General features: G+C 42.6%; 3 protein-coding genes and 1 pseudogene across 13 annotated transcripts; 1 reads left to right on the forward strand and 3 right to left on the reverse strand.

Moving 5' to 3' along the window:
- Nucleotides 1-4,761: 4,761 nt before the first annotated feature.
- Nucleotides 4,762-29,011, reverse strand: zgc:114130 (uncharacterized protein LOC570332 homolog). 9 transcript variants are annotated; one of them, XR_002955987.2, is made up of 5 exons: nt 28,895-29,005; nt 28,547-28,636; nt 28,332-28,399; nt 22,448-22,631; nt 19,496-22,273 (listed from the first exon to the last, which is right to left on the reverse strand). XR_002955987.2 is itself a non-coding variant. In XM_042297144.1 (4 exons), exon 4 carries the CDS (start codon nt 10,291-10,293, stop codon nt 9,307-9,309), a length of 987 nt encoding a protein of 328 aa, XP_042153078.1. In that variant the 5' UTR covers nt 10,294-10,437; nt 28,332-28,399; nt 28,547-28,636; nt 28,891-29,011; the 3' UTR covers nt 8,172-9,306. The 9 variants fall into 9 exon arrangements, 6 of the variants coding, with proteins under 6 accessions (XP_024300301.2, XP_042153078.1, XP_042153077.1 ...); XR_006078794.1 differs by lacking the exons at nt 19,496-22,273; nt 22,448-22,631 and adding an exon at nt 4,768-5,105; XM_042297144.1 differs by lacking the exons at nt 19,496-22,273; nt 22,448-22,631 and adding an exon at nt 8,172-10,437 and having other exon boundaries at nt 28,891-29,011.
- Nucleotides 29,012-29,647: 636 nt separating this feature from the next.
- LOC112267358 lies at nt 29,648-30,679 on the reverse strand (annotated as a pseudogene).
- A 2,678-nt stretch (nt 30,680-33,357) lies between these two features.
- si:ch211-116o3.5 (uncharacterized protein LOC325902 homolog) lies at nt 33,358-37,321 on the reverse strand. Of its 3 annotated transcripts, none has more exons than XM_024444536.2 (4): nt 37,096-37,321; nt 35,719-36,188; nt 35,334-35,600; nt 33,358-35,125 (listed from the first exon to the last, which is right to left on the reverse strand). In XM_024444536.2, exons 2-4 carry the CDS (start codon nt 36,128-36,130, stop codon nt 34,605-34,607), a joined length of 1,200 nt encoding a protein of 399 aa, XP_024300304.1. In that variant the 5' UTR covers nt 36,131-36,188; nt 37,096-37,321; the 3' UTR covers nt 33,358-34,604. The 3 variants fall into 3 exon arrangements, with proteins under 3 accessions (XP_024300304.1, XP_024300303.1, XP_024300305.1); XM_024444535.2 differs by having other exon boundaries at nt 37,124-37,320; XM_024444537.2 differs by lacking the exon at nt 37,096-37,321 and adding an exon at nt 36,572-37,041.
- Nucleotides 37,322-37,510: 189 nt separating this feature from the next.
- LOC112266761 (biogenesis of lysosome-related organelles complex 1 subunit 3) lies at nt 37,511-38,770 on the forward strand. Its single transcript, XM_024444538.2, has 2 exons — nt 37,511-37,649; nt 38,031-38,770. Exon 2 carries the CDS (start codon nt 38,044-38,046, stop codon nt 38,641-38,643), a length of 600 nt encoding a protein of 199 aa, XP_024300306.1. The 5' UTR covers nt 37,511-37,649; nt 38,031-38,043; the 3' UTR covers nt 38,644-38,770.
- The last annotated feature ends 33,319 nt before the right edge of the window (nt 38,771-72,089 follow it).

Below are 72,089 nucleotides of genomic sequence, written 5' to 3' on the forward strand. Positions count from 1 at the left end.
AACATCACCATGCTTCACCCGTAGGGATGGTGCCAGGTTTCCTCCAGACGTGACGCTTGGCATTCAGACCAAAGAGTTCATACTTGGTTTCATCAGACCAGAGAGTCTTTTACGTGCCTGTTTGGCAAACTCCAAGAGGGCTGTCATGTGCCTTTTACTGGGGAGTGGCTTCCGTCTGGCCACTCTACCGTATAAAGGCCTGATTGGTGGAGTGCTGCGGAGAAGGTTGTCCTTCTGGAAGGTTCTCCTATCTCCGCAGAGGAACTCTAGAGCTCTGTCAGAGAGACCAATAGATTCTTGGTCACCTCCCTGACCAAGGCCCTTCTCCCTCAATTTCTCAGTTTGGCCGGGCGGCCGGCTGTAGGAAAAGTATTGGTGGTTCCAAACTTCTTCCATTTAAGAATGATGGAGGCCACTGTGTTCTTGGGGGACATTCAATGCTGCAGATATTATTTTGGTACCCATCACCACATCAGTGCCTCGACACAATCCTGTCTCTGAGCTCTACGGACAATTCTTTCAATCTCATGGCTTGGTTTTTGCTCTGACATGCACTGTCAACTGTGAGACCTTATATAGACAGGTGTGTGTCTTTCCAAATCGCGTCCAATCAATTGAATCTCAAGGATGATCAATGGAAACAGGATGCACCTGAGCTTAATTTCAAGTCCCATAGCATTTCTTTTTTACATGTTTTCGCTTTGTCATTATGGTGTATGGCTGGATTTAAAAAAAAATATATATGTATATATATATCATCCATTTTAAAACAAGGCTGTAACGTAACAAAATGTGGGGAAAAAAGTAAAGGGGTCTGAATACTTTCCGAATGCACTGTAGGTCTGTTATTTTACAGGAGGGTTAGCTAAAACCATGACTTGCTGTCAGGTTTGCAATGGCAGCAGTAGACAACTGAGCTTCACCGATAGTGCCCCTCCTGTTTCGAAAATCACTGTTTTCTCACTAAACTTCATGACCCAGACCGCTACTAAGGAGTCGGATCAGCAGGAGCGCACAGTGCTAAATGACTCTTTGACATGTTTCAGTTTATACAGTGACACACTCCTGTCCAAACAATACGTCTGCCCAGCCAAGCATTATTGCCTTTGCTAGGCAGTGTTCGACTTACATCACTGGCTTACACAACCCAGGCTAGCTTCGCAATGAACTAGGTGGTTTCCCTGTGCTGGAGAAGTCTCAAAGATACAATTGTTTTTGAAACAATACATCATCACATACTGTCATGACTTTGAAAGGTTGCTGCCAAATGGATGTACATTTGGTATCTATTAGTTCATAAATGTATCATCGTCCAAGTCATTCCGATTGCCATGTAAGGACCATAAGTCCAGGAGCCCATGTTAAAGGTTTGCCATCTCTAAATAAGGGCTTCACGTTGAAATATTAAAGCCACATTTGTCCACACACATACACACACACATCTGAAAACACTCACATTCACCATTCCACACATCCAACCGCTGCCACTTTATTTCTCCAAGGTAACAAACATTGCCCGATAAAGGAGTTTGGTCGATTCATAAAAATATTTGCTGCAGTGCGTAAACTAGGATGAAACATTTGCACACGTCTAATATCTGGGCAATGTCTTCAAGATTTCACAGTTGTTCTCAGGCTTGAACCACCCTACCTTTTATTATCATTGGAGTTTTACTTCTTTTTTTTTGAATGAACACCCACATTCTAACCAAACAACCCACTGGGTAAAAACTGGTTGAATCAATGTTGTTTCCACATCATTTAAATAAAGAAATGTATTGTGATGACGCCGGATTAACGTGGACAACTGATTGGATTTGCAAAAAGTCATCAACATAAAGGAATTTCCTATTTTTTGTCACCTAACTTTTATCCTAAATCCAATGACAGGGTGAAATGTTTGGTTGATTTCACGTTGAATTCACATTAGTTGACAACTCAACCAAATTCAAATCAAAGCTAGATGTTGAACTGACGTCTGTGCCCAGTGGGAAACTGCCAGAATTTGTGCTATCAGCCACTTGCTTTACAAAATACATTGGCCACCTCTATAGTAAACACTAACAAATTACACTAGAGGATAAGGTTCACAAAACTGTTTATCAACTTTTCATACATAAACAGTGTGGCACAAAATGTACCATCCTCCCAAATATGAAATTTAGCCCTTTACAAAAGGGCATGTTGACAAAATCCTCACATACATCCAGGTTACTGTGTACAGACATATCTTACACAACTGGGAAAAAGCAGTGTGGGAGAGTTCGAACTGACTCTGGGATAAATCTAATTGACAACAACGTGTGTTGCAAAACCCACACGTGTTTTTAGAAGCATTTAGGAAACAATTTTTTTTTTTTTTCTCTTGTCAGAGTGCCTGCAGCAATGGGACAAATCCACACATGTAGTAAGAAGAATCAGAGCCACAAAAACAGAAAGAAAAGCTGAGCTTTCCCCACTCCTCCCGCTCCAACCCCACCGTCACCAGAGAGATGTAAACTCTAAGAGGCCTGTGGGAAATGGAGCTAGCATGAGAGAACCACAAAGGTGGCCATTCAGAACAGAGCTGCCCTGTGAGCCCCCGCTCTCGTAATCTCCTCACACACACACACACACACTTTCATGCAAGAATACGCACACGCGCGCACACACACACACACACACACACACACACACACACACACACACACACACACACACACATTAGCCTATCCCTAGCTGCATCTCTTAGGGCAAACTACGTGGGCAAGGTGAAAGTCAACTCCTGTAAATTCGGGGAATGTTTTCAAGTACAGCACAGGTCATGGGTTGAAAAAGTTGACCATAATGTGAGGATATTTCAAATCATGAATTTGTTACCCAAGACGAATGGCTCACACACCATTCCCGGCCCCGTTGAATGGATCTGAGGGTTCTGGTTATCCCTAATCTGCATCTTACAGTAAACACCCTCCTCTGAAGCAGAGGTTAGCCACTGAACCCTATCTATCCCCTTTGGCTATACACATCATTCAATAATAGAATGCTACACTGAGTGTACAAAACATTAGGAACACCTGCTCTTTCCTTGACATCGACTGACCAGGTGAATCCAGGTGAAAGCTATGATCCACTTTAATCAGCGTAGATGAAGAGGAGGAGACCGGTTAAAGAAGGATTTTGAGGCCTTGACACAATTGAGACATGGATTGTGTATGTGGGCCATTCAGAGGGGGAATGTGCAAGACAAAATATTTAAGTGCCTTTGAACGGGGTATGAGGAGGTGCCAGGTACACAGGTTTGTGTCAAGAACTGCAACACTGCTGGGTTTTCCACGCTCAACAGTTTCCCGTGTGTATCAGGAATGGTTCACCACCCAAAGGACATCCCGCCAACTTGATACAACTGCGGGAAGCATTGGAGTCATCATGGACCAGTGTCCCTCTGGAACACTTGACACCTTGTAGAGTCCATGGCCCGACGAATTGAGGCTGTTCTGAGGGCAAAAGGGGGTTGCAACTCAATATTAAGAAGGTGTTCTCAATGTATTGTACACTACTGTACGTGTACATCTGACGTGAGGAAACTCTGAAAAGCTAAATATTTGTGGTTTTCAAAGTATAAAGTAGGTACACTATACTATGAACGTGTGAATGGACTTCCGTTGGGTATCAAAATAAGTCAATCTAATTCACTCGCTGTGAGTTTGCTGCAATTTCCCGCGGCGCTTGCACCCACTGGCTAAAGTGGCTGTGTGAAATAATTGGAGAGTGACATGAGCGTGACTAACACAACATGGAAGGTTAACTCAAAAATGCATTATTTGGTTGATCTCAATTCACTACGACTTAATGTATCCCCAGTGGTGATTGCTGACAACAACATGTACCCCCATTCGTCCCATGAAATTCTCAGAACTGCAAATGTTTGCAAAAAAAAAAGAAGGTTTGCGTCACCCAGGAAGCTTCACTCACTTATCTATTCAAGTGGAGCATCGTCGAGTCCGGTGGGGAAAAAAAAACATTTCCGTTTTCTCTCTGTATCAACAGGCCCGTTGTCCAGATCCTTCAGCTGATATTGATAAACGACCATGTCAACCAGATAACTGAGAATACTGACAAGATATTCATTGGAAATTATATTCCTTAAGTATTTGTGCTCTCTCTTTTTGGTTACAGTGAACACACTCATTGTAACAATCTTAGTCTTGGGAATCATTCAGCAATATGGATTTGCAATGAAAGATTCAACATTCCATTTTTTTGCAGGTCCGAGATCATTACGAGAAACATACTTACCTCTTAAGGATCTGCCCCCTTTAAAAAAAAATGTTTTCGCTTGAAATGACATAGCCAAATCTAACTGCCTGTAGCTCAGGCCCTGAAGCAAGGATATACATATTCTTGATACCATTTGAAAGGAAACACTTTGACGTTTGTGGAAATGTGAAACAAATGTTGGAGAATAAAACACATTACATCTGGTAAAAGATAATACAAAGAAAAAAAACCGTTTTTTTTTTTTTTTTGTACCATCAATCTTTGAAATGCAAGAGAATGGGCATAATGAATTATTCTAGCCCAGGCGCAATTTAGACTTTGGCCTCTAGATGGAAGCACTGTATGTGCAAAGTTTTAGAGTGATCCAGTGAACCCTTGCATATCTATTCAAAATGTTGTATCAAGACTGCTCAAATGTGCCTAATTGGTTTATTCATGCATTTTCAAGTTCATAATTGTGCTCTCTCCTCAAACAATAGCATGGTATTATTTCACTGTAATAGCTACTGTAAATTGGACAGTGCAGTTATATTAACAAGAATTTAAGCTTTCTACACACATCAGATATGTCTATGTACTGGGATTTATGTTTGTTTCTTATAACCTCATGCTAATCACATTACCCTACGTTAGCTCAACCGTCCCACGGACGGGACACCGATCTGTAGAGATCCTTAATCCTCTTCATTCCTATACGGAACATAAGGCTTTCACAAGAAAGCGCCACTGCTGCTGATGTTTAGATTTTTGGGGGGATGTTTTTCCATGACAGGCCACTGCCCTTCATCTCATCTCCACAGTTCTTCACCAGGTTTCCTTTGGGTTACCAAAAACAGTGGCAAGTTCTGATGAAAGAAGAGAGAACTCAGTTAGCCACTCCAAATAATATAGCAATTTAAATACACAACATGGTGATGTGGTCATTGACACTTTGCTTCTTGAAAGTCCAATATCGTGAAAACTTGACAGCAAAACATGTTAGGACTGTATCAAGAGTGGACTAAGGGAAAAAAAATATGAAAATGTTTTTTGAGTGGAGTTTCCCTTTAAAGGCCCAGCGCAGTCAAAAATGTGATTTCCTGTGTTTTATATATATTTCCACACTATGAGGTTGGAACAATACTGCGAAATTGTAAAAGATAATTTCTTCCTGTTTCTTCCTGTTTTGATGGGGTGGAGTTTTGGCCTGCCTGGTGACATCACCAGGACGTAAATTAGTCATTAGACCAATAAGAAAGAAAGTTTCAAACCTCTGTCAATAACACCTAGTTTTCAGTTTCCACTCCCCACTCAGACACTCCTAGACAGTCCTGGCAAAATTCTTGCTTGAGAAATTGCTCTTTGCTAAGAAGCATTTTTTTTTTACCACTTTAATTGAAACCAATCACAGTAAGGTATTTAATTGTTACCCAAAAATGATTTGATATTGAGAAGTTGGATTCAAACCACTGCTGGGACCCCCATCTGAGTCTCTCCAAAGACTGCATTGGCATACATTTTAAATAAACATTTGTGAATTTGTCAAACTTAAATAAACACTGATAACCAAATTCAACCCATTCCTTCTCAGTACAATTGACCACACCCCAAATATTTACTCTCTAAAATGGTTGCCCTCATTCAAATAATGGACTTGTACATCAACGCTATGCCGATGACCTAGGCCACTTCCTCTTTTGTGAGCCTGTGGTGCGTGTCCGTGAGGGGAAGTGAGCAGAGCAGGAAGAGGAAGTGAAACTAAGGCAATGGGGTCTGTGAGCGCCAGGCTGGCACCGACTGGACAGCGCTCAGACGATCATTAACCGCCACCATACTGACCAATCATGTGATGGGAAGTGACAGGAAGTAGCAAAAAATACATATATGGCTAAAAGTCAGAGCCCGGGTGTTGCTTTAGTACCAGTCGTGCTTTACCCAAAGGTGAATTCCATTGGTGGAGCGTATGTACTGTTATAAAGGGGAACTGTGCGACTCTAGAGCACGTACAAAAGTGTTGGGTTGTGAGTAATTTCAACATTATATATTCTTTCAACATGTTTTACTAAAATAGTTACCTTTTAGATATTTAAATAATTTCAGAATGTGCCATAAACAGATCAAGAGATAACAGAAATACTATCCATATGCAAAAATCCCCATAAATCAAAAACGTAAAGTTCACTGAACCACGACCAGCCGTAAGCAAATTATCATATATCAATTATATATACACAACAGTAAGTGTATGCTTTGCATTGGTGAACATGTAAATGCTGACCCCTAGATGCAGTTGATTTTCTCTTTTTGGCCCAAGGCACAGCAGAATCAGTAGCAGTGTAGATCAGACTAAACAAGCCTTTTACTGACCTCTGGTGGCGAACATCCTTACTGCTATTTTATGTGCAAAGAAGAATAAAATACATTTTAAAAAAGTCAATGCAGCACTAAAAATAACACAGACATGCTGAGAACAGTGGAAAATAGCCTTGAGTAAAATTATAACAGGTGAAGCGCTTCCATGGCTTGGAAATATACAGACGTTTCAGCTCACTTTCTGAGCACGTCAATAGGGTGCCAAGTAACGTTACAAGCAATTGTGACCAGGAGGCTTTTCCCGCAATGAAACCCCACAAGTAGCAGAAAGAGAAAATAACTTTTCCCAGCAACAACAAAAAAACAGCAGCATCCACAAGGATACACCAGACCTTTCGGGGTGAGCCACTGGAAAACTTTCTGTATTAATTCATGTTTAGACCTTTTCCCCCTCGCCCTTCCTAGTGCTGAGAGGCATGGACACATTAACCTCTCCTCCCTCCCTCTAAAATATATTCCTTTCTATCCAGGAGCATGTTTGACCCGTGAACGTAGCCATCTGCTCCGTCCACCAGATGATCCGTGGCTGTGTGAGAATGCGCCCGTCTTTGTACAAACTCACTGGGCTCGACGTGGGAGAATTCCCCCGTCCAACAATGGAGACAAGGCAACATTTTTAACCCATTCCCGGCCACGCCTTCCTCAATGGAAGGCACCCCATCCCATTGTCACGCTGACAAGGGAATGATGAACTATCAGTTTCTCATTACTGAACCGCAAACCACTAAAGGTGCTGTGGGTTGACTTTAAAATATTTTTTTATTGTGCTCAGATTCTTTTTTGTCGTTGCGATGACCCATGAAGCTCACTGGAGATAGAGGGCAACTGATCAACCTATTAAAGATGGGGAACACTTATTGGATATCATTCGACATGGTCATTGTCTCAAGGGAGATGGAAGCCTAACTGCTCCTAGAGTAACTAAAGTAAAGAGATTGTGTGTCACTCCATTTCACATTGAGCAACTATTAGCTTGTCATCATCTTTAAAAATAGCATCTGTCATCTGAAGGCATTCAGTTTTGTTGCTATGCAGGGAGTGAGCAGAGGGGTGTAAAGATTAGGGATGAAACAAAAGCCATCTTATCTCCATATGAAATCTGATCCGCTTGGCCACCCCCCATCCTATACACACACACAACTCCCCACACACTCTAAATAACAAAAGGACTAACTATAGAAGAGTAGTCCCGTTACAGTAGCCAACAGATAAATCTGTGGGTCGTGTTTCTATTGAGCTGCTTTACATTGAAACAAAAGTTCCAAAGAAAATCAGTGTAGCTGTGTTATAACTAGGTTAGCGCGACAGGATGCTGTCGGCAAACAAACCAAAAGTTTCTCAGTGTTGCTATACACAAGTTATTTGGTGCGACTCAGCAGAATGTGAAGAGGCTGATGTTCATTTGGGAATTTGGTCAATATTATGCAAAAACAACAACGGCTCCATGACAAATTCAGTCTTTGTAAATGTAGTGCTGCATTTCACAGAAGCCACCATTGTGGGTAGATTCCCCCAACCACCACAAAGGCAGAGGAAATACAATTAATGTAAGATTAAACAATGTTTAAAAAAAAGTTTATTTCCAGTACAACAAAATATATTAAACTTAGTACAAACTCAAAAAGTTCTATAAATACATTAAAATAAATTAAACTTAATTTACTAAAGATTCTCCATTATCACTAAACAAGCTTGAAACATGTTGGTCAAAAATGTATTTAAATACAATGGAATGCAAAAAAAAAAAAAAGCACCCACTCTCAGAACCAACTACCAAAACATCTCAGATACAAACCATCTACCATTAGATCTCCCCAAGGACTTCTAGAAAGACACTACGATTCAATCTACTGAACCAGGTGCCGCTTAGGTCCAACTCAATAGAATCGGATTCCAACGGCAACCCAGTTGAATCATATCACTTTGCCATGCACATGTATTTTTCTGCTCATCTGGGATTACGTGCAGAGTCTACCACACAAGGGACATACAACTTCAAACATTTGCAGAGATTACAGAAACAAGTGAGAAAACAATTATTCATTCTCACAAGCCACCTTGCTAAGTTAAAGTTAGGAAACCAATTTAAGCTTAGATCTAAAATAGAGAAGAAAAAAAAATCCAAGGCCCCCTGCAACTAACAATGAAAATTGCAGTTTCCAACAACATAAAAAATAAACTGTAAAAGTTTACAGGCACTGAAGTCATTAAAAAAAACTAGTGGGTTTTTGGAAAGGTCCATTTCTTAAGCTCAGTCAGAAGAACACTGTACAATAAAGAAACAAATATCACAAGTCAACCAACATTCATAGGGGTAAATCTTACTTGGCAGAGATGCATTGTGTCCTTGTCTTTGGCTTTTTTTTCTTTAAACATTCTAAGATTAATGAATTGCTTCTCAAACTGTCATTTACATGACTAGTTCACTTCTTACAACTGCAGGTGGCAGGAATGGAGGACTTCCAGGGGCAATAACATTGATTACACTATTTTTCTCTCAAATAGTCAGTGCAATGCATCTCTGGCACCTTGCCTTGTTGTCAACTTGTACCTCAATTGTACAGCTTAATTTTGCTTGAGCTTAACTGAAGCACATTTCTGCGTCAAGCATCTGCCCGTAAAAATACATTAGGTACACAATAGTATGCAGTCATGGTTCTTAAAAAAAAAAAAAAAAAAAGACGCAAGTCCTACCTAGAGGAAAAAGCTAGTGCCGCTGCAGAACTCGCTGCTGAAGCCCTCGTCAGGCACTGAGAGCTGGCTGAAGATAGGCAGCCGCCGACCAGACCCATCTGGACCAGAGGAGTCAGACCCACTGAGGCTGCTGGCTGAGCTGCCACACCCACCCTCGTGGTCAGACAGGGAGGTATAGGAGAGGCTCCTGGCCCTGAGAGTAGGCCCACAGGGGGGACTTTGGCTCTGCTGCAGGCTGCAGCCCTCTGATAAGGTACAGGGGTTCTGAGAGGGGGAAGGCACGGGGGACAGCCCACAGAGGGAACAGCCTGAGTCAGGAGAGGGAAGAAACTGAGACTGGAGTTCATGGGCCGGCTCAAAGACACAGCCCACCTCAGAGAAGGCGTGGGAGAGCAGGTCGGTTATGTCAGCTGAGGTGGGAGGGGAGACTGAAGGCACAAGGAGGAAGGGGTGGGGGAGGGAGTGCTCCAGGGGCTGTGGAGGGGCGGAGGGGAAGCCTCCGAAGCTGAAGCTCTGCCTAAGTAGAGGGGGTCGTCTGGTTCGGGGGGTTTGAGGACCAGGCCCAAGTCTGGCAGGACCAGGGCCCAGGTCGTCCTCATTGTTATGAACAAAGTGGCAGCGGATGCCGTAAGGACAGAAGCCAATGGTGTGGAAGGTGCGACAAGGCTCCGTCTTGTACCTGGGGTGTCTGTTGAGGTCACGCATCTCATCAAAGCCGTGGGCAAACTGGCACTTCCCCCCGTACTTACAGATGCCACTCTCAGCAAAGGTGCGGCAGAGTTCAGTCTTATAGCGTGAGGAGGTGGGAGACCCAGAGACAGGGCCACCAGTAGGGGAGGCTGGGGGCTGTTTAGGCTCTGTAGAGGCCCAGCCCAGGGTGCACGTGCTGGGCTCCACCATGCTGACCGAGCGCTCAGCCCAGAATGACATCTTCAATCTTGATGGGAGTGAGGCCTCTGTGTTCTGCCCCCAGTGGCTGGAGGTCATGGTTGCACTTTCTGTGGAGTGAGTAGAGAGGGCAGAGCTAGATGCAGAGGGAGAACATGGGGTCCAGGGCTTATTGTAACCAACAGGTCTCACTGGGAATGTTGACTGCTTGGATGCGTCCCGGAGGTCCAGGCTCAGAAGCTGCTGAATAGACAGTAAGAAAAAGGAGAGAAAAAACAATAACTTATACATACATCTACATTTTCAAAACAAAAAGATGACTAGTTTTCTTTAGACAATAAACTATGTTAAGCAAGAACAGCATCTCATGTTAACTTCATCTGGAGGACCCACTTCTACATAAAAACAATGACCGGAAATAGCAAAAACCAAGGGAAACTTAGCACAGTCAATCAACTTAGCCTGTTCTATTCTGTCCAAAGGCCTAACATGAGCATGTTAAACTTTGCAAGGAGTATACTTTCAAATGCCCAAAGAAACAGCATAGTTCAACTCAGTCGACCATCTAGTTAGGTGCTGTAAGATTTACTTCGCAAATGGCCAATTGTTAAATGTGCAAGAAAGGCTACTGTGGGTGACTTCAGCTAATGCAACTTCTCAGTTTTGCTATTACCTCTAGCTAGTTGCTTGGATTCAGTTAGCAAGTTAGCAGAATATCGTTACTGTAGCTAGCTAATACAATTTTGAAGCGCGCACAAAAACTAATTGAAATGCACGTTGGTTAATCTACACATGGATAAAATCGGCACTCCACGTTTAGCTTGTGCACTGAAAGCCTCAATTGTATGTTGGAAACGAATGTTTAGTTGAAGAGCAATCGAGCTAGTGTTAACCAACAATAGTTTGATTCATTTCTAGTGAAACAAGTTCTTAACGCACGTCAATTAATGATAAGATGCAATTTCTCAGCGTCACTAGCAGTTGCACGACTATATGCATAGATTTTTATGTTAGAAAATATGGCAGACAATTTGCGTCTAACATAGCTAGCTAACATGATATCACGAACCCAAAAGGTACCACACCACTAGCTGAGGACTGAACTTGCAAAATGAAAACAAATGGCTCCATATTGCAGTTCCAAAATGCAGCATTGCAAATTCACTCACTACCGGTATTCATTCGAAATCGACTGGTTGGCAAGTTGAACTAATTAGGTATATAGCAAAACTATGGATATAGAATGCATGATTTTGAGAATTTAAAAGGCATCCGTTGATTTGTGCAACATAGACTTGCTAACTAAGTAGCTAGTTTTAATGGTATAAAAATCATCAAAATTACCTTGCACATAACCTCTTCCAAATCAAGAAATGTATTAAGCGCGTATGGCATTTTCTTGAGATGGGGTTCCATCTTGGACACACGGGGAAGTATGTTAGCTCCAGTTGTCAAACTTTTCAAAGTTTCCTGTACGAACTGCAAATCGTGTGTTGGTCCACGTGTGGTTTTAACGTTACACTGTATACGATAGCCACACCCCCGCACCAACTCTCATCCATCTGTATGGCCCACGGTGCAGCCGAGTAGTTGGATGCATACCAGTCAGGCAAAACAGCACATCACAACAACAAATAACATTTTGATGAACATCAATATTGGACAACATAACATTTCTCCCGTACAATCCATTTTTGCATTTTGAGTGAATACGTTTCTCAAAAGACGCCAGATATATGTTGCAGTTTGATGAAGCCAGAAGCCACAAGCACATCATTATTCACGGTCGAATTGGACAAGATGATGAAGTTGGTGCGCTTTTCTCCTCACATAAATATCAATGAGCAGATGATAGGATGCAATAGCAATGTAGCAATTCAAACCAATGTCAGTGCATTGCAATGAGCAACAGAACCTCATGTAAAATATCAGCATTCTGCATACCATCCAAGAAAACATGTAATGAATCCAACACTAAGTTGTGTCCATAACATGCTCATTCAAATGCATGGCCACATTGGCCAGCATGGCAATGCTTTTTAAACCGTTGTTTAACTAGGCAAGTCAGTTAAGAACAAATTCTTATTTAAAATGACAGCCTACCCCGGCCAACGCTGGGCCAATTGTGCACCGCCCTATGAAACTTCCAATCACGGCCGGATGTGATACAGCCTGGACTCAAACCAGGGACTTTAGTAACGCCTCTTGCACTGAGATGCAGTGCCTTAGACCCCTGCGCCACTCAGGAGCCCATGCTATAGTCACAAACCTTCTCACTTGTGGAGTCTGTAGCCCACATGATTAACTTATGGAAATCTCATACTACACATCAATATATAGTTTCATCCTCAAGGCTCATCAAATTAAAACATCAAACCCGTTGTGAGTGTGTGTCCATATGGAGGAGGATCTTGAAGTACCTTGATGTCATGATCATGGGGGAGTTATGGTCCTGGTCAGCTAAACGAGTGTTGGCTAGACCAGGCAGAGCCCACCAGTAGCATCAGCCACTGGAGCTCAAACATACAGAGACGACAGGCCTCCTGGAGAAAGGCCTTTGATTTCAGAGGTGGAAGGTGTTGAATGTTTTCACCCCCAGGCCAGAGATACAGACATTAAAGCCAATGATGCCTGGAGGTGACGGAAGGCAGGCAGGGGTGACGTGGTCACACATTGGGTGCAGCCAGCATTGGGGACGTTGGTTTAGAGGTAGCGCGGTCAGGGATGGCAGACTAAAAACCTACCAGACGCAGCGTGAGTGGAGATGGTCCTGGGGATGTTTGGCAGACACATAGTATGCGATCTTGGATGTTCAACACTAAGAAACCATTGCAGGATCCTATTAATTGCAGTCTTATCCCATTGTCCCAATCTCTCTTAGTATGTAGTCAGTGACAACTTGTTAGTTCACATTATGGTCCCCTTTTGCTATACTGAGCATCGCACCTTGTTGAGGGAAAGGAGAACAGACTGAGGAGGAGGAATAGGGGGTAGACAGATGGTTAAGTTAGGCCAAAGGGGCTTTTGGAGACACAAGGGCACTTGTGAACAAGCTGACTTAGGTCTTATGTCCATGCACTTAAGGTCTTTCAGTAACATAACTTTGAGCACAGGACAATACCGAAAGAAAAGCTTTGTTTTGGTTATGCCCAAAGCTCAATGGTTTGTGCCCTCTTGAAACAGCAGCACATTTTAATCAAAGGTCCTCTTTGTGAGATGAAGGAAACTATAGCAGAGTTCAAAACAGGCTCCTCCATCCCCCCCAGTATCAATTGTAAAAACAACTTGAAAGAAAACCAAAAATGAATGTCACAACAATTAAGAAATTAAGCCTCATTACAATAATTTAATGTAATGCTTTATTAAAGTGTTATTAAAGATTTTTGGTACGTTATCAATGTCTACTGTGATGTGCCCTAGTAAGACGAAGAAGAACGACTGTTTTCAAATTCTGGAGCCAAACGCAAAGAAGGAAACGGAAGAAAATTGTGATTCTGCAATATTTTAACCGTTCAAAAATGAAGTTGGTGTTCTGTAATCACAGTGAAATAACCCATGACTCTGGTTTCCATTAAAAGAGGACCGAAAAACATAGGGCTTAAGGGAACAGCCCTGACCACTGTGCTAGCTGTAGAATAGATTATGTGGACCATGAAAAATGCAAACACCTCACAGACAAGACCTCCAAACCATCTGGTCTAAAGACCATTAGAGTGTGGTAAACATCAATCTGTGAGTTTAAGCGGAGCATTATGGGCTTCTATGTTTGATGCAATGTTGTCCAAAAGCAGGGGGAGTGGGTGAGTTTTGTGTGGCTAGGAAGAGAAGGCCGGGAGAAGAGGTGGATGTGCATCCTTGCCTCTTTTAGGTCAGCTTGGTTAATAGGGCTTTAGTGCATAATGAGTAAGATGTTTTTGGGCTAACAATGCCTTCCTCCCCCATTGAAGATGTGAAGGGGAGTGGTTTGACTGGAAGGGACTGGGGGAGGGGTATGGTGTGATTGTTTAGGGGGAAGAGTGTCAGGAGGCACTGAAGAGCCCAGTCCCAAAACTCTTCTCCTGAGTGATGGTGGTGTGTGTGTGTGTGAGAGAGCTTACCTGTGGGATGTGATTAGGGTTTGGCCGTCATTGTAAATAAGAACGTGTTCTTCACTGACTTGCCTAGTTAGATAAAGGTTAAATAAAACAGATTTCAAGTGTAATACCCACCAATAAACATGATTCATCTACTCTAAAAATAATTTCCACAGTTGTGATGCAAAATGGCCAGGTTTTTTTCTCTTTATAAACTGGGAAGTTTGGGTCATGGATACTGATTGGCTGACAGCCGTGGTATATCAGACATTATAAACTGGGTGGTTCGAACGCTGAATGCTGATTTGCTGAAAGCCATGTTGTACCACAGCTAAAGGCTATATCTAGGCACTCCACATTGCATCGTGCATAAGAACAGCCCTTAGCTGTGGTGTATTGACCATATACCACAACCCTTCGGTCCTTATTGCTTAAATATAGCACAGGTATGACGCAAAGCTACTTGTTTACTGTTGTCATTATGTTGTTAACCAGTTTATAATAGCAAAAAGGCACCTCTGGGATTTCTGGTATATAGCCAATATACCATGGCTAAGGGCTGTTCTTAGGCACAACGCACCACGGAGTGCCTGGATACAGCCCTTAGTCGTGGTATATTGACTGAGGGACTGTCATGTCCAACTTAATTGGTACAGAATATTCAAGATTTCCAGGAACATACTTATGCAATAAGGCCTGAGGGGGTATAGTATATAGCCAATACACCACTCTGCGGTGCATCGTGCATAAGAACAGCCCTTGGCCGTGGTATATTGGCCATATACCATACCCCCTCGGGCCTTATTACTTAAGTATGTTTCTGGAAATCTTGAATATTCTGTACCAAGTATGTTGGACATAACAGTCCCTCAACCAGTTCTATACTCTGGCAGCTCTATCTAGTGCGTCCCTAGGCCTTTTGATGTGTCTCCTTCATATTGGTCTGTGAGGCCTATTTCAAGTCATAGTCCTACTTCATTGCTAATGAGAAAAACAACAACAGTCTGGGCCTGGAATCAAATCAAATCAAATGGTATTTGTCACATACACATGGTTAGCAGATGTTAATGCGAGTGTAGCGAAATGCTTGTGCTTCTAGTTCCGACAATGCAGTAATAACCAACAAGTAATCTAGCTAACAATTCCAAAACTACTACCTTATAGACACAAGTGTAAGGGGATAAAGAATATATACATAAAGATATATGAATGAGTGATGGTACAGAGCGGCATAGGCAAGATACAGTGGATGGTATTGAGTGCAGTATATACATATGAGATGAGTATGTAAACAAAGTGGCATAGTTAAAGTGGCTAGTGATACATGTATTACATAAAGATGCAGTAGATGATATAGAGTACAGTATATACATATATTTTTTTATTTTACCTTTATTTAACCAGGTAGGCAAGTTGAGAACAAGTTCTCATTTACAATTGCGACCTGGCCAAGATAAAGCAAAGCAGTTCGACAGATACAACGACACAGAGTTACACATGGAGTAAAACAAACATACAGTCAATAATACAGTATAAACAAGTCTATATACAATGTGAGCAAATGAGGTGAGAAGGGAGGTAAAGGCAAAAAAGGCCATGGTGGCAAAGTAAATACAATATAGCAAGTAAAACACTGGAATGGTAGTTTTGCAATGGAAGAATGTGCAAAGTAGAAATAAAAATAATGGGGTGCAAAGGAGCAAAATAAATAAATAAATAAAAATTAAATACAGTTGGGAAAGAGGTAGTTGTTTGGGCTAAATTATAGGTGGGCTATGTACAGGTGCAGTAATCTGTGAGCTGCTCTGACAGTTGGTGCTTAAAGCTAGTGAGGGAGATAAGTGTTTCCAGTTTCAGAGATTTTTGTAGTTCGTTCCAGTCATTGGCAGCAGAGAACTGGAAGGAGAGGCGGCCAAAGAAAGAATTGGTTTTGGGGGTGACTAGAGAGATATACCTGCTGGAGCGTGTGCTACAGGTGGGAGATGCTATGGTGACCAGCGAGCTGAGATAAGGGGGGACTTTACCTAGCAGGGTCTTGTAGATGACATGGAGCCAGTGGGTTTGGCGACGAGTATGAAGCGAGGGCCAGCCAACGAGAGCGTACAGGTCGCAATGGTGGGTAGTATATGGGGCTTTGGTGACAAAACGGATTGCACTGTGATAGACTGCATCCAATTTGAGTTATGATATGAGTTAAATAATGTAGGGTATGTAAACATTATATTGGGTAGCATTGTTTAAAGTGGCTAGTGATATATTTTACATCATTTCCCATCAATTCCCATTATTAAAGTGGCTGGAGTTGAGTCAGTGTGTTGGCAGCAGCCACTCAATGTTAGTGGTGGCTGTTTAACAGTCTGATGGCCTTGAGATAGAAGTTGTTTTTCAGTCTCTCGGTCCCAGCTTTGATGCACCTGTACTGACCTCGCCTGGATGGTAGTGGGTTGAACAGGCAGTGGCTCGGGTGGTTGTTGTCCTTGATGATCTTTATGGCCTTCCTGTGACATCGGGTGGTGTAGGTGTCCTGGAGGGCAGGTAGTTTGCCCCCGGTGATGCGTTGTGCAGACCTCACTACCCTCTGGAGAGCCTTACGGTTGTGGGCGGAGCAGTTGCCGTACCAGGCGGTGATACAGCCCGACAGGATGCTCTCGATTGTGCATCTGTAGAAGTTTGTGAGTGCTTTTGGTGACAAGCCGAATTTCTTCAGCCTCCTGAGGTTGAAGAGGCGAATCAGAGGCGTACCACCTGTAGCCTACTCTTTCAGGCTAGCTCCCATGATCTTCGGCTCTGGGCCATTTGCACACAGCCCTGTGACAGCGGGTCGCCCCGTTTGTTTGTCCTCTCCAATGCAAATATGTTGTGATTTCATTTGCAGGTGATGAACCCCACTGCGTGTTATTACATGTCACATACACTGATGTCCACTGTTTGACACCATACATCTGTGCCTGAACACCGGAGAGCCAGCTTGTGCTCAGGTAGCCAAAGCGATAGTTAAAATACTGTAGCATAATGCTGTGAGTGAACAGTGGTTTCTATGTCAGATTGGGTAAAAATACTGTAAATGGCTATGCCAAAGATTTGATGATAACCAACTGTAGTATTTTATGGATTGTAATGTTAGCGGTGTGTCTATTCTTCTGTAAGAGAGTAGTGCGCAGCATTAACCGTGGATAGTGTTAACTGCCAGAGAGATCCTGAGGGGATGCCAATAGCAGGTGATACACCTCTACTTAAGACAAGCCAAAACAACCTCTCATCCTGAGGGGAGGTATTCACTCTGTCAGGACAGAATGACAGGTAAAAACCCTCCCCACCACAACCTCTCTTGCCAAGGTGTTGGTGTGTGTTTGTGTCTATGTTTGTGAGCATGAGAGTGTATGACACTGAACAGGCTGAGGGGATATGGGTGGGTGGGTGGGGGTGTACTTTAATCAGCCACAGCCCTGGAGCAGAGAGGAGTCTGGTTACCCCGACACAAACAAACGGCTCGACCGACAGATCGGGTCTCCAGAAAACCACAACCATATACAAGATAATGAACTTTTGGCAATACTCCAAAGTTTGCCCAGGGGTTATGGATGAGTTATCAAGAATCACTCTGGTTTGTTGTTAGAGGATGTGCCATCCAGTGCAGGCAATGAGATAAAGCACAAGGGAGGATGGAGGAAGATTGATTTCTGATGGTCCTTCTCACTGGATTTGTTTAGCCAGATATAATTGCAAAACCACATGAGGCATTTGGGCCTTAAACTACTCAGCATGCTCTCTTCACAAAAGTGGAGTTTTTGAAAGAGCATTAGGGAATGGCAGGTCATGGTGAGGGGTCCAAATGGCATGTACTTGGCAACTCGATCCAAGGGGTCAGCTCGGTTGTTAAAGGCCTGGTATAGCAACAGGACCAGAAAGGGCATGAAACACTTTCCCACAATGCATTGGAACAAACACACAATCTGCAGTAATGGCAGGAAAATGTATAAATATCTAATAGAGTATGATTTCAGAGCATTTAGAGCAACGTTTTAATCAAGTGATGCTTTTTAGATCACTGAAAATCATTTAGTGACAATACTGACCTGACCTCTTCATTTTTGTGGACATTTTCATTTACTCGTGAGGAGTCAGTATATCATTTGAGCCTTGGCTTTAATATGTTGACATACACCAGCTGCAACAACCTAGCCACAAACCCCTTACTCATGGGAGAATGGAGGTAGAGAGGTAGAGTGAGAGTGGAAAAATCTTTTCTTTTAATCTTTGGATATGAGAGGGGAGACAGTGCTTTTCTTCATTTCTCAGAGGGCCTGTTTTCTATTTTCCAGCGCTGAACCCACAGGAAGGCCCTTGTGTTCCACACGCCGTCCGCTCTGTCCCGCTCCCCGCCGGGGGCCCTATCTTACCTCACATCAGGCAGATACGCTTTCAAAGGCTGCCCCTGCTGGCCCCCTTTATGGCCACTCTTTAATGGCCATTCAAAAGCATGGAAATGTGGGTGCATAATGGGAGATGGGAGAGGGGAGGAAGGGGTGGAGGGAGGGAGGGAGGGAGGGAGAGAAATGTTTTAAAAAAACACGTCCTGCTGTACAAAACCCTATTGAACGAGGCTCGAGGGTGCTGCACAGCTATGCCGGTGAGGGATTTTCTGAAGGCCCCGGGAGTTATTTGGACGCTGCTGAACATCTGCTCGCAGTGAACAAGCCCCCTCCCCCTCCCCTCCCCCTCTCTTTCAGTCTCCCGCTCCTTCCCTTTCACCACGGCCGTCCAATCATAACAAACTTTAGGGCTTGCTCTAATTAGGGCTGGCCTGCCGGCTGAGGAGCGACTGGCTGTGCATGCCTGAGCACAGTGATTGTGATTATCCGTCACGTGAACAAAGAGTCCACCTCCACCACCACTGCTCTGTAGAGGGGCTCCTCTTCTAAAGGAAATAATCCAGCTACAGTACCGTGCTGATGCTCATGCTCAATGAGGGAAATAGATGGTATAGAATTGTAAAGAAATGGTATAGAACAAAAGTTGTTAATGACTCTAAATGTACAGGGAACTGTCAAAATAAAGGAAACACTTAGAGTAAATGAAGGATGCAAAGTATATTGAAAGCAGGTGCTTCCACACAGGTGTGGTTCCCGAGTCAATTAGGGAAAGGGGGTACCTAGTACCTATTCAGTTGCACAACTGATATGCATTCAACCGAAATGTGTCTTCCGTATTTAACCCAACCCCTCTGAATCAGAGAGGTGCAATTAACATCCCATCATGCTTAAGGTCATGCATAAAAATGCCCAGTTGCCCATTATTTTGGCTTCCATGGATAGAAGAAAAAATGTCAGAGACTTTGAAAGAGGGGTCTCAAAGAAGCATAGTGGGGTTAAAGGGTGTGTGTGTGTGTCAGTTTAGTCACCAGATCTCAACCCAATTGGACACCTATGGGAGATTCTGGAGCGGTGCCTGAGACACCGTTTTCCACCACCATCAACAAAATAACAAGTGATGTAATTTCCTGCTGGAGAATGGTGTCACATCCCCCCAGTAGAGTTCCAGACACTTGTAGAATCTATGCCAAGGTGCATTGAAGCTGTTCTGGCGACCCACGGTGGCCTAAAGCCCTATTAAGACACTTTATGTTTGTTTGTCCTTTGTTTTGGCAGTTACCTGTATTCACCTCTGAAGGAAATGGGGTTGTATCAAATTAAATGCCGTTTTTTTTTTTTGTGTAAAAGTAGCTAGTTTGGCATCTTGGATTTTTTTCTCTCTTTTTTTGTAGGAATATAATCAATACGGATTAGATGGTTTACAAAGATTTGTTGACCATAAAATGTTCATCAATTTCCGTTGTGATAAGGTATTAGTATGAGTCTTGAAATGGAATACTATTACTGCCAGTCAACCGGAAAGAATGCCGAATGTACCGATGGAATGTATAAGATATAGATATGCAAGTTAATCCTAAACGGCAGGGACACCATTTTTGTGCGTTTCCCATCACCCATCTCTCCCAATTGTAAAGCTTTTCTAAAACTACCTCTTAGTGCTTGGTATTGTTTTGGAATATAATGTCCTTCCACGGGGGAGCAAAATGGCTTGGCTGGTTCAGAGTGGAAATGGATGGGGGAGAAAACCAGGTTAGAGTGATATGACATTTCAGAGTTCCCTGTTATCGGTACAATCACATGGGGGCTGGGGCAGGAATCAGATGTCACACTGCCATGAGAGAACACAAACTGTTCTTTCATAAAGACGTTTGACCATTTGTTATAGTAATTAGTGAGAGACAGAGTGAGTTATATTTCTTTATCTGTATCTCAGACCGAGGGAATTTCCTTGTTAGTATTTCAGCACTTTTCCGCAGAGCACCACAGTTTTGTATTCCGTCAGCATTGCTTTCCCGTAATAACAATTTCTAAAAAAAGCCTATATACAAAATGTATGGCTGAGGGGATGCTTAGAAAAAGAGACAGATCCCCTCCCCCACAATCCTGTGTTGCCCTACCCCCAGCACTACGTAGGTCACCATTTGAACAACTCCAAAATCTAAAACAGTCCCACACCTCACCCTCTCTTTAGGCTCTGTTGTTTGTTCCTCCTTAAGGCCACTTGACAAATAATCTGGTTACTGGGCTGATTTGTGAATCCTGAGGGTATGGAGAGAGAGGCGGATGGGGAGGAGGGAGGTGGTGGAGGGGGAGGTGTGCGCTCCACCCAAACCTCCAGCCACCCCCCAGGCAGAGGTAAGGCAGATGGGCTCTGGGTCAGAACATGTTGAGATGATTAGGCATCAACAGGCCGCTAGCTGGCTAACCATTTCCCAACTTCCAGGTTTCTGCCAGGCCTTCATGAAAATCATGGTTTTATGGTCTCTCAGCCGTGTCTGTTTGAGCCGATGTTTGTTTAGGTTGCTTTGTTGGCCTACTGTTGTTGAAATTGTTGTTTGGTTCCGTATCCCCTCACTGTTAAAGCCAAGCAAGGCCGACTCTAGGTGAAAAATATTTTTATAGGAGCCGCACGTATTGTTGTTGGACAAATTTCATGTTGTTTCATGTTGGTGAGTATGTCATGATATGCTTAATTTCCCAAAGCATAATGTGAAGTGTTGCTACTGAAGGGTTGTAATATTGCTTTCACAAAGGAAAGTCAATAGTTGTTCAAACTTTCCATTAACACTCAAAAACAGATTGTTCGATTGTATTCTATCCCTCAATTACTCCTAATGACAAATACAGATCGTAATTCGGTCACATATTTTCTATGTTTACCTTCATAACCCAGGATTAATCAGTGTGGCCAGAAGGGGGGGGAACTCACTCAGGTCATGGTAATGAGTTCACCAGTGGATCTTTCTCCTTGCTCACCCTACACTAGAAAAACAGTCAGCCTCCTCTATCCATCTGGGTCCCATTAGAGTTAGCAAAATACACACAGGCTTAATTTAGCCCAACGCAGAGGCCCTGACACCCATCAGGCATGCTCAGCAGGTACCGCACAGGTGGCCTCTTCCCCACCCTTGGACTTTCCCCACCCTGCCATTCCGTTCCTTGAAACAGCAATCCTGTTGATTCAATTAGACACAGAAAGTGCTGTGGTGCTCCCGCACAAAGGGGCAAAGGTACATGGCCAGTCATGGAGAGAGATGGAAGGCAAAAAGGCATCCATTAGAGCCAAAGACAGGCAAACAAATGCTCTGTGACCGGGGAGAGGCCAAATGGGTGGAGGTGGGAGGGTTGGGGTAGAGGAGGAGGTAAAGGGGTTGGACAAAGGGGTCATTATTTTTGGGGGGTAGCCCATTGGATCCCAGCAGCGATGACATAGGGTGAGACAGCTGTGAAGGACACGATGGGGGTCGACTGGCCACGAATGCCCGGATTACCACTGACACAACATTTCATTAGGGAAACATTGAAGGATAAGCAAGAGTAACTCTTCTATGGGTTTAGGAGATGTGGCTTTCTACTGAGGACTGTGTCAGTTCTGAGATGAGAAGAGACAGGGAAGGTGTCTGTTGTGCTGCTCTGCAAACAAAACACAAATGACAATGTTGAAGCAAATGAAATGCATACAGCCGTGCGATAACTTTGTATGAGGCAGAGAGAGAAAAAATGACATATTTGGTGGTTATACACAAATATTTATTCTCGTGATTTAAATCAAACTGTTGATTTTAAAGGTTGAGCAAGCCCACACACCTGCATTTCTACCATGATGAGCTGGTTTGGAAGGTGAGAGGGCAGAACCACCCAATCTCTCCTTTTTAATCTGTCCGCCTAAAGGTTTGATCCCGAGGGCAGCATGTGCCCCCATAGCCCTCATGACCCAGTGAGTACTCTGGTGAGGGGAGGGCCTGTCGCAGTGAACCATGGTGGCTATGGCCTGTGGAAAATCAATATACTGTAGGTCAAAGCTGGCAAGTTAGGCAACAAATATAATGAGAATTTAACAAGACACTATAGAATGTTTTCAAGCTGCAGACACAATGAGGCCAGATATAGTATACTATACATCCTGTATATTCTATTACACTAACAGTACTTCAAATCAAATTGTATTTTTCACATGTGCCGAATACAGCAAGTGTAGACTTTCCCATGAAATGCTTACTTATTCGAGACCTTTGCCAGCGACTTAGTTTAAAAAAATAACAAAATTAACAAATAGATAAGAAAATAGTGACCCAAATAGTGACCCAATAAAATAACGAGCCTAAATAGACAATATTTATTTGTTTTTTAACTAGGCAAGTCAGTTAAGAACAAATTCTTATTTTCAATGAAAGCCTAGGAACAGTGGGTTAAACTGCCTTGTTCAGGGGCAGAAGGCCAGATTTTTACCTTGTCAGCTAGGGATCTGATCTTGCAACCTTTCGGTTACTAGTCCAACGATCTTACCACTAGGCTACCTGCCGCCCCATATACAAGGAGTACCGGTACCGAGTCAGTGTACTGGGGTACGAGGTAGTTGGGGCGATTGATTGAGGTAATATGTACATGTAGGTTTGGTGAGGTGATTGATTGATTAAAGTGCTATGTATACGTACAACACAATCTCACATTCAATTCGTGTTGACAAGTAGGTAGGGGATGAAAAGCAGAAAGTCCAGGTAGCTGTTAATTTACTCTCAACCACTAAGAGCTTTAACGAATGTTATATCAAGTAATGTAGGTATAGTAAATAGATTTGGTCCCAAGGATTAGACAATTCATTAGGTTGTGGTGGGGAAAGGTGAGGTAGACCGTTTGTTTTGTTATCAGCCTTTGTGTCACGAACAGTTAACGACATAGCCCCCTCGAAGCCAGTAATGGCAAACCTCAAAAGTCACCATTGCAAATGCTTTGAGACATCCCCCCCCAACAGCACAGCATACATGCAGGCTAAACTAATTGTGAAGGTTCCAAATGGGCATTCTAATGAAATACCAGTTGGACCTAGCTTTCTTAGCCATTGGCATTTGGGGCATTGTCTTCATGAAGGACGAAAACAAGTGTGACAAAGGAAAGTGTCTGATTTGTCCAAACAATCCATGAAGTTAGCCCTGAGCTCTGTGAAACCCAAAACCCACAAGGTCTGCCTCAATTACCTTGGCACCGGAGTCAGGTCAGGGAGGGTGTGTGTGTGTGTGTGACTGCAGTCCGGGAGTTGAGAAAGTGGCGCTTATAAGGTTTATTTGAAAGAAAGGTGCTCTTTAATCCGGGGGATTCTAACGCGACCCCACCCCAGTTCAACGTAAACAAACCCGTGTGGCTCATGACGACGAAGACTACAACTTTATAGTGCGAGAGCTAAGATTCAGGAAAACAATGTGATTCTAAACAACTCTTTTCTGTCAATTCCTAGCAGTGGCACGATTAGCTTTTCAGCTTGTGTAAATGCAAAACAATCCCATTAGCTTGAGTCGGTTTAGTAGCCTACATGTGACTGGTTGGCCCAAAATGCATCAGGTGATAAAGATTTGTTGTGGGGGGGAAATCAGTGTTGGGATTGGTTAATACTGTTTTAACTGAATTTAGCAATGTAATTCCCAAATAATCTAGAGACCAATCTACCCATTTGAATAGCCTGAAGTGATGTCTGACAACACAGGCTTTGGCTGGGCAGGTTTTTGTAACGGCAACAGAACCCTTTGATTAGTGAACTGCCACACTAACCCCAGCCCACACAATCTTTTCCGAAGCTTTTCTCAGGTAACCCCCCTCCAAGACCTGCCTTCCTATCTCCTTGATAACCTCCTATGGTCTCTGCCTGTCTATTAATCAAGAGAGGGGCTTTATCTGGGGGAAGTGATTAGCCACAAGCTCGTACAAAAAAAAAAATTGTAATCCTTTCACTAACGGCAAAAGAGAAAAAAGTTCCCCAGACATCCTGGTATTGTAGCCAGATTTCCTCTCTCACCCACAAAGAAATGGTCATATCTTCCCTTTTGAGGAAAGAGTGGTAAATTAAAAGTTATTGTTACTTTCCTGGAGATATGGACCCCATACTCACCCACCACCCATTCCCTCATTCCAACCTTCTGGATGATTTATTGGAGAAACAATGGGTGGAAAGTAATTTGGAGAGCGCAAATGTCAAACAGTTTGAGGTAAACCTGGAGCAATGATGGGGGTTATATAGCCCTCTACACTGCAAACAGGATAACACAGTTAGGCTGTTTGAAGAACAGAAATCTTTCTGCATACCGTAAACTACTCTTGCAAAATTAGCCTCTCTGATGTAGCTTTCAACATTTTGATATGAGTATTTGTTAAATATTTACAGTTGATTAATTGAATCAAGATGCAACTCATCTTGTTTTACTGTCAGTATAGTGACTGGAAGAGAAAATCTAAGAAATATCATTAGACACAAATACACTGAATTCAGAGAGATGTGTAATAACATAGCTATGAGCATCAACAAAAAAAAGTATTCTCTGCATCTCTCTTTTGCCTTGAGCAAAGAGTGGAATCTTGAGAGAACTTGTGACAGCAGCACAAATCAGTAAAGCCTGCAGCTATGGGGCAGTGGGTGTAGGAAGGGGGGCTGCTTTTGTGTCAGAAGTACGTTGTTCACTCATTCACTCCCCAGCTGCAGACGGTTTTCAGGGCTCTGGTTCCCATACTTCGATTAAATCATCCAAATTCGAACGATAAATGAGTGTGTGTGTGTGTGAAGAGGTTACTGATGAAGGAGGGGGAAGAAAGGAAGGAGAACGATGAGGAGAGTGTTTTCTACGGGCTGGGTCTGGGGGGGGGTGCAGGAGGGGTGGTGGGACAACCAAAGAGTCCCCTTTTCCCCTCTTGTAACTTTATTGATTACATTGTGATGCAGGGAAGGCCTGGGAACGCCATGCAGCGCTATGCAGGGTAGCAGCTGGCTCCTTGCCCACTCTTATCCACAAGCTCACTGCTCCAGCACAATCAAGCTCTGGAGACAGAGACCATTTTACTGGAGTTTGGAGAAGAGGATCCTTATGCTGTCAGCCAGATCGTCTCTGTCCCTCTGACTTGTGTAAATGTTACGCAATGTTTTTTTCTGTTTTCTTTTAGTAATTCATATAATCTTCCCTTTCTAAAACAGAAACAGTACACAACACAGGAAGAAAAGAAGAAAAAAAAAACATTTGAGGGAAGAAAGAGCTCCAGCACAGGTGGTTATACTTGGGGAAACCCCCAAAAAAAAAAAAAAAAAAATTAAAACAGAGAACTGCATCAGAAGGAAAATAAAGGAATGGAAGGACAAGAAATGAAGAGGTGGAACTGTGGAGGATGTTGACTTGAACATACATTCAGACCAGACGGGGCGTTTGAAGTTGGCCATAGTTAATTCTCTGCTTTAGAATGGAGGAGTAGACACCGCCTCGCTCCAGCCTCTCTTTCTTTTATGGCTTTAGAAAGGAGAAGTGAGACAGCTGGAGATCTGGCTCAGAGCATTTATTTACTTCTCCCTGTGGCAAAGTAAAAGTTCTCCACAAAGAGAGCCGGTGAATGGCTCACCCCGGGTAGTCTTGCCCTACGTTCTCCTTTGTGTATCTTAGTTTAAAGCCAAAGCATTCTGTATTTGTTTCTTTTCATCAAAGGGGAAAAAAAGGCGTTTAAGCGAAGGCGCCGGTGTGGCGCGGTGGACTATGTGCTTGGATACGGCGATTTAAGACGCGTTAAGGTGAAGGAATGATCGACCTTTGGCTATGTTGAGGGGAGCAATACAAGTTTTGGTTTTGGAGGTACTGACAAATCCTTTTATCCTAAGAATGCCTTTCCTTAAAAAGGGCAAGGCAAGACATTTCCAAGTAACGTGAACCAAAGCCAAACTCTTACAGAGAATTACATAACAGATGTGTCAGTCTAATAAAGCTGGTTTTAAGAGAGCACTAATAAACCTGACTTGACTGATATGTCAAAATCAGGAAGAGGACAGGGTCTTTGAAAAGGGTATAAAACCTATCATCAGAGGTAGGGAGAGGTTTCCATGTTGAATATTTAATGGCTTTGTACTGTAAAATATTCTGCTTGATGTCAAAACGAATGAAGCCAAGATCACAAGGGAATGGATATCTGGGACACACTCCAGTCACATAGCCTACATACATCCTCCTTCCTCTTAAAAGTCCCCGGACAAGTAAAAAACTAGAAGAGGATTTATCTAACCTAGGCTAATTCTGTTGCTCTGTATTTAACAATATGCCATTTTGACCATCACAAAGTTTTGTGCCAAATAGATCAATCATGTCCTGTTGGGGCTCCCGAGTGGCGCAGTGTTCTAAGGCACTGCATCTCAGTGCTAGAGGCGCCACTACAGACTTGGTTTGATTCCAGGCTGTATCACAACTGGCCGTGATTGGACGCCCCATATAGCAGCGTACAATTGGCCTAGCGTCGTCTGGGTTAGGGTTTGGCCGGGGTAGGCAGTCATTGTAAATCATTTTTTCTATAGTGACTTGCCTAAAAAAATGTAAGCACAATTTCATACAAAACAGAGGTTTTGGCTGTAGGTGGCTCTCCCTTTGAAATGTTGAAAGCTGAACACAGAGCCTTTCTAGAGCCTGAGGCACTGATCGTAAACAGAACAGAATTATGCATTTCAATCCATAAAACATTCTCATGGAACAGTAAGAGATGAGGTAACTTCCTGTTTTCAGGAAGTACCAAACTAGATCAAATAGTGTTTTAAAGCGGCAATCAGTAGTTGTAATAATAACAAAGTGTACTCTCAGCCCATTTTGGTAAAAAGCTGAGGGATGGGCTGGAGAAATGGAACCACTCTGAAAACCACTCTAAAGCTATGGATGCAAGGACTGACCATACCAAATATAGTGTTTGTTTACATTTACTTTATTTACAAACATTGGGGTAAAATAATCTTATATTTTGGGTTCTGTAAGGGGTACAACAGTTGAACTAAGCGCTGAGGCATTTATAGATTATATTCTTAAATAATCAATAGGTACATATCATTCACAAGTACAAAAATGTAGCAACTGCAGAGTGCCCCTTTAAAGTATTATTGTGTACAAACAACATCTTCAATCCAGGTCTTAAATGTATTGCTTTTGATGCAGGGTAGGGCAGACAGATCATACCCCAAGATAATAACAGAGTCAACTTGAGAGCTGGATATCACTGCTATAATATTCAACTGGGCTCTCTGTTCAAAGGAAAATGCACTGACACAATTCACCTGCTTGCTGTCAGAAGAGTATTTTGCAGAGACTACCCTCTAGTGGCAAAAAAAATGTTATTTTGCCCACAACTATGTGTTGTTGCTTTTAGCATATACAGTCAACAAAGAGCCAATGAAACGACATGGGATAAATATGAACATCACTTTTTTGGTTACTACATGATTCCATGTGTGTTATTTCATAGTTTTGATGTCTTCACTATTATTCTGCAAGGTAGAAAACAGCAAAAATAAAGAAAAACCGTGGAATGAGTAGGTGTGTTCCAACTTTTGACTGGTGCTGTATATTGAGCATGCCATTTAGGTAACAACAGTTCAGTCAGGTAAACTCATACTAAAGTACTTAAAGGTGGAACTTAGGTCAAACTGAAATACAGTACAACTGGGCATATGCAGTAGTGAAAACTGTTGTCCTACCTTTCTCTAAGCCCGTGTCCTACTCTGAAGCCCATGCCTTCCAGAGTGAACACACAAGAGGCCCTATCCTGTGGAAAGAAAACAGAAATAGTTCGATGTGACAATAATGGATACAACAAACACACCGTTTGATGATGACCAATCTTTCAAACAATTGTTGATGTGTATGTCGGGGGGATGTCATGTGTGACGTTACGAGCTTAACCTAACGTTACCTTGTCCATTTCCCCTCTTGAGGCTTGGTCTTTGTAAATATGGGACACCATCTCTAGGTGTAGGAACGCAGAGTACGTCGTCGGCCATGTCTGAAATTAAAATGTTACTCTTAATATACAAAAACCTAGACAAGGTTCTCTAGCTGACTGACAAACGAACACAACATGCTAGCTAAATGTTCCTGGTACATTGGGGGACAACATCCAGCTACTGTAGCTAACGTTAGCTAAATTAGTGCTTGATACTGCGGGCAATGCTTTCTTCTAAGTTACAAAATAATTTGCTATCTATGTGCAATCAACATGATCATATATTGGTAACGCATGTAAATCCAACAGAATACCTACTGTACAGCTCTGGTTTGAGATATTTTCCCCTAACTTGCCCACGATGTAAACAAAGCGTTACTTCCTGATTACGGAAACTGCGAAGGAGGCACAACTTGGTTTGGATTTCGTATTAAATTCAGAAGAAAAAAATTATCAGAAACTCTTAATTTATTAATATAGTCACCAGCTAGGACAACAATGCAAACAGTTATTTTCTTCATCCAGCTCACACCCTTCCAAATTAATGTGAAATTCTCAAATTCATATTTTCAGTGTCACATAATCTCAATGCATTTCCTTTTAAATTGACAGGTTTAATTCTCTAACGCAAATGTTTCACTCTCTAATTCACATTTTCACAAAACGTAAAAATAAACTATTTATGTTTTGTTGAATATCTTCTCGTTTTAGGCTACCTTTTGTTACCACTTCAATGCTATGATAAAAAAATATATTCAGGCCTCTGGTATTGCTTAGCATTATTAGAGTATACTACAAAACAGTTTGGATATCTTGGAATATCTGAGTCTGAAAAAGGGCGCACAAATAATTTTCCTGCAAAAAAAATGTGCATTTGAAGTAAATGTGCATCATATTTTCCTTTTGAAGTAGGCCCACATTGGACATGGCAACATGCATTTCTAATTCCAAAATGGCTAAAGCTGCTAATGAGATTTGCAATTAATATATTTTTTAAAAACAGTCATTCCATTACATTGCATGTTCAATTCTTCACTTTTAAAATGCAATAGTTTTTTATTTTTATTTTTTATGAACTGGCTTTTTATTGAGGGACATGCAACAAAAAAAAGGTATATATACAACAGAGTTCGGACAGAAAAATGTTCAGTGGGACATTTACAAGCCAGAGAGCACCAGCATTAAACAAACTAGGGATCCTGACACAAATGATTGTGCGCCAGAACAGGACCTTGACCACAGTCTTTCTTCAGCTCCTGGTTCCATGTAGAAAATTCAAAAGAGGGGTCTTTGGGCCTGGTAGGGCTGCCTACAGATGGGCCTGTCTGCTCAGTCCGACTCGCTGTTGTAATCCTCTGCACCCCCTGGTGCCTCCTCCTCTTCCCCCTCCTTGTTGCTCTCCTTGTCCCAGTCCTTCATGGAGGCTCCCGTCATGAAGTCGTCTCTCAGCACGCTCCAAGCTGGCTTCTCTTCTGCCTCCCTGCCAGTCGTCTGTCTCTCTGTCTTGGTGACAACCTCGCTGCCCCCCTCTGTGCCCCGCAGCACGTTGATGAAGTCTTTCTTGGAGACAAGAGGAGAGGAGCTTGGCATTCTTCCTCTCCGAGACGCTCGCCTCCTTCACCTTCTCATCCACCGTTTTCTGGTGCTTCCTCACAGCGTTGAACAGTTGTACTACTCCCCTGGTAGCAACTCTCTGCAGGTTCCTCTCATTCTCTCGGTCTTTTACAAAGTCTGGTTTCTCTCGACACATCATCTCCCATGCTCGCTTTTTATCAGTCTGTTTCTTCCTCTCCAGATTCTCCTTCTTCTCCTTTATTCTTCTTCTTTACAATAGTATCAATGACATGTTCACAGACGTTTCAGTCCATAAAGAAGACTCTTATCATAAGTATGCCTCTTTGTGTTGTACTCATTTGGACTAGGTTTAATGTCAAGGTGCATCAAATACGTTACACTATATAACTCAATATCAAAAATGGACTTAATACAAATTGTGATTGAAGCTGGAAGTCATGTTTTAAAATGACTTTTGGAGAGAGGTGGAAAATTGTCTTAAATTCCCAGTGAGGTCAGACATGTGATTTACCTGTGTCTTATATTCATTGTATTCAGACCCCTTGACTTTTTCCACATATTGTAACGTTACAGCCTTATTCTAAAATTGATAAAATCATTTTTTTCATCATTAATCTACACACAACACCACATATTGACCAAGTAAAAACAGGTTTAGATATTTTAGCAAATTTACTACAAATAAAAAACTGAAATATCACATTCACATAAGTATTCAGACCCTTTACTCACTTTTGGCAGTGATTTACAGCCTTGCGTCTTCTTGGGTATGACGCTACAAGCATGGCACACCTGTATTTGGAGAGTTTCTCCCAATCTTCTCTGCAGATCCTCTCAAGGTCTGTCAGGTTAGATGTGGAGCGTTGCTGCACAGCTATTTTTCAGATCTCTCCAGAGATGTTTGATCGCGTTCAAAGACATTCAGAGACTTGTCCTGAAGCCACTCCTGCATTGTCTTGGCTGTGTGCTTAGGGTGTTGTCCTGTTGGATGGTGAACCTTCACCCCAGCCTAAGGTCCTCAGCGCTCTGAAGCAGGTTTTCATTAAGGATCTCTCTGTACTTTGCTTCGTTCATCTTTCCCTCGATCCTTACTAGTCTCCCAGTCCCTGCCTCTGAAACACATCCCCACAGCATGATGCTGCCACCACCATGCTTCACCATCAGGATGGTGCCAGGTTTCCTCCAGACATGACGTTTGGCATTCAGGCCAAAGAGTTCAATCTTGGTTTCATCAAACCAGAGAAGCTTGTTTCTCATGGTCTGAGAAGCTTCAGGTGCCTTGGGGCAAACTCCCAAGAGGGCTGTCATGTGCATTTTACTGATGAGTGGATTCTGTCTGTCCACTCTACCATAAAGACCTGATTGGTGGAGTGCTACAGAGATGTTTGTCCTTCTGGAAGGTTCTCCCATATCCAGAGGCACTCTGGAGCTCTGTCAGAGTGACCATCGGGTTCTTGGCCAACTCCCTGACCAAGGCCCTTCTCCCCCAATTGCTCAATTTGGCCGGGCGGCCAGCTCTAGGAAGAGTCTTGGTTGTTCCAAACTTCTTCCATTTCAGAATGATGGAGGCCACTGTGTTCTTGGGGACCTTCAATGCTGCAGACATTTTTTGGTACTCTTCCCCAGATCTGTGCCTCGACACAATCCTGTCTCTGGGATTCTATGGACAATTCCTTCAACCTCATGGCTTGGTTTTTGCTCTGACAACTATGGGACCTGATATAGACAGGTGTGTGCCTTTCCAAACAATTGCGTTTACCACAGGTGGACTCCAATCAAGTTGTAGAAATATCACAAGGATGATCAATGAAAACAGGAAGCACCTGAGCTCAATTTCAAGTCTCATAGCAAAGGGTGTGAATTCTTATGTGAATAAGGTATCTGTTATTTTTTGGTAATACATTTGCAAAACATTTCTAAAAACCTGTTTTCGCTTTGTCATAATGTGGTATTGTGTGTAGATTGATGAGGAAAACAATTAATTTGATAAATTTTAAAATAAGGCCGTAACATAACAAAATGTGGAAAAGGGGAAGGGGTCTGAATACTTTACGAATACACCGTATATTTCCACACTATGAGGTTGGCATAATAATGTGAAATTGAGAAAATTATGATAATGACCTTTTAGTGTAATAGCTCTTTGAAAAGGACACCTGAAATTTCAGCCTGTTTTGGTGGGATGGAGTTTTGGCCATCAATGGTGACATCACCATGCGATAAATTAGTCAGTGGTGTAAAGTTCTGAAGTAAAAATAGTTTAAAGTACTACTTTATATTTATTTATATTTTTGACAACTTTTACTTCACTGCTTTTTACACCATCCATTTTCCCTGACACACAAAACGACATTTTGAATGCTTAGCAGGACACCATCATGGTCCAATAAACACACTTATCAAGAGAACATCCCTGGTCACCGCTACTGTCTCTGATCTGGCGGACTCACTAAACGCAAATGCTTCGTTTGTAAAAAGTCTGAGGGTTGGAATGTGCCCCTGGCTATCTGTAAATAAAAAAAATAAAAAATGATAATGGTGCCGTCTGGTTTGCATAATGTAAGGAATTTGAAAATATTTAAACTTTTTCTTGATATTTTAGCAATTACATTTACTTTGATGCTTAAGTACTTTAAAATCAAATACTTTTAGACTTTTACTCAAGTAGTATTTTACTGAGTGACTTTCACTTGAGTCATTTTCAGTTAAGGTATCTTTACTTTTATTGGGTACTTTTTCCACCACTGAAATGAGTTCATAGACCAAAGGTGCGTTCAGTTCACTTGAACGTTTGCTAAGTTGCGGAACGGCTTGTACTGAACAACACGTTTCCCTAAAACATTCTTGAACAGACTTTGACCGTTTGTTCCCATTTGGTGGGTGTGGTGAGGTGTGGCTTGAAGCAATGAGTGACGTATTTAATGGGCAGTGGCCATGTTGACAGCGTACCCTAACCCCTCCCCGTTTTTCGACTAGTCGTTCAGTACAGCATCGTTTTCATTCAATTGAATGTTCCAGATTGTAAAAGGGTACTGAATTGCAAACCTCTCTGCCAATAACATCTCATTTTCAGTTTTCCCCTCCCCACTCAGACCACTCCTAGACATTCCAAGCAAAAATGATTGCTTAAGAAATTGCCCTTTGCTAAGAAGCTATTGCTGTTTCTTTTGACCATTTTAATTTAAAACAATCACAGTAAAAGGTACTAAATTGTTACCCAGAAATGATTTAATCTTGAGATAAAAACAGCTGCATTGGACCTTTCAGTTATATTATAAGCATACAGTATTAATACAGCATTTCCAGTTTTGTAAATATTTGAGAAAAATACAAAACAATGTTCTCTGTGTGCGAGTCTACAGTATCTTGATGATACCCTATTTTTAAGTAAATTGAGAGTTTGAATACATGGTCCGACTTAAATTGCAGCCAGGTAACACATTACAAGCAAAACATGCCTAATTGCAGTACTGCCAATATGTGGTAATACAATTCCAGGACACAAATGAAGCGATCTCAAAATCTAAATAAACATGTTGGATGAATGAGTCTCTTGTGAGATTGCAAATGTAGACTTCATTACCATATTGCACTTACACACTACAGTACCTCTCATCTTCAGCAAAGCTAAAGCAAAGTAAAACAGGCCTAAATTAAAGCAGCCGTGTGTATCCAGTACTATGCAAACAGCTGTGCAAATCGAGTTCGACAAAGGCCCTTTTCTAAACAAGTTTTCATAGTAGAAATGTAGTTACACAAAATATCCTATATGCTTAGGAAAGGGAACATTTAGGGAAGAGGATACATTTGGATGAAGCCTTTGCTTTCCCAGCTTCCACATACATTTGCATGAGTTAATCAAACACCATTACATCCTCATGAAAGTGTGCTTTTTCCTAGTACGGAAACATACATTTCAACATCATTTGGGGATTCTAGCATGTCTCAGTGGATGATAACTGGTAAGTTGGAATTTCTCTTCTTGACTAGATTAAATAAACCTCTGCGCTACGGTTTGTCAAAATGATCTTGATTAAAACATCAGATGATTTACTTCTGCACATTAAAACATTTGGACATGACAAAATTAAACAAAAGAGGGAAGTTGTAAAAAAATAAAAATGTTTTTTTATTCTAAGACATTCTCAAAAGGACAAGTCCCTCATTCATAAATGTAAGCACCCATTATTTTTCTTCTCCCCAAAAAAAAGGTTATATCTACAACCTAAAAGGGTTCTTTGGCTGTCCCCATTGGATAACTCTTTGAAGAACCCTTTTCACAGAGTTCTACCTGGAACCTAAAAGGGTGCTACCTGGAATCTAAAAGGGTTCTCCTTTGGGGACAGCTGAAGAACCCTTTTGGAACCCTTTTTTTCTAAGAGTGTATGCTCTCCTCTGTCAGAGCACTGTACGTTCCACTACTGTACATTCCACTATGAAGCTACAAGAACACTCACTTGTGCTGGCACTTGTTTGAGAGTCCATTAAGCAGATCACCCTTCTGTTGGGTCGGGGAAAGCTGCTCTGAGGGGGATGGTCCTTGAGGTTCAGGCCGCCCATGGTCTGAGGGTTGAGGGTTGGATGTGTCACTAGTTGAGTTTCCATCCCTGGAGGGTGATCCTTTGTGGATCTCCAACAGAGAGACCGTCCAGGAGGGAGATGTAGGCTGTGAGGGGGAGGCCTTGCATGAGCACGGCTGGTGTCCCTGGGTTTGGACCTGTTCCACTCCTCTAAGGATGCGCACCAGGGAGTTGTGGACCTGCTGGCTGATAGGAGTGTCACTGTCGTCGGGTTCGGTCTTGACCTGGCGGTCTGTGGAGAAGTTAGAGAGCTGCTCCAGGACCTCTATCTGTCGGTCCATCATACCCAGCATACTGCAGTGGAAGGCCCTTTGCTCAGCGAGCTGTTCCCCTAGCTGATGGTTCAAGATGGTGAGCTGCTGGAGGATCAGGGTGCTGGTGTCCTCACAAGTGCCTGTAGAGAAATGAACAGCAGGACAACTTGCATTTGTTTTAGGTTACTGCTGTAATATCTATTATCCAAAGCTCTAAACAATTGATGAATACAAAGTAAAATTCCAACATATTCATGACATGATATTAGTTACAAAGATCACATTATTGACATAGAATATAGGTGGTCATGTAGCCACTCTAAACTCATCAGTTATAAAAGCACTCACCAGTTTGTTCTTCTGGACTGCAGCTAGTGGGGTCACTAGCTTCCTCCCCATCATGTAAAGAGGGTACTGAATGTGGCTCACTCTTCACTGGGTAAAGATACTCTCCAGATAGACCCAAAGTCATAATCTCTTCTGACTTCAGGGCCCAGCCCGAAGTGCTGATGTTGGCCTCTTCTGGGGTGGCGTTAGTCTTGTCTCCTTCTCCCTCTAGAGCTGGAGCCAGGCTCTCCTGCCAAGGGGCCACAGAGTCAGGCTGGGCAACATCACCTGGGAAGAGAGAGAGAGAAGAGTGAGCAGCGCAGGCCAATGCAAAGCAAACACTTCTTTACAATTCTTCAATGGAAAATATTAAAGGTATAAAAATCCTAAAGCCAGAAAGTAGTACCATCAGTATGATCCTCCAGGTCAGAGTGGGTCAACACCACCATATTGTGTCCATCTGCAGTGCCTTGCTCTGGGGCCCCCACCCGGGCCCTCCTGGCCAGCATGCGGTCCAGCATACGGAAGTAACGGAATGACTCGATGGCGGACAGGCGTGCAGCGGGGCTACGGTATCCTGCCGTCTTGATCTTGCGGTACTTGTGCTTTAGGCTCTTCCAGCGGTTGCGTATCTGGTTGACAGTGAAGTGGATGTCCCGCTTGGCCAGGCTGTAGCGCAGGCGGCGGAAGTGCGAGTCGTTGCGCTGGCGCTTCTTATCCAGCTCATGCACCAGGTCCAGCTGCTCGATGAGGGCCAGCATGGCGAAGGTGTCCGACTCTGTCCACCACTTGTTGGGCCTCCTCTCACTCAGGTCCATGGTCTCTGCCTCTTCTCACTGGGTGTACCTGTGCTGGTAGCAGCCCCTTGGGCTCCTCCTGGTTGGAAGTAAACAAGAACACATGGAGAGTGGTTGAAGTACTACACCATAGGCTGATGTAATTTCTATACATTAGAGGTAGACTGAGGGGTAGTCGAATGATTATGATAAAATGACCCTGAAATAAATATTAAGACTTTCTACTCAAATTACATTTTGTAGCAATATGCATCAAAGAGCAGCATCCACGTTGCATTATAATGAAGTTGTATTCAAGAAGGGAACATTGGTGTTTTTAATCAAAGGTATAGGTCAACCTCACTATGGGAGAATAAATAAGTCACGACAGCATCCAAAATAGATACTGGATATAAATGAAAGGAATAAATTGTGACATAAACCACTCCAGAGATGTTCATTACAACATTCACACAAGATTACAGTGACAGTTTCTTCTCCAGTCCCTTTGAAGTTCACCCAACAGCAAATCACGACTTTCCCACGTCAATTCCACTCAGATGAGACATGATGAGCTCAGTAGTACGCTTACAATGTGAATTTATGCAGCCAAACAGGAGTACTGTATAGCGCTTTCCTCTACCCCCAAAAATAAATACATATGCAATAATAGTCTTCCCTTTTCGTACAACAGTGAATTACTTGAAATAAAATTGATCCTGGATATTACTGACAACCACACCATACAGAGATTAATTTAAAACTAACTAAGTGGTCATCAACAGTCTGACCACTGAGAACCTAACTAGCTATCACTGGCTAGTTGACAGGTGCAGTGTGTGTGCCAATTGCTGACAGTGGCCGTGGACTCAGCTGGGTGGTTACAGTGGCCATCACCGGCGAATGCTGACGATGAAGAATGTAATTTCCTACAGAACTCTGCGGCCAACATTTTTTTTCATACACAAACCATTGTTCTAAGTTAATAACCATAAAATAGCGCTTACTGTTACTGCTACAGATTGCACTTCATACCTTCATCTCGATATATTTTACGCTGCGTCGAGGAAGCTTGCTCGCGTCGCACGATCACATGGGGTTTGTTGACATCAATGGTCTTGTTCGAAATTGCAGCCGACTGTGGAGGAAACTGCCGACTGATTGATCTACAAATCACCGTGCCTCATAAATAACCACTCATTATTATTTGTAGATCCGTCAGTCAGTCACTATTTTACCCATGATACATCACGAATTTGATGCTCTCGAACACGGCCAATGACTGTTTATGATCGACGTTCCCAATGTCACATGTCCTTTGATCTCTACTGTGATTGGTCTAAAATCTTGCCGCATACTCAAGAGGGTGAGTCTGTGTGAGGAGCTGCGCAAATTCTCAGATCTACATATCATCTAAATGTTCAATTCGAACGGATTTAACAGACATCTGGTTGTAATTTGTGAATTTGTGCAGTACTTAGTGTGGGCCAACCCCCGTGAGTGAGCGATTTCCGGCTACTTCCGTGTGCTCATGTGATTCCTTTTTTACAGGACTGTGGAGGTATGAGAATTTGTTTTACATACATTTTTCGAATAATAGCAGGCTAGCTATCTATATTCGATTTGGTGAATTTATTTTACGTAGATTGATTTACATAACATGTCAATTAGTTAAATTGAGTTCAACTCTATAACATAATGTTATTCAACAGGGGTGGGGAATGCATTTCGTTGCGTATCATTTCGTGCTAAAGAAAATGATTTGGGCTAGCGCTCAAATGTGGGGGAAGGCACATTCCGATGGGCAGACAGGAATCATCATAGCAGTTCCATTAAACATCAGAACATGCCCCCCTGTTTCATTGAAACTATGCCTCCCCGTAAGATGGGGAGCAGTTTCTACTTCCTACTGTAGGCTTTCACTGTTCTCTTGTGTATTTAGGTGGTGTGGTGTAATGGCAAGTGACAAATACCAGATAGTGGTGCAAGGCGAGGCGTCAGAGACCGACTCAGATGATGAGGTATACATCACCTCCCTCTCTCCACATTCAACAGCCGGAGGGCAAAAGGTACCAGGGGAAGCATCTGAGACTGACAGCGAGGGGGAGGTTGAGAAAGCACGGAAATGTGTCACTGCTGCAAGCTCTGAAACCCCACAAATATTACGGAAGGACTTAACTCCCCTGCTTGTGATCAGAGACAACTCTGACATTCAGTCCGTGGTAGAGGAGAGGGTTGTTTCTCAGCCCGAACACAGTGGGCTCTACTACAACACTTTACTCCAGCAGAAATTACAGGAGAGCAATGCACGTCTGTGCACGGATGTGTCCCAGACCATCAAACAGGTGTATGGTAATGCCACAAAGGAGATCCGCATGGCCACGACCCACCTGACCGTCTCCCAGAACGGCATCATCAACGCCTCCCACAGCATCCGACTCATTCTGGAGGACCTCAAGTCTGTCTCAGAGAAAATGGACATTATCACCAGCTGTTACCTTCTCCCCGATATTACCATCCCCTCCTCTCCCACTACCCCGATTCCCGGCCAATGATCTTCCTTATGATGTTCCTTGTTCAATGCTTTCATATGTCTTATGTAGGCTAAACAACGGGCTAGAGTATTGTTATTTGTAAAAGGCACTTGCATTAGGTGAATAAATGATGCATGCTGTTTCGCTATTTCTGCTCCATGTTGTTCTGATTTACATTCCGATGGCTTATTCATTGTAGTTGGTCATCGCAAAGGATGCTTATTGATCTTGATCATAGCAGAAAGTATTTAGCTGGTCACATTCACAACGTCTCGTTAAGCAATGTATTTTCCCGAAGCGCCCACTTTTGTGGTGTAAGCAAAACACCACGTGATGGGACTGCTGTGGTCAATTTTGTCTAGGCCTAGAGTTGAAGAAGCTACAGAATCCTCATGTATGAACAAAATGAATCCTAGGACATTCATTGTGCATTGCTGTATTCACAAGTCAGTCAATAGGCTTCAATAGGCTTCTACTTCAATGGTTAAATGGTGTCATTAGACATTGTTGGTCGTCATTTACTTGTTCTAATGGGCCAATGGTGGTTCATGGGAAAATATTCTGGTGTGTGGGAAGTTCCATCATTGGCGATGGCGTGCATGGGACTACCCCTCTTCAGCGCTGCTGCTATGAATGCAATGCTTATGAGCTGAGGGCTATTAGCATACTACCCTCCTGAAACGGCTTATTTCAAGGTCACTGACTTGGCATTTTCCCTGTTTTAACAAGTGCATGTCTGATCTCACTGCTTCGCCCATAAACCAGAGACACTTCATCGAGTTGATTCTCTGTAGCAGCGAACTGAGTGAAACCGTCTTACGGGGCCATTGGATTCTGTTGTGACTGATCTGTGATACAAAAGTGTAACGTTCCGCAATTATTTTAAGGCACTAATGGACTTATCCACATGAGTTGTGTAAATACCATAAGTATGTATACATGACACTGTATAGTGACCTCCATGAAATACTAGCGTCTATCATAAAATAATTCAATCAGCATAAATATTCTTATTTTGAACTAACCTCTTTGCAGGTGTCCTCTGTGCTCATACTGATAGCTTTTCCAATCCGCAGATTGCATTTGACTTGGTTCTGTTTCTCAACATCCTTCAGAGTAAACTGGAGGTCCACCTTTAGGAACCTCTCAAACAGCTCGGGGTCTCCATCCTGCTCTAGAACGGTCTCCAGACGATCTCTGAGCATGTGGAGCTCCAGACTGGTCTCACTGAACACCTCCCATAAGGTCTTGGCCTGGTTGATGTCACCATCAGCGCCATCAGTGTCAGCCCTCTGCTGGCGGTCCTCTGAGCATTGCAGGATCCAGCCCAGGCGGCAGGGTTGGTCATCACCACCCAGGCAGCAAGGTCTATAGCATCCATGACGATGACTGTCATCCTTACAGAGTTTATTATCCTTCTCATATGCACATGGTTTCCCATAAGATAAACATGAGGGCTGTATTTGGTATATATGGTGTGTAAATGCCTCATTTGTTAGCGCATTGATTTTCTTGGCCCAGATTTCCCAATGGATGCCATTTTCTAGTAGCTCAGTCTCACTTTTGCCCTTTCCAATGAAGGGCACAAGGCTGTCATCAAGCCTGCCTTTTTCAAATGCAGAGAAATTCCCAGCTCTATGTTTTCTTCTCTTAAAACATTCCCAGTCAGGCTCTAGATAGCTTTCAGCGAGGGTTTTAAAAGCTCTGCATTTGGAGTCTGGGGATATCTCAGGCACTGAGAAGGGCAGGGTGACCATCTTGTTTACAAAGTCGTACCCGCTGGATGTCAGCCCGCAGATCCACATGGTGCTCTCCACACAGCCCACCACCACTCCGGGGTCCACAGCTAGGATGGAGACAAACGTGACATTCTCCCCCGCCAGCAGAACGTTCATGGCCTCCAGGGTGCGGACCACCCTGTCTGGGCTGCAGCGGTCCAGGTGGGTGATCTCCAGCACCACGCAGATCCTCCTCCCCTCGAACACCTCCATGAAGTGGGTGAAGTCCACCATGACGCCCACCTCCTTCCTCACTTTGTTCATGAAGCCCATCTGGTCGCTGACGGCCGAGCTGTTCATCTGGTGCTGGATGCTGCCGCCCATGGTGTAGAGCAGGTGCTTGGATGTCCGCAGAATAGTCCTCAGGGCGAAGACTGCGGGAGGCCCCAGTGTTGCTATAGCCATCGATTCCAGCACAGTGACCCAACTGCGTGTGCCATTTGTTTGGAGCTCAAAGCCATATAAGTAGAGCAGGGTACATGTGCCAATGCTGAACATTACAGTGGCTCGGACTACAACCCAGAGCGGGAGGCAGAGCAGCCTTATGGCTTTCCAATTGACCTCATCACCTTTGCTCGTGACTTTCTTTGAGTAGGGATGATGGGTGGCTCTCTAGACGCCCAGGGGAAGTTCCCCAAAGTCATCCTGGATGCCCTTGAAGAGGCGGATCGCCAACCCAGCCCAGAGTTTATCACTGCCTGCAAAGTGCCAGGCACTGAAGCGCTCCTCTTCCTCCCTCCACACGGGACAGAAGAAGATGATGGAGAGGAGGAGGGCCAAGTAGCTAATCCACGCTGGAGGAGGTCTCTTCAGCTTGTGCTTCTGGTCTCTCCACTCTGCCTCTCTGTTCATGTAAACTGCAAATGTAGAAAGAGCAACACAATTAGATTTTTAGAACAAACAAAAAAACTAATGTCACGTGAACTCAACCTAAGTGTTAAACTTACTCTTGATCTTCTTCAGTAGAGTTTCAGTGTGGCAGTGGCACTGGGAGAACAGACCTACGATGGCCCGGAGGTGCAACCTTGATCAATAATGCCTTGGACAGTCCATATGCCTAGGCATCATCTAACAGGGCACCTTTTTGTTTGACCAATGTAGAGGTAGACATGGCAATCAATAGAAGCTGTTATTAGCTGTATCCCTAAATCACTAAATGTCCGATACATTTACTAACTGTCCACTTACCTTGTCCATCCATTTGTCTATGGTTCCAATACTTTGTCAATTCTGAGGGAATAAAACAGGTTATAGCATTCATATGGTATAATATTAGTACAGTATGACAATAAAATTTTGATTCATGATCACTGCAACCGATCTAAACTCCAATTATCAGTAACGGTTGGTTATTATTCTGCAGTGTCAATAAAATACTGGCTTAATTTTTTCCCGCCCCCAAGAATTTTGTAATTTCATAGGGATTTGTTATAGATGGTTATGTATTGATGTTGTTTTAGAGATGTTTCATTAGTTATTCGACAATAATGTGTTGAATGCAGGACTTTCCGACACTGGCCAAAGTCATACAGAGTAAATGACCAAAATGTAATGAGAGGAATGAACAGAATCATAAACATTTAAGACCGCTTTTCAATAAGTATTTTGTGTTGTTCAGCAGTTCAATGAGCACATTCAGGGTTAGCCAAAAGTTCTATTCAATCATGTCAGTAAGCTGAAGAACTTGGCTGCTCCTTAAACTAACCTTTGGTTGTATCGATAACTTAGAGCATGAGTTTGAGCACTAATAATTGCCTCAAATACTACCAGTTACAGTGGGGCAAAAAGTATTTAGTCAGCCACCAATTGTGCAAGTTCTCCCACTTAAAAAGATGAGAGAGGCCTGTAATTTTCATCATAGGTACACTTAAACTCTGACAGACAAAATCACAGTGTAGGATTTTTTTATTAATTTATTTGCAAATTATGGTGGAAAATAAGTATTTGGTCACCTACAAACAAGCAAGATTTCTGTCTCTCACAGACCTGTAACTTCTTATTTAAGAGGCTCCTCTGTCCTCCACTCGTTACCTGTATTAATGGCACCTGTTTGAACTTGTTATCAGTATAAAAGACACCTGTCCACAACCTCAAACAGTCACACTCCAAACTCCACTATGGCCAAGACCAAAGAGCTGTCAAAGGACACCAGAAACAAAATTGTAGACCTGCACCAGGCTGGGAAGACTGAATCTGCAATAGGTAAGCAACTTGGTTTGAAGAAATCAACTGTGGGAGCGATTATTACTGATAATCTCCCTCGATCTGGGGCTCCACGCAAGATCTCACCCCGTGGGGTCAAAATGATCACAAGAACGGTAAGCAAAAATCCCAGAACCACACGGGGGGCCCTAGTGAATGACCTGCAGAGAGCTGGGACCAAAGTAACAAAGCCTACCATCAGTAACACACTACGCCGCCAGGGACTCAAATCCTGCAGTGCCAGATGTGTCTCCCTACTTAAGCCAGTACATGTCCAGGCCCGTCTGAAGTTTGCTAGAGAGCATTTGGATGATCCAGAAGAAGATTGGGAGAATGTCATATGGTCAGATGAAACCAAAATATAACTTTTTGGTAAAAACTCAACTTGTTGTGTTTGGAGGACAAAGAATGCTGAGTTGCATCCAAAGAACACCATACCTACTGTGAAGCATGGGGGTGGAAACATCATGCTTTGGGGCTGTTTTTCTGCAAAGGGACCAGGACGACTAATCCGTGTAAAGGAAAGAATGAATGGGGCCATGTATCATGAGATTTTGAGTGAAAACCTCCTTCCATCAGCAAGGGCATTGAAGATGAAACGTGGCTGGGTCTTTCAGCATGACAATGATCCCAAACACACCGCCCGGGCAATGAAGGAGTGGCTTCGTAAGAAGCATTTCAAGGTCCTGGAGTGGCCTAGCCAGTCTCCAGATCTCAACCCCATAGAAAATCTTTGGAGGGAGTTGAAAGTCCGTGTTGCCCAGCAACAGCCCCAAAACATCACTGCTCTAGAGGAGATCTGCATGGAGGAATGGGCCAAAATACCAGCAACAGTGTGTGAAGACTTAGAGAAAACGTTTGACCTCTGTCATTGCCAACAAAGGGTATATAACCAAGTATTGAGAAACTTTTGTTATTGAACAAATGCTTATTTTCCACCATTTGCAAATAAGTTCATTAAAAATCCTACAATGTGATTTTCTGGATTTTTTTTCTCATTTTGTCTGTCATAGTTGAAGTGTACCTATGATGAAAATTACAGACCTCTCTCATCTTTTTAAGTGGGAGAACTTGCGCAATTGGTGGCTGACTAAATACTTTTTTGCCCCACTGTATATAATGACAGATTTTTACTGTAATGAAAGTTAAAACACCCTCCCACACAAATCAACCTGCTTGTTGTTTTTGCCTTAGTCTTGGAACAGAAGTACAAATAAAATGTCAATATTTGGTTAATGAATAAAACCAGACAGCACTTTCCAATGACCTTTCTATGGAGTATAACCTATCAGCTAGTTTAACAAAACATTACCTCCATATCTACGTATTAACATTGGATTAGACATTTGCCCTCAAAAGAAAGTACAACTCAGTCTTCCCGTGTCTGTGTGGGTCTCACTACATTGAAGTCAACATACAGACTGACCCTCTGTAGAAACCAATAACACTAGTGCTGTTTACCCTACCTGACTATATACCTGACACATTATCAGATCATATGTGAATGAAAGTCAGAATTGTGTGGAACTTTCCAGATGACTTTGAGTTTTGAGTCTTACTACAGACCTATAGATATACATTCAAATATATTCTTTGAATGATAATGGCCATGGCCCATAAAGCAATATTTGACTGTTTAATTCTAAACAAAGGAAATTACAATATGTGTAAGTTTATAATAGGTATATTAATGACTCCATCCCCACGCATTAATATTCATAACAATTACCATACATCTATACGATTCTTGGCCTTAGGAAACGGGACAGGAGTGCTTCACGAATGCTAGACGTCGACTGGTCTTCTTTGCTTTGCTCTCTCTGATCCTCATGTCCTTCCTTATTATATCCATTCTCTGGCAAAGCTTCAAATAGCTTTGACATTTGCACACTATCCTTGTCAACCATGCAGGGAAATGTCACGCTTGATAGCTCTGCCAGAGACCAATTGCTCTGCCCGCGGGGGTTCCCTCTTGGTCTAATGGACGTTGGCTTCCCGAGTGAGAGCTACCCGGTACCAACCCCACCTATTACAGAAAGTATGATCTCCTTCTGTGTATTTTCCCAATGAAAGCAAGAACACAATCCCAGTACCCCAATCCATAGACTCGTAACTCCATCATGATACAGAATTCAGTATGTCTGTCGGCTGTAGACCACTATGGGGGCCCACTGGACTCTGTGAGTCAAATATAGAATGTACATTGTGATACATGTGACACCTTCACATTCCATGTGAAGAGAGACACACATAGGTCTGCATGTCAATTTATTAGGTACACCTCCCGGTTCACGAAAATGGTTCGCTCCTACAGACAGTGAGTCATGTTGCCATGGCTTGCTATATAAAGCAGGCAGACAGGCATCGAGGCATTCAGTTACTGTTTGTTCGAATGTTAGAATGTGCAAAACGAGTGACCTAAGCAACTTTGAGCATGGTATGATTTTTCAGTACCAGGTGCAGCGGATCCAGTATCTCAAAAAACATCCAGTCAGCAGCAGTGCTGTGGAAGAAGGAGAATGGCAAGTTCAAAGGAGAATGGCAAGAATCATGCAAGCTAACAGGCGGGCCACAAACAGGAATCCCAGTTACTGTTGCGTCAAGCTGATGGCAGAGTCAGGATTTGTCATAAGCAGCATGAGTCCATGGCCCACTGGTGTCAACGGTACAGGCTGGTGGCGGTGGTGTAATGGTGTGGGGAATGTCTTCCTGGCACACGTTAGGTCCCTTGATACCAATTGAGCTATGTTTCCATGCCAGAATAATTCAGGCTGTTCTAGAGGCAAAGGGGGGGGTTTGGTACTAGATGGGTGTACCTAATAAACTGTCAACTGAGTGTATATTTACCATACACCCATACATTCGCCCACACTTATCATGCATTGCATTACAAATTATATCAAACATGAACATATGACAGTAGGTATGGAGAATTTATGCAGCGTGCAACTAACTGCCTTTGACAAATTTGATCAACTGGTTTCTGGTGATATCTGTGAGATGAAAAACATGCCATCGCTCTTTGAGCTGCCCAATTTAATTTCCCTTCTCCACATACACTTGTTTACATGTTGCATCATGCCTGCAATGTGTTCTCAGTAAGGGTAGCAAAGATATGGGTAATTTGCCAAAGTTACCAGAATCCAGTAATTTTGGTAATTAACAGAAAATCTATGGCAATCTATCATGACTTTGGTAATTTATACTTGAATAACTTTTAAAACATGTATTCATATATAGTATTCATTTTGTATATCTGTTCCTTCACTCTGCGGCTCGACTCATCCCAAACCATCTCAATTTGGTTGAGGTCGGCGGAATGTGGAGGCAAGGTCATTTGATGCAGCATTCATTCTCCTTCTTGGTGTATCAGCCCTTACACAGCCTTGAGGTGTGTTGGTTCATTGTCCTGTTGAAAAACAAATGATAGTCCCTCTAAGCCCAAAACCAGATGGGATGTCGTATCGCTGCAGAATGCTGTGGTAGCCATGCTGGTTAAGTGTGCCTTCAATTCTAAATAAATCACAGACAGTGTCACCAGCAAAGCACCCCCACACCATAACACCACCTCCTCCATGCTTTACCTTGAGAAATAAACATGCAGAGATCATATGTTCACCCTCACCACGTCTCAAAAAGACACGGCGGTTGGAACCAAAAATCTCCAATTTGGAGACAAATTTCCACCGGTCTAATGTCCATTGCTCGTGTTTCTTGGCCCAAGCAAGTCTCTTCTTCTTATTGGTGTCCTTTAGTAGAAGTTTATTTGCAGAAATTTCACCATGAAGTGAATCAAGCCTCTGAACAGTTGATGTTGAGATGTGTCTATCACTTGAACTCTGTGAAGCAATTATTTGGGCTGCAATTTCTGATGAACATATCCTCAGCAGCAGAGGTAACTCTGGGACTTCCATTCCTGTGGCGGTCCTCATGAGAGCCAGTTTCATCATAGCACTTGATGGTTTTTGCTACTGCCCTTGAATACACTTTCTTGAAATGTTCTGTTTTGACCGACCTTCATCTCTTAAAGTAATGACGTTTCTGTTTGCTAATTTGAGCTGTTCTTGCCATAATATGGACTTGGTCTTTTACCAAATAGGGCTATCTTCCCTCCCTACCTTGTCACAACACAACTGATTGGCTCAAACGCATTAAGAAGGAAGTCAATTCCACAAATTAACTTTTAAGAAGGCACACCTGTTAATTGAAATGCATTCCAGGTGACTACCTCATGAAGCTGGTTGAGATAATACCAAGAGTGTGCAAAGCTGTCATCGAGGCAAAGGGTGGCTACTTAGAAGAATCTTAAATCTAAAATGTATTTTGATTTGTTTAACACTTTTTCAGTTATACCTTGTTTCCATATGTGTTCCATAGTTTTGATGTCTTCACTATTTTGCAATGTAGAATATAGTAAAAATAAAGAAAAACCCTTGAATGAGTAGGTGTTCTAAACTTTCGACTGGTAGTGTAAACCACATGGTTCAAGAGGAAATAAACAAATTAATGAAAAAAAGCATCTAATCAACAATGACATTATTTTCAATTGCCTCTGCAACTCGTCCAACTATTTGCTTTTTTGTCAACTGCAACAAGTTTCATGCCAAAACATTGACAACAAATACATATTGACATAAGTCAAGTAAATAAAGGTGTAAAAAATATATAAAGAATATGTCATATTGAAACCCTCATATTAACACCAATGGGATTCACTAAGGTGATGGTTTATATTTAGGATAATGTTTTACAGCTTTGTCATTCCATATATTAAAAATAAAAAATCTTATTTAAATATTTCATACATTTTACACGTGAGAGGGTCAGAGATAATTACAGACACCTGTGATACTCTAAAGTACCCAAAAGAGTCGCTAGGTGTCTGTGCTAGATTACATAAAATCCTCGAAAGATACCAAAATTCTTTAAGTTTACTGGTAAACATTGAAAGTAAACCGATAATATACACTCCCTTTACAACCCTAGTTCCCAGCCTCCATCTGCAAACGTTGCCTTCAGAAGTATGCATTCATCGCTGGTAAATTAATTCAGCTGGGAAACTCATTTAATTTCCATTACTGGCACTTTGCAGGAGAAAGAAAAGTTCATGAGAATCAGATAGGAGGACTGCTAACGAGCAGTGTAGCCCCTAGCACAGTTCCTCCATGATCTACCGTCGCACCAATGCCATCACACTGGTAAATAGATTATTTTTTTTAAACAATGAATGAGAAAATAAATATGCAACGAAAAATGAATGAGGTTTTTAATGCACGATAGATGAATGTACACTACCATTCAAAAGTTTGGGGTCACTATGGTCACTTGTCCTTGTTTTTAAAAGAAAAGCAAATTTTTGTCCATTTAAAATAACATAAAATTGATCAGAAATACAGTGTAGACATTGTTAATGTTGTAAATGACTATAAAACACCAGATATTTTATGGAATATTGTATATACATAGGCATACAGAGGCCCATTATCAGCAACCATCACTCCTGTGTTCCAATGGCACGTTGTGTTAGCTAATCCAAGTTTCTCATTTTCAAAGGCTAATTAATCATTAGAAAATTGCAAAAGTGTTATGTTAGCACAGCTGAAAACCTCTGTTCATATTGAAGAATCAATAAAATGGGCCTTCTTTAGACTAGTTGAGTATCTGGAGCATCAGCATTTGTGGGTTTGATTACAGGCTCAAAATGGCAAGAAACAAATAACTTTCTTCTGAAACTCATCATTCTATTCTTGTTCTGAGAAATAAAGGCTATTCTATGCGAGAAATTGGCAAAAAACTGAAGATCTCGTACAACGCTGTGTACTACTCCCTTCACAGAACAGCGCAAACTGTCTCTAACCAAAATAGAAAGAGGACTGGGAGGCCCCAGTGCACAACTGAGCAAGAGGACAAGTACATTAGAGTGTCTAGTTTGAGAAACAGACGCCTCACAAGTCCTCAACTGGCAGCTTCATTAAATAGTACCTGCAAAACACCAATCTCAACGTCAACAGCGAAGAGGCGACTCCGGGATGCTGGCCTTCTAGGCAGAGTTGCAAAGAAAAAGCCATATCTCAGACTGGCCAATAAAAAGAAAAGATGAATATGGGCAAAAGACACTGGCCATTGGAACTCTGCCTCAAAGGCCAGCATCCCGGAGTCGCCTCTTCACATTGACGTTGAGACTGGTGTTTTGAGGGTACTATTTAATGAAGCTGCCATGTTCTTTTAATGGACAAAAAAATCTTTGAAAACAAGGACATTTCTAAGTGACCCCAAACTTTTGAATGGTAGTGTATATCTTTAAAAGTGTGTTAGTGGCTCTTTGACTTCTTGCCAAGTTTTAGCATTTTCATTTATACAGTTGAAGTCAGAAGTTTACATACACCTTAGCCAAATACATTTAAACTCAGCTTTTCACAATTCCTGACATTTAATCCTATTAAAAATTCCCTGTCTTAGGTCAGTTAGGATCACCACTTTATTTTAAGAATGTGAAATGCCAGAATAAGAGTGGAGAGAGATTTATTTCAGCTTTTATTTCTTTCATCACATTCCCAGTGGGTCAGAAGTTTACATACACTCAATTAGTATTTGGTAGCACTGCCTTTAAATGGTTTAACTTTTAACAATAAGTTGAGTGAATTTTGGCCCATTCCTCCTGACAGAGCTGGTGTAACTGAGTCAGGTTTCTAGGCCTCCTTGCTCACACATGCTTTTTCAGTTCTGCTCACAAATGTTCTTTAGAATTGAGGTCAGGGCTTTGTGATGGCTACTCCAATGCCTTGCCTTTGTTGTCCTTAAGCCATTTTGCCACAACTTTGCTTGCAAAGTATGCTTGGGGTCATTGTCCATTTGGAAGACCCATTTGCGACCAAGCTTTAACTTCCTGACTGATGTCTTGAGATGTTGCTTTAATATATCCACATAATTTTCCTCCTCATGATGCCATCTATTTTGTGAAGTGCACCAGTCCCTCCTGCAGCAAAGCACCCCCACAACATGATGCTGCCACCCCTGTGCTTCACGGTTGGGATGGTGTTCTTCGGCTTGCAAGCCTCCCCCTTTTTCCTCCAAACATAATGATGGTCATTATGGCCATGCAGTTCTATTTTGTTTCATCAGACCAGAGGACATTTCTCCAAAAAGTACAATCTTTGTCACCATGTGCAGTTGCAAACTGTAGCCTGGCTTATTTAAGACGGTTTTGGAGCAGTGCCTTCTTCCTTGCTGTGCGGCCTTTCAGGTTATGTCGATATAGGACTTGTTTTACTGTGGATATAGATACTTTTGTATCTGTTTCCTCCAGCATATTCACAAGGTCCTTTGCTGTTGTTCTGGGATTGATTTAACTTTTTGCACCAAAGTACGTCTCCTTCCTGACGGCTGCGGGGTCCCATGGTGTTTATACTTGCGTACAATTGTTTGTACAGATGAACGTGGTACCTTCGGGCGTTTGGAAATTGCTCCCAAGGACGAACGATACTTGTGGAGGTCTATAATTTTTTTTCTGTGGTCTTGGCTGATATCTTTTGATTTTTCCTTGATGTCAAGCAAAGAGCCACTGAGTTTGAAGGTAGGCCTTCCACAGGTACACCTCCAATTGACTCAAATGATGTCAGAAGCTTCTAAAGCCATGACATCATTTTCTGGAATTTCCCAAGCTGTTTAAAGGTACAGTCAACTTAGTTGTTCGTAAACTTCTGACCCACTGGAATTGTGATACAGTGAATTATAAGTGAAATAATCTGTCTGTCAACAATTGTTGAAAAAATGTCTTGCATCATGCACAAAGTAGATGTCCTAACCGACTTGCCAAAACTATAGTTTGTTAACAAGAAATTTGTGGAGTGGATGAAAAATGAGTTTTAATGACTCCAACCTAAGTGTATGTAAACTTCTGACTTCAACTGTGTATTTTGTGCATTTTGTTTTCAAATGCAAACAAGTCACATGAATAGCTTACAACAGGTGGACATTTTTAAGGAGGCATTGTATTCCCATACCAACTTGATCTCACAATCAATGTGATTCAACAAAATATTATGGAGTTGTTGTGTATTGTGACAATATCAATCAATAACCTTGTTAAAATGTATGGTATAATAAACTGTATGATTCTACATCTGCCTTGGTCAATATGAACTACAAGTGAACATATCTCTGGGGGACCGTTGATGCAACCAATACATTTCTTCTAGCTTACAGTATATTTGCCAATTGATTAACCTGCTCCATATACCCACACTGTGTTATCCAAAAGTTGAAGATAGTATTTGCATGGATTATACATGATAGGAATTACATCACCCCTAAACACACTGTTTTATGAATTGTAATTGCATGAAGAGTTTCTACATGTATTGAAGAGACAATCTGTATAACATTCAAATAGCTCAATTAACTTATGTACAATCATACTATCAAATACACACCCAGCCTCTCATAAGCAAAGGTATGGCTTTCCAATCTCAACCATTTCAGTTTGACAATGTATATCTCTACAGTATTAGCCTATCAGGAGTAAAGGCTTCAGCTCCATGGTCAGATTCTGATTTCACTCAGAAACATGTGTGCTCATTCTCCCTTTTGCCTGTAGGGGGCTCTCTTGACCTGTCACTGCCTTCTCTGGTCTGTTGCTATGGGTGCCCACATTGTACAGAAGAGGGAATCTGAAGTGAACCATGACTTGGTGAAATGGTGGATTTTGTAACCGTCTTGACGTGACAATTAGCATGCAGGAACCGCTGGGGAGCTAGAAACACAATCAATCCCAATGCGGAGGTTACGTACACAGGCACTGCTTTATAATAGGAAAAGCATGGTGATAGCTCCACTGCCTTCCCTCAGCCTTTGTATAAGTGCATTAAAACGGTATTTTGGAGCTGCTATATTACAGTCTCTATTTTAACAGGATCAAATGACAAACACAAATACAAGTGGTTAACTTAGGACAAAGTTGTGGTGAAATAAATCACGATTACAGCAAGCAATCAAAGTTAGAGAAACAGGGAGTCATTCCTCTTATCGGCTGTATATCATTTTCAACGGCACATAACACGTTATGTAAGAAAATGGGTAGCTCAAGGGTAGTATAGATAAGATTGATTTTGAGTTTAAAGGGCCAATCCAAATTGCAAACAATAACAAAGTGGGCACCCCGCTACTTGTTTTGGTTAACAGCTGAGGGATGGGGCTTGAGAAATAGAGCCACTCTCAAATTCCTACACAGAGCTATGGCTGTAAGGACTGACCATCCATGAGATTAAAATGATGCTTTTAACCATGTCTTGAAGCTATAAAGTGTTTGCTTTACATTGACTTTGGAGTATTCTGATGGGGTATTCTTCAAGAATCAATGGCTATATATAATTCATTTCATACCAAAAATGTATGCAGCAACTCCAGATTGGCCCTTTAAGTGCACTGTTGGAGAAAGGTATCATATGATGCATATATCTCCCATCGAAGTCATTGTTATGTAATGCATTATCCAGAGAGACAACCACCGTTGGTTTCTTGGTGGGCCATCTCAGCGGTGTGTTTGGTGAGGTATGTACTACAATGAAGTATTGATGAACAAAGCGTATGATGCAATCCTTTGAAACAGCATCCTGACCAATGACTACGTGATGCTTGCTGCAGTGGCAAACATCTAACAAAACTCCAACGTGCAGTATGTGGCATTGGTCTACAAATCAAAATAGCTGCTTTTGAAATACATCATATTGTAAGAACGTTGAATTGAATTAAACATTCATCAGAATATCATGGAAATCCTGCCTTGTTATGTAATTGCTGATAAATATTGACGCAATTTGCAAAGGAAGTATATATTACTGGAAGATTACCAGTCGACTACCAGAATTTTGGTATATTTCAAGGATTTTATGTCATCCATCACAACACATCCAGTGGCCCTTTTGGGTACTTAAGATTATCATAGGTGCCTGTAATTATCTCTGGCCCTCTCTTTGGTCTTATCATGTGTGAAATACACTGAACAAAAATATAAACGCAATCTGCAACAATTTCAATGATTTTCCTGATTTACAGTTCATATAAGGAAATCAGTCAATTGGGAATACAGATATGCATCTGTTGGTCACAGATACCTTAAAAAAAGGTAGGTGCATTGATCAGAAAACCAGTCAGTATCTGGTGTGACTACCATTTGCCTCATGCAGCACGGCACATCTCCTTCGCATAGAGTCGATCAGGCTGTTGATTGTGGCCTGCGAAATGTTGTCCCACTCCTCATGAATGGCTCTGTGAGGTTGATGCACGCTGTCGTACACGTCGATCCAGAGCATCCCAAACATGCTCAATGGGTGACATGTCTGGTGTGTATGCAGGCCATGGAAAAACTAGGACATTTTCAGCTTCCAGAAATTGTGTACAGATCCTTGCAACATGGGGCTGCGCATTATCTTTCTGAAACGATGTGATGGCAGCGGATTAACGGCATAACAATAGGCCTTAGGATCTCATCACGGTATCTCTGTGCATTCAAATTGCCATCAATAAAATGCAATTGTGTTTTTTATCTGTAGCTTATGCCTGCCCATACCGTAACCCGACCATCGGGCACTCTGTTCACATCAGCAAACTGCCATCTGCCCTGCCCTGTACACTTGAACCCGCAATTCATCCTTAAAGAGCACACTTCTCCAGTGTGCCAGCGGCCATCAAAGGTGAATATTTGCCCACTGAAGTCATTTACGATGCCAAACAAGCATGCAGATGAGCTTCCTTAGACAGTTTGTGCAGAAACACTTCAGTTGTGCAAACCCACAATTTCATCAGCTGTCCGGGTGGCTGCTCTAAGACGATCCCGCAGGTGAATAAGCCCGATGTGGAGGTCCTGGGCTGGCGTGGTATGCGTGGTCTATGGATGTGAGGCCAGTTGGATGTACTGCCAAATTCTCTAAAAGCCTGTTGGAGGTGGCTTATGGTAGAGAAATTAACATTATATTCAATGGCAACAACTCTGGTGGACAATCCTGCAGTCAGCATGCCAATTGCAAACTCCCTCAAAACTTGAGACATCTGTGGCATTGTGTTGTGTGACAAAACAGCACATTTTAGAGTGACCTTTTTATTGTCCCCAGCACAAGGTGTACCTGTGTAATGATCATGCTGTTTAATCAGCTCCTTGATATGCCACACCTGTCAGGTGGATGGATGATTTGGCAAAGGAGAAATGCTCACTAACAGGGCTGTAGATACATTTGTGCACAACATTTGAAACAAATAAGCTTTTTGTGCGTATGGAACATTTCTGGGTTATGTCAATAGTTGGGAGAGTTGCAGAGGTAATTGAGAATAATACCATTTTTGATTAGATGCTATTTTTTGATTAATTAGGTTATTTCCTCTTGAACTATATGGTCTATCGACTGGAAACGTATGGGAAAAATGGACACTGATATACTTCTTTTAAACTATATTTGAAAACATGTTTTAAAAGTTATTCAAGTATAAATTACCAACGTTTCCATAGATTTTCTGTTAATTACCAAAATTACTGAAGATTCTGGTAACTTTGGTAAATTACCAGTATCTTTTCAACCCTACTCATGAAGTCAAATCACCTTCATATTGCATATGTGCTTAGTGAGTGTTTGAATATGAGATTGGCAAAAACATATTCTGACTGACTTTTATCTTTCAATACCGGGTAACATGGTGTTATGATGCTTCAAACTCATTTTTTTTGTTTTCCACTTAAGTATTTGTAGAAAACCAATTACCTTGACACATCAAAGAGGATGTGACGTGACCCCGCTGCACAGTAACTGTCAGCACTATTCACACCACATACAAAACAAAACCAGTTATACTCAATTGAACTATCAAGCTACTCGATTAAACAGAGGTCACTTTACATGGCCAATGTGATGGTGTTTGGAAAGCTCATGACAGAGAGCTGCCAATCCATCACCTTGATATGTGCAGACTTGTAAGACTGCCAGGATCAATCACATCCACATTATCTCTATACCTGGGGACACATTGAGCTACACCCTTATTCCAATTTAGACTCCTCATCTTGCTTGGGCTCAAGCCAGAATATCCCCATAAGAGAAGAAGTCATAAAAATGATGTGTGTCTTTCGCTGGGAACTTCTGTCTGGAGATGCTGCATCTGGCTTCTTCTCAGGCGGGGCACCTTGCTCATGCCTAGTAATCGCAGTGGGACAGTTGTTATGGCAACAGTGGGGTAAAAGAGGAGTCAGAGAGGTCAAATGAAAGGAAACTCTCTGCGGCAGGGGAGATGAGTGCAGTGAAAATATACCTGACCAAGCTGGAATGACCACAGCTAGGGAGAAAAATATGGCTTCCCTGCAGCATACTGACACACAAAAAACAGAGAGATGAGAATCATATATCACCCATTTTATTGTAGCATTTTTAGGTTAGAGAGAAAAAAAGATATAACGCATTGTCTAACTTTGCACCAAACCTCACAGAGGCTTTCTGTGTACCTTTGGGTGGCCCACGAAAGACACCCAAGGTCAACATACTGTCATGCCATTGCACAAAAGACAGCTTTTGCATTGCAAATATGACATACACATTTTCCCACTGATATGTTACATGAAGGAGTTCAACTCACTTTATTGGCCTTTGCAGGACTTGGTCTAGCATTAGAGAGCTATATGCAAAGCGAACCCTCTTCAAGTCATTGTCCAATTGGGTGACCTACTCATCCTCCAAGCAGCACAGGTGTGTAAGACTGATGCTGGGTGCTTGTTGAAATGCCACAGGCACCATTGACCTGTCTTCTTCACCCAGCCATGATTTCATGGGACAGCTCTATCACCATGGAAACAACCCGGTGCTTTAAGGAAGAGGAGCGCCTCTTGAGATTTTTGTCTGTGGTAAGTGGAATGTAATGTGTGTGAGACTTCTGCTGTGTATACACTCATATAGCATTAGATAATCAGACATCTTTGTATGAAATTGATAAGCATCAGATTAGAATTGTACAACCCGCCTCTTGATAAAATATTCAGAAATGGAGCCATGTCCTTATATTGATCCTTGCAATCTAAGACAAGGCACCTATAAAAGTTAGATAACAACATGTAGTTGCAGTTTGCTCTACTACCCCTGAGGAAAGGATCTCACAAACCAAAGCTTCGAAGAATTCACTGTAAGACTTCACTCCATGACAGTGGAGTCAGAAAGAAGAGTCCTGAATGTTGCCAGAAACCATTCTACACAAACTGATATTAAACCAAACCCAACCTGGATAGAAACTTGCTATTTGTGTCAAAGCTAATCAAACATTAGCTTTTATAACACAAAAGGCAGGTTGTTCCTGCCTTCCTGATTGGTTTTTGAAAGAAATGGAGATGATTGTCTGCTCCATATGAACTCGCCTGCTTTCATGAACAATTGGTGCCAAGGTTTCACTTGGTCTTGGCTGTGAAAGCTTTGTCTTTCCTGACACCCACACAGGTACTCAATACTTCTCACACTGGTGTGTGGCATTAAACAGAGAAACCATCGATCATGCCTGGGGCGTGGAACCTGCTATTTATTTGTAGAAAATGTACTGTAAAATGGCCATAATGGTTTTGACATTTACAGCACATTATAACTCAAGGAAATTACTCATTTTTCTCTTAACCATAAACAGAATGTGGTGTTTGGTTCACTTTTATTATGCTCTGTCCAAGTAAAAATGTTGTTGCTTGGTTGTGGTTGCTTGGTTTCTTGGGCAGCAGGTAGCCTAGCATTTAAGAGCATTGGGCCAATAACCAAACGGTTGCTGGTTCGAATCCCCAAGCCTTTGAGCAACATTCTTCCTTAACCCTAATTGCTCTGGATAAGAGTGTCTGCTAAATGACAAACATGTCAATGTTTAAAATAAAGCTTAACACAGTATAAATCTAAACATGTTTTTGGGTGACATGTCTCATTATTTACATTTTAGAGCTACTTATTTTCAACAATTAATTTGACTATGTTTCAGCACTCCAACTTTCAAAAGCCTATTGACATGTTCAATTGTACATCCTCTATGCCAGGAAATGTGCCAAGAGTTTAAATCACAGGAGCAGTGTGCTCAATGAAACGAAGAAAAAACATCTCATTTAAAATGCAGACCCATAAATTCTGATCATGTGTGATGGTCCCTCTCGCCATTGAAATCAGTCTAGTCATTCATCACCCTGCGCTGAAATCGCTTGACTGTAAAAGCAGTGGCACAGTAAGCCTCAGCTTAATCCCTCTTTTGAAGAAAGACTACCATAAAAAAAAAACGAATGTAGACCTGCTTGATGATAACTCTCTTAACATCTCCCCGCAATTAAATGGGCCCTAGAAGTCCCCTTTAGATTCAATTAGGGTCCGGTTTACACAGTGATGGAGAATAACAGCAACGCTTTAGTGGCGCTAATTCGTGATATTCATCTCAGTCCGGCAAAAAGCTCAAATTAATGATGCAGGACGTGGACTAATGAGGTGTCCATTTCCCCTGTCCATTTCCCTCATTATAGGGCACGGTGATGGTTTATGGCACTGAGCTCCACTGTACAGACAGCATTGACTCTGGCGCCAGACTTCCACACGGTATGCTGCTACTGAGGCAAAGTGTCAGTACTCTGCAGGCTTCAGGCACAACCTCGAAGGCACACTTACTTCAATGGCAGATGGCTGATGCTCTAACATTCCCTTGCGACATTGTAAGGTACTGCCAATTGGAAAGCTAGCAAGAACCCATAATGCCATTCTATCACACAGTTTTATTTGAATTCAGTGAATGGACTCAGAAATGAACAATTTGTCCCTCTTCATAACATCACAAAACAGTGTATTAAAAAAGAAAATATCTGATGATTTTACATTGGTGGCCAAATATTTCTTTCCCAGATTAAAATGGTAGAATTCCACATCTGGGACAAAAACAGCAATTGTACTGGCCATTTCCAGTGACCGAAACCCATTTAACCCTGTGTCAGCCTCACTTATAACCCATCTAAAGGGGTCAGCTTCAATTGTAGCCTTTCCGTATTTGGTATTGTAAAGGATTCTCCTGAAAGGAAGAATTCCCCTTTCAGTACCTTTTTTGTTGTTGCTTGTGCTGCCTTGCCTCCGGCACAAACAGGTCACATCATGGAGATATACTGTAGACTCTGCAGATGGCACAGTGATGCCCCTGTCAGGATCCATCTGGTGTAGATCTGGATTCACTTCCTTGCCTCGCCTGACTGATCCTCATGTGTCACCTCCTCTCCTCCTTTAAGAGAGGAAGAGGTGTAGGCTAGATGATTAGAATGAACAGCACGTCAGGAAATGGCAGGCTGAGGCCAGACAAGGTGTTCATTGAGCTGACAACAAGCATGAGAGGAGGTGACATACAGTATACAGTAGAGAGGCCCCTTGTCAGTCATTCATATATTCAGGTCAAAGTAGGATTACACATGTATACCTTGTATTCTTCAACAGGAGCCTATCAAAATTGTATTGTTACATTTAGCAGACACTTATCCAGAGAGACTTACAGGAGCAATTAGGGTTATGTGCCAGATTTTTCAGGGATTCAAACCAGCGACACCTCAGTTACTGGCCCAATGCTATTAACCGCTAGGCTACCTGCCTCCCTGACGGGAGTATGGCACGTTTACATATATCAGTCACTTATTGGATGGCTTGTCATATCTGACACTGTCACATTGTCTCAGACTGTAGTATATTATCTTGAGAATGCAGTCTGCAGTAGTGATCCTTATTGCTTTTGTTGTGCGTTTTAGTCATGAGTTTACCCATGACTAAAACACGTTGATCTCTATACAATCTGGTGCCGTGTTGTTTTCCTTTTGAACTTCAAACTGCTGAGACTGCTTCTGAACTAAAGCGTTCTAATTAACTCTCCTACAATAGAGGTAATATGCCTGCGCTTGTGTACACATCTGCACTGTGGGAAAGCAGCAAGCATGTTTGTACTTCCAGATATGGTCTGTTAGCATAACAAAGTATACTATAACCATGCATTGTTGGCTAAACAGAATGTATCAAGCTCCTGCTTAATTACACCACAATGAGGTATAATGAAGACGAAAACATTCCATGGACCAGAAGACATTTCTTTCTTCAAAGAAAATGTGTTTGTGAGCAGAGAAAGGTCGAACTCAAATGATTAATTATTAAAACAACATGAACAAACGAACTGTGAGGTTATAACGGGACATATTTAAAATCAGATCAAATGTATTTATTAAGCCATTGTTATATCCTCAGTTTCCTCTGTTTATACATCAGAAGCGCTTATACAGTAACGCAGCCTAAAACCCCAAACTTGTTTGACTTACAAGACTTACTGATGTATAGTTGGTGCCCCACAGCAAGATACAGAGGTATTGAAATATAACTACTAACTACATCATTCAACATAGAACCGGCCATGGTACCGATTCCTGAAAACCGATGGAAAACGGGAAAGAGGAGGGGGTAGAAAAAGGGGGAAAGGCAGAAACGCGAGTGACAGAAATGCACATACACAGACTCAATCACGATGTGGAGCCAGATCAACTGGGAGCTTTCAGTCTACTACCTACAGCTGTGGATCAATTTCCATGTTGAGAAGTTGCCAGTCACTCATTGACATTCCCTAGTCCCCCAGGCCCTGAGAAACATACTTTTCCTGAAACTGTACATAACAATATTATCCCAGGGGCAGACTCAGAACCACAGCACCTGTACATAAATACTTCAGCGTAGTCCACCGAGGCTCAGGCTTTGTCACTCACAGACTCCCTATGCAGACACATGCATAGTTTGCTAATGTCTAGAAAAGTCTTGAGAAACTTTCTACAGGTCTATTAAAGTGAGGGGAAAATGCATGATCGACACCATATCTCCAACGCCTTGTGAGTCCCACGTCATCGCCGCAGGGTAGTGTTGAGTCACCTGCTAATTATCACCACAGCTATGGGGCGGGCCAGATGCACGGCAGGGTGGTGTCAATTATGTCACCTCCACCACTTCCTGATCTTGTTTTTATTTATATACAGTACCATTCAAAAGTTTGGGGTCACATAGAAATGTCCTTGTTTTTTAAAGAAAAGAACAGTGAAGAGGTGACTCCGGGATGCTGGCCTTCTAGGCAGAGTTCCTCTGTCCAGTGTCTGTGTTCTTTTGCCCATCTTCATATTTTCTTTTCATTGGCCAGTCTGAGATATGGCTTTTTCTTTGCAACTCTGCCTAGAAGGCCAGCATCCCGGAGTCCCCTTTTCACTGTTGACTTTGAGACGGGTGTTTTGCTGATACTTTTTAATGAAGCTGCCAGTTGAGGACTTGTGAGGTGTCTGTTTCTCAGACTAGACACTCTAATGCACTTGTCCTCTTGCTCAGTTGTGCACCGGGGCCTCCCAGTCCTCTTTCTATTCTGGTTAGATACAGTTTGGGCTGTTCTGTGAAGGGAGTAGGACGCAGCGTTGTACGAGATCTTCAGTTTCTTGGCAATTTCTCACATGGAATAGCCTTCATTTCTCGGAACAAGAATAGACTGACGAGTTTCAGAAGAAAGTTCTTTGTTTCTGGCCATTTTGAGACTGTAATCAAACCCACAAATCCTGATGCTCCAGATACTCAACTCATCTAAAGAAGGCCAGTTTTATTGCTTCTTTAATCAGAACAACAGTTTTCAGCTGTGCTAACATAATTGCAGTGTTTTCTAATGAGCAATTAGCCTTTTAAAATTATCAACTTGGATTAGCTAACACAACGTGCCATTGGAACACAGGAGCAATGGTTGCTGATAATCGGCCTCTTTACGCCTATGTTGATATTCCATTTAAAAAATGATCAGTTTCCAGCCGTAATAGTGATTTACAACATTAACAATGTCTACACTGTATTTCTGATCAATTTGATGTAATTTTAATGGACGAAAAATTGCTTTTCTTTCAAAAGCAAGGTCATTTCTAAATGGCCCCAAACTTTTGAACGGTAGTGTACATTTTACACAAAAGTGAAGCCGCTTCGCATACCCCTAACCCCTTGATTGTCTCCATCCCTCCCACATGCCTATCCATCTCCACCCTTGCACAACCCCAAACCTTGTTTAACCTACCTGATCTAACGTAACCTGAAAAGACACAAGAACGAAGCCAGCAATTCCCTATTACGACGTGATGATGCACACTAATCATTCACTACCTATATTGTCTGACAAATAGGTTCTAAATAACAGTCAAACTACAGGCCAAAACAAAGGCTGGTTGGAATGAGAGTTATTTTTTTTGCAGGAGCCTGTCTTAATTAGGTCAGCTTCCTGTCAGTTACAGGGGGTTAGGGGAGGGAAAGAGGGAAGGGGGATGAGACACTGTGAGCGGTTGAGATGAGACGAGTGCAGGGGCTGCCCTTATCAAAAGCCTCTATGCTGCGAAACCCTTTGAAGCACTCTCCTGCAAACGGTGCTGCCAGGCAACAGAGTAGAGAAAGCCTCCAACAATAATATACATTTTAAATTCTTAAAATGATTCTCTAATCAGTAATCCACCAGGGGGGACCACACTTCCCATTCTCGCCTCCTCACCCTCCGCCTACAGAACCGCCCCAGTGACAGGTTCAGTTTTAATCACGCTCCACTCCCTGGGGGTGAGGGGACTGTTCTCAGAGCAGCTGAGTGACATACGGAACCCTCCAGATAATGCAAACACTTATAGCCCCGGCGCGCTGGAGTCTAATCCCAGATCTGAGCCCCCTGGCTGTGTTGAAGAGAGGAGGCCAAAGGGGAGTTTGTGTAAGTCTCTGATGAAGACATTCTGTTGGGGGCGCTACCTTTGGAGTAGGGGAAAATCACATCCATCATGTTGCGAAGAACCCTGGCATAGAGTGTGTGTCTGTTACTAAGGTTGCAGAGTACTCTGTTGGCGGACATTGGAATTTTTGCAGTAGAATTGGAATTGATGATTTAAAGGTTTCAGATTTCACCTCATGTTGACACATATGTGACCCATTTCAGGAAACTAGGCGTTTGTCACGGGTCACTACTTCACAGGAGATTTTCTTAATTTCTTTAATCAAAATGTGTTTTTTGGCAAAAATGTGCCTTAATAACAAACTTGTATGCCATCTGTAAATACTAATACAATTGTTAAATTACGAGCCTAGTTGGTTTAGCCACAGAAAAAGAGGGCAACCTTCCCGCTAGCCATGATTGGCTGAGATGAGTGAGCTGGACATGCCGAGAGATGAGTTTGGATTGGTCTGCTATATATTACGCTTCTGTCTATTTGAGCTGGTCAGTATGTCTAGGTAATCCTGTCTAACACAGCTTTTTTAGAACTGTATTGCGTAGTAAAACTGCATAAGTGTTGCTCTCCACTTTCTGGAGGACCGAGTTTTGAAATCAGTGGAATTCAAGTATGATAGCTAAGGAGATGGAGAAAACACCTCTCTGGACTACATCTTCAAACTAAGGGCAATCATGGCATCTGACAGGAGACGCGTCCATCCACGATATATACGGGTAAGATAGTCTAGCTAGCTACATTTTCAGATATGACATGTTTCTAATTTTGAGAGGAAGTGGTTTCATTTCAAGTTAAAGTGTACTGTTAGCTAGCTAACATTAGCTGGCTGGCTCACTAGCTAGCGTTTTGTGTATAATCTTATTCCTATCTCAGAGCCATTTGCTTGGCTAGTTATAACCTAATGTTAGCTAGCTAACATTAAACCTGGTTGGTTAGCTACCTGCAGATTCATGCAGGATAGTAACATCATGAGTTGAGATTATGGTTCAGTACCTAGCTAGCTAGCTACATGTCTTAACAAAAGACTCCACTACAAAAGTAGCAACTCAACACCTATTATAAGCCTGAATATTATGGCCTTAATAAAACCAATTTACATTGTATCCCCACAAATCAGACCATCCAAATGGTTTAGCTTTTAAATACAAGATAAAGTTAAAATCCCTTTAAAGCGTGTCATAAAGTACTGAGTCATAAATAACCATAAATGCACACTTGAATGCAGGCATTTTTTTTATAACAACTAATTACAATTATATATAAATGATCATTCACTTTTTTTGCATTGGTTTGCAGATCTTGTGATTTTGATTCTCTATTTAATTATGAGGATAAGACAATGAAATAAACTACAGTGCCATTCTGTCTTAGCCTACCCTTATACCTAAAATAAGACTAACATCTCTGAAGCCCCAAGGTAATACTAAGTCTATTAGAGAAGGAGCACAAAGGCATATGTCATGTTCTCTAAGCCCACAGGAGAATAGCTGCTCTCACAGAAAACAAGGGCACAATCAGACAGTACAATCACAGCTAAAGATGTCACAGGCTTCACTCAGCACAACTACCACCATGCCTTATCAAAACACCATCTGATATGTAGGTACCCGTTCTTGTGTGTATTTCCACGGCTTTTCCTGGATGCTTCTCTTAGGCCCTTGTTCTAACGGAGGGTTTTGTTATCTTGTATTTACAGTATAAGCCTCCCAACACAGATGGTCTTTACAGATGTGCATTGATTTCTAGAAGAAGCCATCAACAAGATGAACTGTCGGTGCTTGGCTTTTTTTCAGACACTTCTACACATGCTAATTCCTGCAAACTACATCTAGGGACAAGAGGAAGGACACATTTGGAATGTTATGCACATATTGATATATTTTATGCCAAAACCTGAGACCATGTTGTACATTGACAAATAGTTATATTATGTTGTGTGTGTTGAGGGGACGAGGCTTGCAGATGTTATAGGTGCTCCAAATAGCGTCCAAATTATCTTAGCTATGGAATTGATGTGCTTATGCTTTGATCTATAGTTTAGGTTGCATCTTGTACTCTTGATCTACCAAATTCCCTGAGGGCCTGTAGACCAGAGTAATCAATATCACTGAGTAAACCAACAGATGATCACCATCATAGTCTTGTCTGTTGCAGTGCTTCATTTTGACTCAATATCTTACTCATCTGAAAACTGTATACTTTTTATGATTAATGGTGTGGAAAAACTAGCTTTTTAGTATTTTATATCACACAATAGTTAGGGTATTGTTGCAACTTGACAAATGGTGTTGGCTTTAATGAATGCTTGCTATACAAAATGCAAAGTACACTGGTAGCGCAATGTTGCATACATTTCAGATTTACCCATTATCTGTTCATATGGCTGGATGTTTACGTAGGTAGATACCTGACTCAGCAGAAAAACACTCTTCAACTCAACTTCCAGAACAGCAATGAATGGAACTCCTAATAATCATATCATCTCATCTCAAGAATGGTCCTACCTCATTGTGAAGTTGGGGCGGCAGGGTAGCCTAGTGGTTAGGGCGTTGGACTAGTAACCGAACGGTTGCAAGTTCGAATCCCCGAGCTGACAAGGTACAAATCTGTTGTTCTGCCCCTGAACAGGCAGTTAACCCACTCTGAGGTGGTGGAGGAGGCCACTGAGGCAGACCAGAAGTTTCAGTGCAATACCCAGGGTGAGGATAAGAGCAAAGTGGGAATAAGGCATTGAAAGTATGTAGCCTACAATATGTACATCTTTTAACAAGAAAAATGACAAACAGGACAGGCTCCTGACAGGAAACATAGCCTAAACTCAGCTAAACTGAAAGTAATCAATAACTCTATCAGCTCTTAAGTAACAAGTCTTCAAAGGCCCCCACCAGAAGGCAATGTCAGCCCTATTTCGACTTGATTTCTGACCAATAGTGGAAATTTTTGTTTTGTGGTTCCACCTCAAATCAAATCACATGCTTTGTAAACAACGCATGTGGAATAAAAGTGAAATGCGTACTTATGGGCTCTTCCCAACAATGCAGAGAGAAGGAAAATAGAGAAAAATTAGAACATTTAAATACATAATAATAAAATAAATAATATATACACAATGAGTAACGATAACATTGCTATCGTGCCTTCAGAGAGTATACACACCCCTTGACATTTTCCACATTTTGTTGTGTTACAGCCTGATTTTAAAATGTATTACAATTATATTTTGTGTCACTGGCCTACACACAACACCCCATAATGTCAAAGTGGAATTATGTTTTTATAAATGTTCACAAATGGATTAAAAATGAAAAACTGAAAGGTCTTTGGTCAATAAGAATTCAACCCCTTCGATAGGGCAAGCCTAAATAAGTTCTCCCTCTCTGCAATAATAGTGTTAAACATGTTTTTTGAACTACTACCTCATTTTGGCGTTTCTCTGGACTCTCTTTTGAAGAACATATCAAGACCATTTCAAGGACAGCTTTTTTCCATCTACGTAACATTGCAAAAATCAGAAACTTTCTGTCCAAAAATGATGCAGAACAATTTATCCATGCTTTTGTCACTTCTAGGTTAGACTACTGCAATGCTCTACTTTCCGGCTACCCGGATAAAGCACTAAATAAACTTCAGTTAGTGCTAAATATGGCTGCTAGAATCCTGACTAGAACCAAAAAATTTGATCATATTACTCCAGTGCTAGCCTCCCTACACTGGCTTCCTGTCAAAGCAAGGGCTGATTTCAAGGTTTTACTGCTAACCTACAAAGCATTACATGGGCTTGCTCCTACCTATCTCTCTGATTTGGTCCTGCCGTACATACCTACACGTACGCTACGGTCACAAGACGCAGGTCTCCTTACTGTCCCAAGAATTTCTAAGCAAACAGCTGGAGGCAGGGCTTTCTCCTATAGAGCTCCATTTTTATGGAATGGTCTGCCTATCCATGTGAGAGACACAGACTCGGTCTCAACCTTTAAGTCTTTATTGAAGACTCATCTCTTCAGTAGGTCCTATGATTGAGTGTAGTCTGGCCCAAGAGTGTGAAGGTGAACGGAATGGCACTGGATTAACGAACCGCCCTTGCTGTCTCTGCCTGGCTGGTTCCCCTCTCTCCTCTGGGATTCTCTGCCTCTAACCCTATTACAGGGGCTGAGTCACTGGCTTACTGGTGCTCTTCCATGCCATCCCTAGGAGGGGTGCGTCACTTGAGTGGGTTGAGTCACTGACGTGATCTTCCTGTTCCGGGTCGGTGCCCACACCCGGCGTTGTGCCGTGGGGGAGATCTTTGTGGGCTATACTCGGGCTTGTCTCAGGATGGTAAATTGGTGGATGAAGTTGTGTGGGGGCTGTGCTTTGGCAGTGGGTGGGGTTATATCCTGCCTGTTTAGCCCTGTCCGGGGGTATCGTTGGCCGGAGCCACAGTGTCTCCCGCCTCCTCCTGTCTCAGTGTCCAGTATTTATGCTGCAGTAGTTTATGTGTCGAGGTGCTAGGGTCAGTCTGTTATATCGGGAGTATTTTTCCTTTCTTTTCCGGTGTCCTGTGTGAATTTATGTATGCTCTCTCTAATTCTCTCTCTCTTTTTCATCTTTCTCTCTCTCATAGGACCTGAGCCCTAGGACCATGCCGCAGGACTACCTGGCCTGATGACTCCTTGCTGTCCCCAGTCCACCTGCTGCTCCAGTTTCAACTTTTCTGCCTGCGGCTATGGAACCCTGACCTGTACACCGGACGTGCTACCTGTCCCAGACCTGCTGTTTTCAACTCTCTAGAAACAGCAGGAGCAGTAGAGATACTCTGAATGATCAGCTATGAAAAGCTAACTGACATTTACTCCTGAGGTGCTGACCTGTTGCAGCCTCGACAACCACTGTGATTATTATTATTTGACCCTGCTGGTCATCTATGAACATTTAAACATCTTGGCCATGTTCTGTTATAATCTCCACCCGGCACAGCCAGAAGAGGACTGGCCACCCCTCATAGCCTGGTTCCTCTCTAGGTTTCTTCCTACGTTCTGGTCTTTCTAGGGAGTTTTTCCTAGCCACCATGCTTCTATACCTGCTTTGCTTGCTGTTTAGGTTTTTAGGGTGGGTTTCTGTAAGGCACTTTGTGACATCAGCTGATGTAAGAAGGGCTTTATAAATACATTTGATTGGTTTGATTCTTGAGTCCCTGGATCTAAATGTACTGATCTGCTATACTTGCACATGACCGTTTCATTGTTGGCTATCAAAACAAATTAAATCAAATCAAATTTTATTTGTCACATACACATGGTTAGCAGATGTTAATGCGAGTGTAGCGAAATGCTTGTGCTTCTAGTTCCGACAATGCAGTAATAACCAACAAGTAATCTAACTTTAACAATTCCAAAACTACTGTCTTATACACAGTGTAAGGGGATAAAGAGCAGTATAGGCAAGATACAGTAGATGGTATCGAGTACAGTATATACATATGAGATGAGTATGTAAACAAAGTGGCATAGTTAAAGTGGGTAGTGATACATGTATTACATAAGGATGCAGTCGATGATATAGAGTACAGTATATACGTATGCATATGAGATGAATAATGTAGGGTAAGTAACATTATATAAGGTAGCATTGTTTAAAGTGGCTAGTGATATATTTACATCATTTCCCATCAATTCCCATTATTAAAGTGGCTGGAGTTGAGTCAGTGTCAGTGTCAGTGTGTTGGCAGCAGCCACTCAATGTTAGTGGTGGCTGTTTAACAGTCTGATGGCCTTGAGATAGAAGCTGTTTTTCAGTCTCTCGGTCCCAGCTTTGATGCACCTGTATTGACCTCGCCTTCTGGATGATAGTGGGGTGAACAGGCAGTGGCTCGGGTGGTTGATGTCCTTGATGATCTTTATGGCCTTCCTGTAACATCGGGTGGTGTAGGTGTCCTGGAGGGCAGGTAGTTTGCCCCCGGTGATGCGTTGTGCAGACCTCACTACCCTCTGGAGAGCCTTACGGTTGTGGGCGGAGCAGTTGCCGTACCAGGCGGTGATACAGCCCGCCAGGATGCTCTCGATTGTGCATCTGTAGAAGTTTGTGAGTGCTTTTGGTGACAAGCCAAATTTCTTTAGCCTCCTGAGGTTGAAGAGGCGCTGCTGCGCCTTCTTCACGATGCTGTCTGTGTGAGTGGACCAATTCAGTTTGTCTGTGATGTGTATGCCGAGGAACTTAAAACTTGCTACCCTCTCCACTACTGTTCCATCGATGTGGATAGAGGGGTGTTCCCTCTGCTGTTTCCTGAAGTTCACAATCATCTCCTTAGTTTTGTTGACGTTGAGTGTGAGGTTATTTTCCTGACACCACACTCCGAGGGCCCTCACCTCCTCCCTGTAGGCCGTCTCGTCGTTGTTGGTAATCAAGCCTACCACTGTTGTGTCGTCCGCAAACTTGATGATTGAGTTGGAGGCGTGCGTGGCCACGCAGTCGTGGGTGAACAGGGAGTACAGGAGAGGGCTCAGAACGCACCCTTGTAGGGCCCCAGTGTTGAGGATCAGCGGGGTGGAGATGTTGTTGCCTACCCTCACCACCTGGGGGCGGCCCGTCAGGAAGTCCAGTACCCAGTTGCACAGGGCGGGGTCGAGACCCAGGGTCTCGAGCTTGATGACGAGCTTGGAGGGTACTATGGTGTTGAATGCCGAGCTGTAGTCGATGAACAGCATTCTCACATAGGTATTCCTCTTGTCCAGATGGGTTAGGGCAGTGTGCAGTGTGCAGTGTGGTTGAGATTGCATCGTCTGTGGACCTATTTGGGCGGTAAGCAAATTGGAGTGGGTCTAGGGTGTCAGGTAGGGTGGAGGTGATATGGTCCTTGACTAGTCTCTCAAAGCACTTCATGATGACGGAAGTGAGTGCTACGGGCGGTAGTCGTTTAGCTCAGTTACCTTAGCTTTCTTGGGAACAGGAACAATGGTGGCCCTCTTGAAGCATGTGGGAACAGCAGACTGGTATAGGGATTGATTGAATATGTCCGTAAACACACCGGCCAGCTGGTCTGCGCATGCTCTGAGGGCGCGGCTGGGGATGCCGTCTGGGCCTGCAGCCTTGCGATTGTTAACACGTTTAAATGTCTTACTCACCTCGGCTGCAGTGAAGGAGAGTCCGCATGTTTTCGTTGCAGGCCATGTCAGTGGCACTGTATTGTCCTCAAAGCGGGCAAAAAAGTTATTTAGTCTGCCTGGGAGCAAGACATCCTGGTCCGTGACTGGGCTGGATTTCTTCTTGTAGTCCGTGATTGACTGTAGACCCTGCCACATGCCTCTTGGTTCTGAGCCGTTGAATTGAGATTCTACTTTGTCTCTGTACTGACGCTTAGCTTGTTTGATAGCCTTGCGGAGGGAATAGCTGCACTGTTTGTGTTCGGTCATGTTACCAGTCACCTTGCCCTGATTAAAAGCAGTGGTTCGCGCTTTCAGTTTCACGCGAATGCTGCCATCAATCCACGGTTTCTGGTTAGGGAATGTTTAAATCGTTGCTATGGGAACGACATCTTCAACGCACGTTCTAATGAACTCGCACACCGAATCAGCATATTCATCAATATTGTTATCTGACGCAATACGAAACATATCCCAGTCCACGTGATGGAAGCAGTCTTGGAGTGTGGAGTCAGCTTGGTCGGACCAGCGTTGGACAGACCTCAGCGTGGGAGCCTCTTGTTTTAGTTTCTGTCTGTAGGCAGGGATCAACAAAATGGAGTCGTGGTCAGCTTTTCTGAAAGGAGGGCGGGGCAGGGCCTTATATGCGTCGTGGAAGTTAGAGTAACAATGATCCAAGGTTTTTCCACCCCTGGTTGCGCAATCGATATGCTGATAAAATTTAGGGAGTCTTGTTTTCAGATTAGCCTTGTTAAAATCCCCAGCTACAATGAATGCAGCCTCCGGATAAATGGATTCCAGTTTGCAAAGAGTCAAATAAAGTTCGTTCAGAGCCATTGATGTGTCTGCTTGGGGGATATATACGGCTGTGATTATAATCGAAGAGAATTCTCTTGGTAGATAATGCGGTCTACATTTGATTGTGAGGAATTCTAAATCAGGTGAACAGAAGGATTTGAGTTCCTGTATGTTTCTTTCATCACACCATGTCTCGTTAGCCATAAGGCATACGTCCCCGCCCCTCTTCTTACCAGAAAGATGTTTGTTTCTGTCGGCGCGATGCGTGGAGAAACCCGCTGGCTGCACCACCTCGGATAGCGTCTCTCCAGTGAGCCATGTTTCCGTGAAGCAAAGAACGTTACAGTCTCTGATGTCCCTCTGGAATGCTACCCTTGCTCGGATTTCATCAACCTTGTTGTCAAGAGACTGGACATTGGCGAGAAGAATGCTAGGGAGTGGTGCACGATGTGCCCGTCTCCGGAGTCTGACCAGAAGACCGCCTCGTTTCCCTCTTTTTCTGAGTCGTTTTTTTGGGTCGCCGCATGGGATCCATTCCGCTGTCCCGGTTGAAAGGCAGAACACAGGATCCGCGTCGCGAAAAACATATTCTTGGTCGTACTGATGGTGAGTTGACGCTGATCTTATATTCAGTAGTTCTTCTCGACTGTATGTAATGAAACCTAAGATAACCTGGGGTACTAATGTAAGAAATAACACGTAAAAAAAACAAAACACTGCATAGTTTCCTAGGAACGCGAAGCGAGGCGGCCATCTCTGTCGGCGCCAGAAGTGGGAAGAGTGCGCCGGAAGTGGGAAAGCAGTGCTTTCTGTTAACTTTATCTGATAAATTGACTGCATGGGTTACTGCTTTTGTTCAGCTTCAACATATCTGTTTGTGTACATCACCACCACTGTGTCATGTTGTGTTATAGAGAATATTTACTGCAGTAGAACAGTTGTATTCAGCCCACATCATTGCATTCAGCATTAAATGCCCTTACTGTAATGACTATTTCATCAAGCCAACCCCGTTCACCCACCTAATCTACAGTATCTTTATATAGGAAAACGTATGGTAAGAAATAAACAAGTTTGTCATATAATTACAGTGGAGAACAGAAGAATGATAAGGCCTCGGTGCTGAAAAAAACAATTAGATTGAAAAGTCACCAATAATTTAATCAGGCCCATACTTAGTGCAGACTAAATGGCCACATTAACCTTGAGCAGGCACTGTTCAGTGCTATTTGTTTGCATGTGCCTAATGAACTGTCAAAAGCGAGGAAAGGTCTCCAAATACACGGTCCTGGTAGACCCTTATTACTATGGACACGCTAAGTAATGAGGTGGATGAGGCTGGTGGATGCGCATTGTCGGGACCTGTCATATTCTCTCCATTACAACGTCTTTCAGAGAACCATTCTGCAGCGTGAGAGCTCGGGATGAGCTGCTGATGACAAATAATGGGCTCATTTGGGGCAGAGATATAAAATGGGGCCTTTGGACACTGTCTCAGGACATGGGCATCACTTGTTGACAGGGTTAAGGGTGTAGCTATTAAACTTACAGCTTCCAAAGAATTGCTGCTGAGAGTTTCTATTTCCCCAATATACCTTTTATGGAACTTTAGGAGGGAAGGTCATTCTGACCTCCATTTGTCCAGACTGTGACACAAAGAGATAGAGGTCCTGAAGTGGGGCAATGAATACTGATTGGAGTCTAATATGGCTTTTCTGGGTAATTATACCCATTGAAAAGTGCTTTTAAAACACCAAAAAGTATCCCGTCTTTAAAGCTTGGGTCAAGTGCTTGGTATAAAGGATGGTGCATTTGGGGAATAGATAAACAGTTTTGATGGAGTAGACTACATTTAAACAACAGAAACATACAGAATTATCCATGATGTAAGTGCAATGCATTCTTCAGTACATTCTCCCATTTCACCTAGACTGTAGAATGATATGCCAAATTGATATGTGGAGTCCTGCCACACGATCTCCATTAAAATTGGTGCTCAGGCTTTTGGCTTCAGAGGAGCTGTCAAAAGGCTGCAAAACGTAATATCATCCCTGCTCCTGAGGCTGACTATTCAAATTGATGGTGACCAAAAAACTCTGATCTGATGCCCATCTTTTCATGGCCTTCATATCCCAAAGAGCGCTTACTACACTGCTCAAAAAAATAAAGGGAACACTTAAACAACACACTGTAACTCCAAGTCAATCACACTTCTGTGAAATCAAACTGTCCACTTAGGAAGCAACACTGATTGACAATACATTTCACATGATGTTGTGCAAATGGAATAGACAACAGGTGGAAATTATAGGCAATTAGCAAGACACCCTCAATAAAGGAGTGGTTCTGCAGGTGGTTACCACAGACCACTTCTCAGTTCCTATGCTTCCTGGCTGATGTTTAGGTCACTTTTGAATGCTGGCGGTTCTTTCACTCTAGTTGTAGCATGAGACGGAGTCTACAACCCACACAAGTGGCTCAGGTAGTGCAGCTCATCCAGGATGGCACATCAATGCGAGCTGTGGCAAGAAGGTTTGCTGTGTCTGTCAGCGTAGTGTCCAGAGCATGGAGGCGCTACCAGGAGACAGGCCAGTACATCAGGAGACGTGGAGGAGGCCGTAGGAGGGCAACAACCCAGCATCAGGACCGCTACTTCCGTCTTTGTGCAAGGAGGAGGAGGAGGAGCACTGCCAGAGCCCTGCTAAATGACGTCCACAGGTGGGGGTTGTGCATACAGCCCAACACCGTGCAGGACGTTTGGCATTTGCCAGAGAACACCAAGATTGGCAAATTCGCCACTGGCGC

This window comes from Oncorhynchus tshawytscha, linkage group LG14 (assembly GCF_018296145.1).
Source record: "Oncorhynchus tshawytscha isolate Ot180627B linkage group LG14, Otsh_v2.0, whole genome shotgun sequence".
Lineage (NCBI taxonomy): Eukaryota > Metazoa > Chordata > Actinopteri > Salmoniformes > Salmonidae > Oncorhynchus > Oncorhynchus tshawytscha.

Coding starts and splice junctions, on each gene's coding strand:
- zgc:114130 (XM_024444533.2), bottom strand. CDS start 11,610: ATGGAACCCCATCTCAAGAAAATGCCATACGCGCTTAATACATTTCTT. Junction 10,438..11,538: donor TGGAAGAGGTTATGTGCAAG/GTAATTTTGATG, acceptor CTGTCTATTCAG/CAGCTTCTGAGCCTGGACCT.
- si:ch211-116o3.5 (XM_024444536.2), bottom strand. CDS start 36,130: ATGGACCTGAGTGAGAGGAGGCCCAACAAGTGGTGGACAGAGTCGGAC. Junction 35,601..35,718: donor CCTGGAGGATCATACTGATG/GTACTACTTTCT, acceptor CTCTCTTCCCAG/GTGATGTTGCCCAGCCTGAC. Junction 35,126..35,333: donor CAGTCCAGAAGAACAAACTG/GTGAGTGCTTTT, acceptor ATTTCTCTACAG/GCACTTGTGAGGACACCAGC.
- LOC112266761 (XM_024444538.2), top strand. CDS start 38,044: ATGGCAAGTGACAAATACCAGATAGTGGTGCAAGGCGAGGCGTCAGAG.